The sequence below is a fragment of the Quercus robur genome, chromosome 3, assembly GCF_932294415.1.
Source record: "Quercus robur chromosome 3, dhQueRobu3.1, whole genome shotgun sequence".
NCBI lineage: Eukaryota > Viridiplantae > Streptophyta > Magnoliopsida > Fagales > Fagaceae > Quercus > Quercus robur.
Window position 1 is genome coordinate 59,645,505 of NC_065536.1, and position 72,089 is coordinate 59,717,593.

At 33.6% G+C, this 72,089-nt stretch overlaps 2 protein-coding genes and 1 long non-coding RNA gene across 21 annotated transcripts; 2 read left to right on the forward strand and 1 right to left on the reverse strand.

The window, feature by feature from the left end:
- The first annotated feature begins 7,377 nt into the window (after positions 1-7,377).
- On the forward strand, positions 7,378-25,905 carry LOC126718636 (5-formyltetrahydrofolate cyclo-ligase, mitochondrial-like). 17 transcript variants are annotated; one of them, XM_050420949.1, is made up of 9 exons: positions 7,378-7,523; positions 21,869-22,126; positions 22,367-22,507; positions 23,375-23,524; positions 24,609-24,650; positions 24,754-24,799; positions 25,289-25,359; positions 25,478-25,745; positions 25,785-25,905. In XM_050420949.1, the coding sequence occupies exons 1-8, from the start codon at positions 7,496-7,498 to the stop codon at positions 25,609-25,611; spliced, it is 870 nt and encodes a 289-aa protein (XP_050276906.1). In that variant the 5' UTR covers positions 7,378-7,495; the 3' UTR covers positions 25,612-25,745; positions 25,785-25,905. The 17 variants fall into 17 exon arrangements, with proteins under 17 accessions (XP_050276906.1, XP_050276908.1, XP_050276907.1 ...); XM_050420950.1 differs by having other exon boundaries at positions 7,397-7,598; positions 21,944-22,126; XM_050420946.1 differs by lacking the exons at positions 21,869-22,126; positions 22,367-22,507; positions 23,375-23,524; ... (2 more) ...; positions 25,289-25,359; positions 25,478-25,745 and adding exons at positions 7,991-8,131; positions 8,833-8,982; positions 10,042-10,083; ... (2 more) ...; positions 10,910-11,044; positions 11,152-11,207 and having other exon boundaries at positions 7,416-7,781.
- A 9,679-nt stretch (positions 25,906-35,584) lies between these two features.
- On the forward strand, positions 35,585-45,534 carry LOC126718639 (disease resistance protein RPV1-like). The gene is made up of 5 exons (XM_050420958.1): positions 35,585-36,265; positions 36,966-38,073; positions 38,508-38,927; positions 42,776-44,392; positions 44,481-45,534. Exons 1-5 carry the CDS (start codon positions 35,790-35,792, stop codon positions 45,159-45,161), a joined length of 4,302 nt encoding a protein of 1,433 aa, XP_050276915.1. The 5' UTR covers positions 35,585-35,789; the 3' UTR covers positions 45,162-45,534.
- Positions 45,535-48,472: 2,938 nt separating this feature from the next.
- LOC126718640 (uncharacterized) lies at positions 48,473-53,260 on the reverse strand. 3 transcript variants are annotated; one of them, XR_007652999.1, is made up of 5 exons: positions 52,673-53,260; positions 50,940-51,359; positions 50,419-50,678; positions 50,225-50,325; positions 48,473-50,133 (listed from the first exon to the last, which is right to left on the reverse strand). It is a non-coding gene; the product is annotated as an uncharacterized LOC126718640 (long non-coding RNA). The 3 variants fall into 3 exon arrangements; XR_007652997.1 differs by having other exon boundaries at positions 50,225-50,678; XR_007652998.1 differs by having other exon boundaries at positions 50,225-50,678; positions 50,940-51,419.
- Between the last annotated feature and the right edge of the window lie 18,829 nt (positions 53,261-72,089).

Consider the following 72,089-nt stretch of genomic DNA (forward strand, 5'->3'; position numbering starts at 1 on the left):
AAACCTCTTCATTTAGATATCCATTCAGAAAAGCACACTTAACATCCATTTGATAAAGTTTGAACTTCAAAGTGCACGCAATGGACATGAGGATTCGAATGGATTCGAGTCTTGCTACCGGAGCAAATGATTCATCAAAATCCACCCCTTCTACTTGTGTGTATCCTTGAGCCACCAACCGAGACTTGTTTCGAATTATCTCTCCATCTTCATCAGTTTTGTTTTTAAAAATCCACTTTGTGCCTATAACATGAACGTTCTCAGGCCGTGGAGCAAGTTCCCACACGTCATTCCTCACAAACTGATTCAGCTCTTCATGCATTGACTCAACCCAATTCTCATCTTGAAGAGCCTCTTCAACCCTTTTTGGTTCAAACTGTGCAAGATAACAGTGATATGTTACATGATTGGCTAGCAGAATATTTCCTTTCCTGAGGCGAAGACCGTCATCAAGTGATCCTATGATATTACTTTCCGGATGATTCTTGATAATTCTTGAGGATGGCCTTTTTGAAGTGGAAACTTCATCACTACGAGAGATAGGAGGATGAACTTCTGGAGGAGTAAGAGGACTTGAAGTTCTAGACATCGATCTCGTTTCCCTTCTTGGGTTGATGAGAGTCGATTCTACTTCTGGTATAGGTTCTTCACCTTCTATATCCAAAGCTTCTACCTCAACATCAGGCTCTTCGGTGCTCGGCCCTTCTACATCATCAATCATTTCCACCTTAGGTAAGGCATCATCAATCTTGACATTTATGGATTCCATCACAGTCTTTGTTCTCTTGTTAAACACTCTATATGCTCGACTTGTAGTAGAGTAGCCAAGAAAAATACCCTCATCACTTCTTGCATCAAACTTCCCAAGATTCTCTCGATCATTTAAGATATAACATTTACTTCCAAATACCCTGAAATACTTCACTTTAGGCTTCTTCTCATTCCATATCTCATATGCAGTCTTCTTTGTACCAACTCGAAAGAAAATCCTATTGCCAATGTGACACGAGGTGTTGACAGCTTCTCCCCAAAAATTTTGAGGTATTTGCTTGTTAAGCAACATGACTCTTGCCATCTCCTGAATCACACGATTTTTTCTCTCTACCACTCCATTTTGTTGTGGAGTTTTGGGAGCTGAAAACTCTCTTTTAATACCATTCTTCTCACAGAAGGGCTCGAATCTTGCATTCTCAAATTCTCTCCCATGATCACTTCTAACTTTGGCTATTGGAATCCCCTTTTCATTTTGTAATTTCTTGCACAGAATCTCCAGCCTCTCACAAGCTTCTGATTTTTCTCTAAGGAATTCAACCCAAGTGTATCTTGAGTAGTAGTCCACAATGACCATAATATATCTTTTTCCCCCTAGGCTTTCAGTTCTGGTGGGCCCCATCAGATCAACATGAAGTAACTCCAAACAACGAGAGGTGGCTATCACATTTACCTTGTGATGATTTGCCTTAGTTTGCTTCCCCATTTGACATGCACCACAAATGGTCTTCTTTACTTTTCCAAACTTAGGAAGTCCCTCGACTGCTTCAAGTTTGGAGACTTTTGCTACTTGTTTGAAGTTGGCATGCCCAAATCTGTGATGCCACAGCTCCAACATATCCACCTGAGCACTTCTACACGATATTGGTGCCGTGGGAACTATTCCATAACAATTATCCGTAGTCCGATTTCCTTCCAAAACCTGAATCCCCTCTTTATTGATGATCAAACATCCTTTCTTGGAGAATTGTACCAGGAAGTCGTCATCACAAATTTGAGTGATGCTCAGCAAATTCGCCTTCAGCCCTTTTATGAACAGCACATCTTTCAACAGAGGCAAACCGGGTATCTCGATGGTTCCTTTGCCTAGGACTTGAGCATGGCTTCCATCCCCAAAGGTCACATAGTCACCCACCTTTTCTTTGAGTGACTTAAACAGTGACTTATCCCCTGTCATATGGCGAGAACACCCACTATCAAGATACCACAAACATGCATTAAACACCTTTAATGAGGTATGCACAAATAGGTTCACATGTGACAGACAATCTTGACCTTCAAACACAAACTCATCATCAGGTTTCATGCTACTTGTATATTGATTTTTCATTTTCAGATTCTCAATCATCTCACACAACATTCTATTCTTTCTTTTATATTTCTTAATCAATGATTTTGATTCAGATATGCTACTGTGTAAGACAAGATTCTGATTCTCAAGATATTTCAGCATGTGAACAAAAACTCTAGCATGTTTCTTAGTTATTAATAACTCTACAAGATCATCAGTAAGACACCTTTCAGACATATGCATAGAGACATTTTCACAAACACTTGAGCTACAATTCAGCATGGTATAAATGAAAACAACAACCACAACTCAGGGGTCTAGGATCACACAAATGGTAATGAAACCAAACAGCAGTGTACCCGCTCTGATACCAATTGAAAGTTCAAAAACGTGTACAAAAACACTTTTGAACGTTTAGACCCCCAAAAACCAACTTAACCAACACAAGCAATATGTCAAACAACAAGTGTGCGGAAACTTAACATATGCTATGATATGAAATTGGTTAAACAACTATCTAAGCCATAACAAAATAAACCACAGCAGATAATGTAAATGCAGAGATAGAGAGGAAGGAAGATGCAAACACAGAGATAACACCCGATGTGTTATCGAAGAGGAAACCGAAGACCTCGGCGAAAAACCTCTCCGCCGCCCTCCAAGCGGTAATCAATCCACTAGAAAATACAGTTGGGATACAAGGACAGCAATAGACCCTCCAAGCCTAATCTATCCAATGCACCTAAGCCCTCCAAGCTTCTTGCTCCAACGAGGTTGCGCCGAACCTTTTTCTTTTCTAGCTTCCCGGATTCCGCTACTACACCGTAGCATCAACCAATGAAGATTGGCTCCTTCCTAACTACTTCCCAGAACTCCAAACGACTGTCTCACAGAGATGATAATGGTGAGAACCAGGTTTGGTATAATGCCTCTCAAGGATTTAACAATGGAGAGGAAGAGAGTGAGGGAATTTGAAGAGACTCTAAGGTAGAGATTGTGGGTAAAACAATCTGGTTTTTCTTTAGGGTTTCTCTCTCAAAATTCTCTCTGGAAGCTCTCTTTCAATCGTGGGTTAAAAGGGTATTTATACTGGAGTGAAGAGGAATGTGAAACGTCAGGTTTTTCCAAAACAGGGGTGGCTCGCGGCTTGACCTCGCGGCTTGACCAAGTCGCGAGATCCAGTCGCGAGTTAACCGTATGGCCAGTTGTCCTGTTTTGTCCTGTAATGCTCCAGCTAGCATGACTGTTCATCTTCCAGCACGCTTGGCACGTGTGCAGCTTCTGGCGACTTGCAGCCGCGAGTCCACCCGCGAGTCCCAGCCGCGACACTCTGTTTTCTTGCACACTCTTGAGCAATCTTCACTCTATCTCACTCACTACCCTTACAACAATCCCACCTAAATACAGGGTTACTAAATGCTGAATTACAAGCAAATTTGGCACGGAATAAAGCCAATTAGATGGTTGAATAAATTCAACCTTACAGTTATATTTTTATGTAATTGGCATTTCCTATGATAAAATGCACTACACCTGTATTTAGGTAGTTTTAAGTGGGTTCCAGTAGACCATAAGACTTATACATCAAGTGGTATGATTGAAAATAGGAAGATTACTCAAGTTTCAAGTGTAGAAAAGATAAAACAGAAAGTCTTGATACTTAGCTCGACATCTCTCGATCTATCGAGATTTAATGAATTGCAATACTTACCTTGATATCTCTTGATCTATTGAGATATGCAAATTTCAACTATTCAGATCTATTTTTGGCCCATGTTGACCAAAGCCTTCTAGAGTTTCATGCATAAGGTTTTCAGAGCTATAAAAGACGTATTTTATGGCTGTTATCATATATAGAGACATATATTGTGATACATACTCCTGTGAAACTATTGTGACTCTTGTGTGCCTTAGGGTTATGTACAAAGCTACTTTTTGATCTACAAGCTTGGATTGAAGAACTTTGCGCTCAGCAACAACTCTCAAGTTGCTGGTGTTAATCATGTACTGGAATCCTTGCAAAGGGAAGAATTCTTATACAAGATCAAATCCAATTGGGGATTGAAGCAAAGATGCAACTGTAGGTTGGTATTTTGGGATAGGCTAGGTAGTGGTAATATTTCTTATAATTGTAACCGGTTGTTTTTAATTAATAGATTCTTGGGAGTGGTGACTTGAAATTTACCTGGTTTGGTTTTTGCATTGTAAAAGTTTTCCCCATTTGTTAACAAATTACTGTGTCAAATTTACTTTCTGTTGCATTTTATTATAGATTGGTGAGTTGTTCTTGCCTCAACGTTATTGCATGTAAATTGAATAATTAATCGACTAGGTTAACTAAGGTCGGTTTATAACCCAAAATAATTGACTACTAGAACAAAATAGTGGAATTCCTTTTTGCTTTGTACTTTTGGATTAATAGAACGTTTGTTTTTTTTATGAATTTAAAGAACAGCTAGTGAGATAGATTTCCTAAGAGTTCGTTTGGTTGGGTGGATTATAGGTAGGATGGAAAAGATGGGAGGTAAATCTTTTTGGAGTTTGGTAAGAGAAGAAAATAGGAGAGAAAATAGGTGGGGCTTGGGTGTTTTCTCCTAACCTACCAAAATGCTATCTCCCCAAAATGGGGAGAAAATTGAAGAGAAAATGTGTGGGACAAAAAATACATCATTTTGGACAAATTTATCCCCCCATGCAATAAGTTTTTGTTCTTTTGGTTTATGATTATTTTTTCATCCGTTTTTTACTCTCATTTGTTTTGAGTTCTTGTGCCATGTTTTTTAATATAATGAAGTGAACATCCATACATAAATTTTTAATAAAAGAAATAATGTGTTACCTTTATTTATTTATTATCTAATAGGGGGATGAGTAAATTTATATAATCTACATTTTCTATCATCTCATTTTTCTTCTCAACCAAATAAAAAAAGTTTTTCATTCCTCTACTTTTCCACCCATAACCAAATACCACGAGAGAAAATTAAAATTTTTTATATTCTCTCACTTTTTTTACTCCTTTCTTATTTTTTTTATTCTCCTACTTTTCCACCATCCAACCAAACGGAACCTAAAATTTAGAATTCTAATAACATTTGGTCGGTACTAGGATTCTCCTTGGTTAAGAAGGTCATTGCAGAGTAGAGGCCATGCATGAAGGAATTGAACATGGGATATGGTATTTCTGAATGATGCTAGCAGTACAACAAAACTCACAACTTCACCACAATTTTGCTACATGGTGAGTTGTGAGTAGTGAAGTAAAATGGTGGATCCATATAGTGGGTCTACAACTTTATCACTCACAACTTGTCACGTAAGCAAATTATAATAAAAGTTGCGGAATTTGTTGTGGTATTAGCATTATTCTTTTCCGTACCACAATCTCTTGTGAATAGAGTTGATCCGTTTAGTTATTTTTTGATGTTTTAGTTGGATAATAGTGTACCAATTACAGACTATGGAGTATTTCATTGGAAGAATTGCATACCTTTCCAAGGCTAGGCCTCTATTTATACTAGTCTTGTACTCTTGAAGTGCTTTTGTTCCATGATCCTTGAAAATTGTTTTTCTCTTGATTTGTCTCATGCCCAATCAAATTCCCTCAAACCCATCAATTGGTTAGAGAAGTGGTTGGAAGTAGTATTGATGTAAGTCAAATTTTAGGCTTGTTTAGGCATAGTTCAATTTCTATGGCCGACTTGACTATCTCGTTGAATGGCTCAGATGCTCTAAACTCAAGCGTTCAAACTAATTTCCATCCTGTGTTGGTTCTTAACCATTGATCTCAATTCTGGTCCCTCCACTCTACTTATAGAACAATTTTAATTACATAAATTTTGAGGATCATAAATATTTAAAACTTAAAATCTAGGATGATACATATTGATATTACCCGATAAATTTGATAGTTTTTCCTCAAATTAATGATGTTCTAACTTCTAAACCAACAATCTCACATGCATGCCCCCTTGAGGGCGTGGCATGTTGGTAGGAGTCTTGAATTTGGTCACACTTGCGAGTTCAAAAGTTGTTGAGCTTGAGTTGTGCACTTCGCAAAATTATTGTGCCACAGCGCGGATAGCCCTAATGTGCCCAGGGGCAGGAGTGGCTTTACCTTAAGGCCAGAGGGTTCAAATGAACCCCCTGACCTAGCCATAAATATATATATAATTTTTAATAAATTTTTTTTAGCCCCTAAAATAAAATTTTGAACCCCCTAACCCTAAATTTTGTTTAAACCCAACTGATATAAGTTTGAATATGATCATTTTAATGCTACTTTTACAATATTTTCATAATAATTTAATAATAAAGGTTAAGTAATAAGTTGTAACTGGTTTTTATCAGGACCTATAACTAACATCACTTTTTTTTCTACCTTTAACAACTTGCCACATAGGTTTTGTTGTGAAAGTGTTGTGTCAATAGCACTACTTTTAAAATATTTAATTTTATAAGAAAGAAAAAATATGTTCCAAATTTTTGCTCATAGCTTAAAAAAAAAAAAAAAAATTCCAAGACTTTGGCTTACTTTTCCATTGATAGCAGATTTTTCCCTGCACTTTTCATCTTCATCAACAAAAAAAGTACACTATTGTTATAACTAACAGATCTGTATCAATATTTGTGATTCTTTCCTCAATCTCTTTATTTTTCTTTTTCCCTTCTATGTTTTCTTTAGTTTTTTTCTTTATTTGATCAAGTAATTTGATAAATGCTCTATAGATTTCCAAATCCAAAAAGTTTTTTAGTGCTTGCTCCAATTTCAAGAGACTGACCACGTGTGTGATTAAGAAGTCATACACTTCAAAAGTTAAAACTTATATTAGCTACTATTTTTTTTTCTTAGATTCACATTTACTGTTAGTCTGACTCTGGCCACGTGTATTATTAGTTATTCAAATATATTTGTTTATGCATTTAATGGTTGTTTTCTTACTAATATTTATACTAAATTATATTTAGAATACTATTTTAGATTATTGTATAATGTTATAATATGAAAGTTGCACATGTAAAAGCTTTCAAAAAAAAAAGTTGCACATGTAAAAAAAATTTTAATTTTTTTATTTGCCCCTATGATAAATTTCTAGTTTCACCACTGCTGACCCCCCTAGAAAAAAATCTTAGAGCTGCCACTGCTTAGGAGTGTCCCACCCCGTTAATAACGGGTTTAAGTGGGTCGAGTCAATGATCACATGCATAAGGTCATTATTTTTTCATTAAAAAAAAAAAAAATTTCTCACATGCATGTAAAATTTGTGAGAATAAAGATGAAGCAAACTATAATTTTTTTTTAAAATTTTTTAAAAACGTGAACTTTTCAAAGCATTAAGAAATTCATTAATTATGTCCATATCTTATCAAAGGAAAATCCATTAGTGGCTGGCAAAACAAATCCCAACCGAAACTCGCAAACAGCGCAAAGCAATGTTTTGTCACTATACAGCAAGGGCAGGTAGGCAAATGATAAGCAGTGCAAAGCAGGTGGTGATGCTCACCCAGGCGAGCACGTTAGCATCTCCACCCACACCTCTCTCATCGCACCCCACTAACGTGCGCCTCGTACCCGAACCCAACCGCTCCTTCGTAACCATGACCACCAATAACGACGACCCTCACGAGGTCGACGCAATATTTCAGCGAAAGCACTCGCTCCGATCCAAATTACGCAAGGACCTCAAGAATATGGACCCAATCCGGAGATCCGAAGAAGGTCCGAAAAACTTCTAATTTATCCAATTGACTTTAAACTGTTTGTATTTTTGCCTCAATGAAAATTTTATTTTATTATTGTGAACTTATGACTCCATGCCACGTGACAGTAAAGAAATGACCGTGTGTTAACGTGTCTTGATAGGGCTATCGTTGTGGAATTTGCAAACTAAAACAACGTTGCATTTACGTTTGGTTTTTCATTTTCAGATAATGCCATTCAGAGTATTGTATTAGAAGCTCCATGGTTTAAGGCTAGTAAGAGTTTATGTGCTTATATTAGCTGTGCTGCTTTAAGAGAGGTTGACACATCAAGAATTGTGTCACAAGTTTTATCCAAACCAACCCAAGGTGCGTTTTCGGTTTCGCATTGAATTTTTTTTCTGTCATGGACATTTTGGCATGTGAGATTAATGCTGAGTTGATTCAAGTTGAGGAAATGAGAAAAAGTAAAGAGTGACCAAAAATAACATTAGTAAAACCGTAGAAGTAGTTAAAAAGGACATATAAATTAAAAAATAACAAAAACTATAACTTTAGATATAATAGAATGGAGGAAAAGAATACATTTGGTGGACCTTATTGAGAATTCATGACCAACCCTAAAAAAAATTTGAGACTAAGGTTTTATTGTTGTATATTGAAAGGGCTACCTTTATAAAAGCAGGAATAGTACTGAAATACAAGTATAGTATAAGATTAAAATAGTGAAGTACAATAGTACAATGGACTTGAGCGTATTGGGATTAGTATTCTAAAGCATTATCTAATGAATAATCGTATAGAAATTCTCACTAGATATCTTTTTTTTTTTGGGTAAAAATCTCACTAGATATCATGATTTGGCCAAAATGATTGAAACACAATTTTCTATAGTTACCAAGATGATCTTGCATTGGATTTCATATTACAGTAGGCAAGTAGTGTTCAAGCTCTTAGTTCATATTCTATGTTACATACTTACATATGGACATTGCATGTATGTGTTGTTATTTGTTACACTTTTAGAGATTGTTACAGTGGATTTTTAACTTAAAAAGGGTAATTTGCAGAACAGAAAAAGCTTTATGTTCCTCGTGTGGAGGACAGGAATAGCAACATGAGAATGCTAAAGATTTCGAGTGTTGATGATCTGATTATAAATTCGATGAACATTTTGGAACCATCTCTAGTAGATTGTGATGGGAAACAACGTGAAGATGGTACCATGTTCTATCTTTGCTAATCTATTTTCTTGTACCCAATGTGAAAATTCACTTTACCTTTAAAAAATGAAAATTAGCTTTACTATTTGTTCTTGTTGCTCATCATTTCCTAATCTTCATTACTCTACATGGGTCACTTGTGTGAATCTATTTGCATTACTGATGCTTAATGCTAGTATGTCCTTTGAGCTTTCTTTGTTTCCTGTTGTACACCAATATGACAGGGCAACTTGGACTCAGTAATAATTTTTCGTTTAAAACTCATCAGTTGACATGTGGTGCAAATAGATTTCTGGTATGACACCATCAGAGGGATCATGGTTCTGCTTAAATTTCCTCATGTAGAGGGATCAGTATCCTGATACGGATGCAGCAATTACAATGTAAAAATGTTGGATTTACACATTCGAAGTCATGCAGAGTTCGCCACATATTAGACATAGTGGGCCAATTCTGTATTGGCATGAAGCTCAATAGTCAAGAAGCCTTCCGTTGCATTGAGAACCGTATTTACAGTATGTATTAGTAATTTTTCAAGACTAAATAGGTGGGTTTTCAGCTTTCCATGTTGATCATCAATCAGACATGTAATTTTGCTATGAGAAATTAGATTACTTAATCAATCAGTGAATGACCAAAATTTTCTTTTTAAATATCTATTCTCTGGTACTCTGCTGCCAGATTAGTTTACATTTAAGGAGGCTGATGATGCCATCTTTTATATTCTCTCTCTCTCTCTCTCTCTCTCTCTCTCTCTCTCTCTCTTGCCTATGAGACCTAGCTAAAATGACAGGCCCTTCTTCCATAAGAATGGGTGGAGCATGAGGTTGTGGGTTCAAAATCCACAAGGTGCATATCTAAATTACCACATTAAACAGAAATTCTCTCTCTCTCTCACTCTCTCTCTCTCTCTAAGACTTCTTTCAATTTTACAATGTGGGGCCATTCTTCTTCACCATGATATAATTAAACTGTAGCTTCTTCCTGAAGTTGATAATTCATTTTTGGTGCGGTTGGTAAAAGCTGTTAATTATCTGAGTGAAATATTTGTTGCAGTTATGGAGGCAAGCAATCCAGTTGATTTGTTCATCTTACCTGGTCATTCTTTTTCACCCTTTCTCTTGGTTGCCTACCAGTACTAGATGCATAGGGAGGCCTCTAATATATTTCCGTTGTCTCATTTCACTTCTTATTCTGCCAGGGCTTGCATTTGACAGATCTGGAAGACGTTTGGGCCGTAGTGGGGGGTAGGTTGATGCGTCTCTTTTTATGTTTAACTATTTTTTTATTAGTTAGCAGTCATAATATTGGGGTCCATGGCCACTAAAACCCTCTATATCAGCTTTGTTGATTTTTGTTTGTTAGTTTTATGTTTTAACATTGATTAAGAATATATTTCACTTAAATTGCCATTAATAAACTTGCAAAGAACTAGGTCAACAAAAGTTACAGCCATCTCAACGACACTGCTTGCCAGTACTTACCGTCACTTTTGGTGCTTTATTCGTTCATGATCTTTGAGCAATGGACTCATATATGATTAGTTTGACCAAAAATAGATAATCAGAATGGAAATATGGATGATATAATTGATGAGAAAGTGTTGAACCCCCAAACACATTTAGGGTCTAGAAATAGAGACATGACCATACAGGCACTCTGTTGCATATATAAAAAATATCTGGTCTAGTTTTGTATCTTACATTCTTACTTCAACGCATTGTCAAATCTGAAAGCTACTATGATTTGTTCCTGAAGAAGTACCAAGAGCTTGCAAAGCAGCGGAAATGGAAGCAGCCCCTCCTCGGTAAATACCCACTGCTGTTGATTGTTTGAATAATTCCTTAGTAACTATGTAGCTACATCGTTAAGATGTATTTGTTTGTCTTTTTATTGAGACATGCTTGATTATTATTGGTTGCAGTTGCACTATCATATTCTCTGCAGATTGTGGATGAAGGAGCTATAGCTGTCACTTCCAATGATATTTCAGTGGATGCTCTTGTGTCCCCAGCTGGTTTCATTCCTATGAGCCCAGCTGCTTTGGACAGGGGTTAATGTAAAGAATCCCTCTTTTCTGCTCTACGTGATGAAAGTTTGCCTACAATTAAATTGAAGCATTTAAGTGATTTCTATGAATCTAAATCCACTGCATCTTCAAATTAGCATGAGAGCTGCCTGGCAATTCATAGGTCTCCTTCCCTTTTTTTAGCTGAAAACAGGTCTCCTTTCATTTGCCTTTAATTTGCATTAGCGATGGAATAAGATTAGACTGAAATGATTAATAGTCTTCAATGTTGGTGTTTGCAGGATTGAAAGTAATATGGATCAGGGCATTTCTCTTGCTTTTGCTTAAAGTTGTATAACCATCTTAAATTAGATTGAATCCTTTTGCAGCTTGAGAGTATATGTTTGACTGCTTTGATATAACAACAATCAAATTCTAGTCTCAAAATTTTGGAGTCGACTATGACTTCTCAATAGACTAATCATGATTGGCCACATGTATTCTTTTCTATTATTCTATTCTATCCAAAGTCAAAACATTAATTGCTTTTTATTTTCTTTTTCCATAAAAATTTTCTTTAAATGGATTATTAATCATTGCCCTAAGGGCATCTGTTAGCATTTCCCATTAAAAAAAGTCCAAATGTAACTACTATAATTTTATACCCACAATGAATCTTACAGTCCAATAAATCACCTCAAAAACATAATTTAGACAGTTATTCATTATGTTTTTCTGTCGATCATATTCATATATATATATATATATATATATAGAGGATTGAATTTAAGTTACATCTGGTGTAACTTTAAAAATATTACACCACCCAATATTTTTTAATTGGATGCGAATATTGACAAATCCATTGTTAGATTATATTATCTTTATATTATCTTTATATATTCTTCATGCTTGCAAAATTTCAAGGTGATCAAATATTAATAGTTATGTCATCAATCAATTGTTAAAATTCAAGTTTTTGTAGTTTAAAATAATGCATAAAAGATGAGTTTATGGATTAAATAGTAAATAAAATCCGATTAATATGAAAATTGGCATACATGAGAAGAACATATAGATTATGTAATTTAACAGTTGAATTTTCAAAATATTAATTCAATAACAAGTTATTGAGTGGTGTAACATTATTTAAAATTACACCAGGTGTAACTTGAACCAAACCCATATATATATATATATATATATATAAATGACATTTATATGTGTATTTGTTAAATAAACAAATAATTAAGTACAACTTTGAGGTATCTAAGTGTCTTCCTTCTCAAAAAAAAAAAAAAAAAAAAAATTGTGGTGTCTCACTAAAATGCATGTAGATATAGCAGTGCATGCATTGTAGTTAACCAAACTTATTGAAGCGAAAGTTATATCCTACAGCAGTTTTTTTTTTTTTTTTTTGGTTAAACCACCCGGTATCCGGAACCACAGGAGTTTCGACTAAATCCGGATTCGAGCCGGGTAGGACCACAAGGGCGGCAAAGCTCTCCCAACCGAGTTTTAACGCAGCTGCATGCCCAAGGCTCGAACACGAGACCTTGGTTAAGCTAGGACAACCCCTTACCAGTTGACCAACGCGCTCGGTGGTATATCCTACAGCAGTTGCATGGAACAGTACTCTTCTAAAAATGATGAGACTCTTATTTTCTGAGAGGCTAAATATTTTTTTTTTTACACTTATTTATATCCGTTATATACATAGTTACAATTGATACCAAAATGTACATATTTTAAAAAACGAGAAAAAAAAAATGTCCACATTTAATGATAAAAAAAAATAAAAAAAAAAATGAATGTTAAATAGTGGATGTGAGAGAATAAAAATCCATTAGATTCAGCCGATAATTTCTTTGGTGCTATTTTCTAATGTCTATGGCTGAAGAGTCGCTCATGACTAAACCCTCCCACTGCCGGCTTCGGCAAGCCTACTGCATGAAGCTAATTGATCGGCACGTCTAGTTTGGGATGTCGAAAAACTTCTAATTTTGTGATTTATGATGCCCCTCCCGATGAGCCTTTGAATGTTTTATATGAAATTCAGTTTGTTACAGTGAATAGTGAGGAATGCAGCTCATAGTATTCAGCTGATCAGCAATGATGCAAGTTGCAAGCATATCTCTGGTCATAGTCTTTAAGGTCTCATTATAGACATATTGTAACTTATTAAGGTATGATCAATGATGAGGCTCAAGAAATTTACAAAAGCTCAGGAGAGGCGGACATAATATGGACATGATGTGACAAATAGCAGATCCAAAAAAGATCTAAATCAAATGCATAATTCACTGAAAAAAGGGAGCATAGACGTACGTGAACGATAGGCATGAATTCATTTTCCTTTTCCCTTTAGTACTAGAAGACGAATCCGCACATCCACGCGTATTTTGGTTGGACTCCATATTCTTTTTCATTGCTCAAAATGAAAAATCAAGACCACACTAGCATAATTTAAAGAAGGACAGATTTTCTGCACATTGCTGCAAACAAGGACAGGTGTCAAAAAAAGAGAGACATACATGCAAAGGTCATGTGCAATGCTCATGACTCATTTTAAGATAAAACTTTCAACCTAAAGTTAACAGGTTCTTTTTCTCTTTCATCTAAAGCTGACGGCACCCACACACAGCCATGCCTCTCTCCTCCTCCTCCTCTTTTGTTTTTCTCAGGAACCCTAGATGAAAATTGTTATTGTCTATTCTTGAAGCAATTGAATAAGCAGAAGAGAGTAGAACCAGCATCCCAAACATCAATCCTACTGGCAATAATTTTAATCCATTGGAAACAAATGTTCTTATTTTGGGTGCTTTGGGTTGTTATATGTTCTCACACTATCTAGTGGTCCTGTACTTCTGAATGCCTTCACATTGGCTTATGAGGGAAAAGAAAAATTCAAAGATAAACCAATTAAAATAAGAAAAAAAAAAAAAAAAAAAAACTTAATCAAACAAGCATGAACATATTAATAACTTTTTTCCCATACAAACCAAATTGCTTTTATGTTTTGACTAAACAAATTAGGTCTCAAGACTTATAATATTCCTCTTTGAATTAGGATCTTTTAGAGTTTCTAATGTAATTTTAATGTGTTCTTAAAATCTATGTAATTTTAACGTGTTTTGAAAATCTAAATCACCAATTGCAAAGTGAGGAAATTAAATTTTACCATAGTATCAATAATTTAAATAAATATTGACAATCATTATTTTAGTTTCAATTTAAAAATTTTGATAATATAGTAAAATCCAATAAACTCATTTCACAATAAGTAATTAGGATTTAAAAAAAATTCATAACAAGGTTACTTAAAAACTCTAAAATTATCTTAGTCATTTTTCCCACCATTTTAACACTACAACGAATATTAAATGAAAAAAATTAATTTGTAAGGGTCATATTTTTATGTGATCGGCATTTCCTATGATAAAATGCACTGCACCTATATTTGGGTAGTTTTAAATGGGTTCAAGTAGACCATAAGACTTAAACATCAAGTGGTATGATTGAAAACATGAAGATTACTTAAGTTTCAAGTGTAGAAAAGATAAAATAGAAAGTCTCTATACTTAGATTGACATCTCTCGATCTATCGAGATTTAATGAATTGCAATACTTACCTCGATACCTCTTGATCTATTGAGATATGCAGATTTCAACTGTTCAAATCTATTTTTGGCCCATGATGCCCAAAGCCTACTAGAGTTTTGTGCCTAAGGTTTTCAGAGCTATAAAAGACATTTTATGGCTATCATCATACATAGAGACATATATTGTGATACATACTCCTATGAAACTACTACGATTCTTGTGTGCCTTAGGGTTATGTACCGAGCTACTTTCAGATCTACAAGTATGGATTGAAGAACTTTGCACCCAACAACAACTCTCAAGTTGCTAGTGTTAGTCTAGTACCGAAATCCTTGCAAAAGGAAGAAGTCTTATACAAGATCAAGTCTAATTGGAGATTGGAGTAAAGGTTCAACTGTAGGTTGGTATTTTGGGATAGGCCGAGTAGGGGAAGTATTTCTTATACTTATAACCGCTTGTTCTTAATTAATAGATTCTTGGGAGTGGTGATTTGAAGTTCATCTGGTGGGGTTTTTGTATTGTAAAGATTTTCTCCATTTGTTAACAAATTACCGTGTTAAATTTACTTTCTGTTGCACTCTATTATAGATTGGTAATTTGTTCTTGCCTCCACGTTATTGCATGTAAATTGAATAATTAATCAACTAGGTTAACTGAGGTCGATTTATAACCCAACACAATTGACTACTAGAAAAAAAATAGTGGAATTCCTTTTTTCTTTGTACTTTTGGATTAATAGAACATTTGTTTTTGATGAATTTATAGAATAGCTAGTGAGATAGATGTCCTAAGAGTCCGTTTGATTGGGTGGATTATAGGGAGGATGGAAAAGAGGGGAGATAAATCTTTTTTGGAGTTTAATAAGAGAAGAAAATAGGAGAGAAAACAGGTGGGGCTTGGGTGTTTTCTCCAAACCTACCAAAATGCTATCTCCCTAAAATGGAGAGAAAATTGAAGAGAAAACGTGTGAGACAAAAAAAAAAAAAATCATTTGGATAAATTTATCCCCCTCTGCAATAGGTTTTTGTTCTTTTGGTTTTGTGATTCTTTCCTTCTTCTTCTTCTTCTTCTTCCATTTTTTTTTTTTTTTTTTGTCTTTTTCTTTCTACTAACTTCTCATTAGTTCTCATCTCACTAATTTATTATTTTTGAGTTTCATCTCTCTCTCTTGCTTTTTTTTTTTCCCTTTTTTCTTTTAATATGTTTTAGTGGTTTATTTTTTCATCCGTTTTTCCCCCTCATTTGTTTTGACTTCTTGTGACATTTTTTTAATATAATGAAGTGCCCATCCATACATAAATTTTTAACAAAAGAAATAATGTGTTACCTTTTTTTTTTTTTTTTTAATCTAATAGGGGTATGAGTAAATTTATATAATCTACATTTCATATCATCTCATTTTTCTTCTCAACCAAATAAATAAAAAAATTCATTCCTAAAGTTTTCCATTCCTCTACTTTTCCACTCATAACCAAATACCACGAGAGAAAATTAAATTTTTTTATATTCTCCCACTTTTTACCCCTTTCATATTTTTTATCCTCTTATTTTTCTATCATCCAACCAAACGGAACCTAAAAGTTGGAATTCTAATAACATTTGGTCAATGGTAGGATTTTCCTTGGTTAAGAAGGTCATTGCCGAGTAGAGGCCATGCAAGAAGGAATTGAACATGGGGTATGATATTTCTGAATGATGCTAGCACCACTACAAAACTCACAACTTTACCACAATTTTGCTGCATAGTGAGTTGTGAGTAGTGAAGTAAAATAGTGGGTCTATGTTGTGGGTCTACAACTCTATCACTCACAACTTGTCACGTAAGCAAGTTATGATGAAAGTTGTAGACTTTGTTGTGGTATTAGCATTATTATTTCCCTTACCACAATCTCTTGTGAATAGAGTCGAACCGTCTAGTTATTTTTTGATGTTTTAGTCGGATAATAGTGTAACAACTACAAACTAAGGAGTATTACGTTGGAAGAATTGCATACCTTTCCAAGGCTAGGCCTCTATTTATATTAGTCTTGTACTCTTGAATTGCTTCTGTTCCATGATCCTTGAAAATTGTTCTTCTCTTGATTTGTCCCATGCCCAATCAAATTCCCTCAAGCCCATCAATTGGTTAGAGAAGTGGTTGGAAGTAGTATTGATGCAAGTCAAATTTTAGGCTTGTTTAGGCATAGTTCATTTTCTGTGGCCTACTTGACTATCTTGTTGAATGGCTAGGATGCTCTAATCTCAAGCGTTCGAACTAATTTCCATCCTGTGTTGGTTTTTGACCACTGATCTCGATTCTGGTCCCTTCACTTATAGAACAATCTTAATTACATAAATTTTGAGGATTCATAAATATTTAAAACTTAAAATCAAGGATGATGCTATTGATATTACCCAATAAATTTGATAGTTTTTTCTCAACTTAATGATGTTCTAACTTCCAAACCAACAATCTCACATGCATGCCTCCTTGGGGGCATGACACATTAGTAGGAGTCCTAGACTTGGTCACATTTACGAGTTTAGGAGTTGCCGGGTGTTAGGGTACTTTTTTTTTTACACCTAATTTTATTTGCGTACCACCTATTTATTTTCAAACACCACTAATAAGTTATTGGGTTTTCCCAAATATTTTTTGCTCTATTATTATGTTAATCACAAATGTTTCATATCTCATTATCTAAATTGGGTTATGATATAAAATATCACAAAAAAAGCCCAAAAACTCATATTTTATCCAATTTTACTATCATATCCTATTTAAAGCCCAAGAATACTTATGCTTGGCAATATTTGAGAAGCTCATGATTCAAGTCCATGGCAAAACAATTTTATCAATGGAATTCAAATCCATGACCAAACCCATGATTTAAACCCATGACAATTTATTTATCCAAAGCCCAATATTCATGGGCAACATCAAAGCCCAATTCTCATTGACAATATCAAAAACCCAACTTACGTTGGCACTATTTAAAACCCAATTTTTATTGGTAACATCAAAGCCTAATTCTCATTGGCAACATCAAAAACCCAACTTACGTTAGCACTATTTAAAGCCCAATTCTCATGGTAATATCAAAGCCCAATTCTCATTGGCAATATCAAAAGTTCAACTTGCGTTGGCACTATTAAAAGCCCAAGCTAACTACTTGGCACTATTCTATCAAAAGTCCAAGGTTATTAATACTTGGCAAAATACTATATCATAATTATTTCACTTAAAAGTCCGATAATAAACAATGCTTTAAATTCTTAAACATATTATTATAATATTACAAGCTCATGGAATTTATGAATTATCTATTCTCAAAACTCATGGCAATCATTTTGTAAAAGCCCATGGAAAGTTATGATTGTTAGACCCATGACATATATTTATTTCATGTTATAAACCCATGAAATACATGGACATCATTTGCATCGTGACATCCATAATATACGCCTTCGACACTCATGGTAAACATTCAAACCCACAAGATCATCATTTAAGTTATGATGCGATTATTAGAAACCATGAACATTATTGCAATTTGGAATTCATCAAAGTAAGTATTATTTACTAAAGTATTTTGAAACTTGTCCTATTGTTTCAAACATTACAACTAATTGCCCAAAGGCCTATTGCAAATATTTATGAAAAACCCCCAAAATATTTACTAATAAAAGTCCATGAGGAATGAAAGCCCATGGCAACATGTGCACACAACCTAGCCCATGTGAGCAAGCCCAAGCAAAAAACACCAGCAAGAGGCAAAGGAGAGTGGGCAAATAGCCCTTGTTCATTCCTAACCAAAAAGAGCAACTAGGTACTTATACAAGGGAACCGAGCCTTTGAGAATGGACTAAGAACTATCCCATCAATTTTCTGCCACCCTTTGCCTGATGTGAACAGTGCCCAAGGGCTGTCATATCAGCTGAAGTCAAAAGGATGAAGGGACTCCATCATCTTCCTCAAGACTGCACCTCCAGCGGAAGGGGAGTTGAAACCAAACTTCAACAAATTAATGCTATAAATGTTAAACATATTCAAGACATGATTCATGTGCCAAGCCCATGAATCCTAAAGGGGAAAAATTGGGAACATATGGTTTAAAGGGCAAAAAGGGATCTCAAGCAGAACCCCCTGAGTAGACTAAAGCTTGACACCTGGCTTGGGGGTGTAATCTTACTTCTCAAGGGTCTGAATCTCAGTTGCAACATTAGGATTCGCTCTTGATACATACCTCAATTACAATAATTAAGCTCAGCTCCAAATCCTGGCATTTAATGCAAAACCGCTCTAAAATCCCATCATTACCCAAAGAAGTAAGGCAGCCCCTAAAATGGATTTTCCTACTTCTGATAAAAAAAGCCTGACCTTGATTCAACACCTCTGAGTAGTCATATGTTTTTGGATTCTTGTCAATATATGCTTCCCTAAGCTCCATTATAAAAACACAAGCAACTAATCAAAAACACAACCTAGCTACCCTCCTCTGAGACTTTGGATTCGTTGGCCATTTTTGTTGGTGGTTCAGCTCTCCTTAAGCTCACCACTCATCATCTTCAGCCTACACTCATCTAATCCTAGATATTCTTCTCACCCCTCTACACAACCACAGCTCAAAAATGTCCTCCAATTGAACACAAACAGCCCATTACTCACAAAAAGCTTCAATCTTAGTATTAATTTTATCCCACTCACTCAAAACAGTCTACATTCACCTCGTTCACGCCTTATAAACACATACCAACCAAAATCTTATCTTAATATTTGCTGCACTGAGCTGGAGATCTTTCTCTCCCTTCATTCCATCATTTTTTTTTTCTTTTTTTTTTTCTCTTTTATTTATAACTATGGAGCCTTTAATCATTGTTTAGTATTATTATGAAGAAGGCCATAATGTTTTGGAAACTATCTCTTCTCATGGAACCTTTAATTTTTACTTTTTATTTTACAGTTGAAGGATATAATGTATATGTAACAATTGAACTTTTCTCGCACATTGATGTAATGATGGCTGAAAGTATAATGAACTCCCCTGACCGAGACATGCAAGGACCCTCAGGAGTTAACACATTCCTAAACTTATTTAATCATTGACCATTGGACAGTTTAAATCTGTTTTTTCTGGACTAAGTGTAATTTTACCCTTATCGTTGGAGAACTGATTTGAACTATGATGCTGTAAAAGGACTAATAATATAACAAACTAACAACACTAACGTGTTTATTATGCTTTATTGTTGTCTTCTTGTTAGGGTGCAGCCTCTATCTCTTGCTTGGGCAGACTTACACTACATCGATAGCCTTTGGGCTTTATTTCAAGGGCCCATCGTCGAGTTTCGGCTTGGCTACCCCATATTCTATTCAGGAACATCAAAATTTTCCCTTCAACACCGAGTTCGAGTCATGCGCTTCACAAAAATACTGTGCCACGACGCAAACAGCCAGGGGTGCCCCACGCCATCAATAGCGGGTTTAAGTGGGTCGGGTCAATGATCACACGCATGAGACCATTTTTTTTATTAAAAAAAAATCTTACATGCATGTAAAATTTGTGAGAATAAGGGTCTGTTTGGGATTTGCTTATTTTACTGAAACTAGAAACTTTTTACTGAAAGTACTGTAGATAAATGTAAAAGTTAGCTGAAATAGTATAGTGAGATCCATGAATAGTAGCAAAATTAAGCTGAATAGTAAAATAAGCTGACTTTTTAATCTGGAGCCAAACTCACACTAAGGGTCTGTTTGGATACTGCTTATTGCTGAAAATTGAAAACTGAAAACACTGTAACAAAATAATTTTTAAATATGTAAATAGTGTCATGGGTCCCAGTTTTACAGTTGTTTTTTACTGAAAAAATACTTGCGGATCCTGTGAATAGTACACGGGACCCACACAAAAACGCCAAACACCAGCCGTGAGCTGACGCAAATGCTATCCAAACGAAGGCTAAAAGTCTGTTTGGATACTGCTTATTTTGCTGAAAACTGAAAATTTATTGTTAAAAATACTGTAGCAAAATAATTTTAGAAAGGCAAAACACTGTTGCTAAAAACTTATTGCGTTTTTCACTTTATGGCTGGTCCATGAACAGTTCCTCTCCCAAAAGTAAAACGCGCAAACATCCTCTCCCAAATGCACGCTAAGTATCCATTTAGCAAAGATTATTTTTGCTAACTTATTTTACTTATTTTTGCTACTATTTATAGGTTTCACTGTGCTTTTTAATACTATTCATGGGTCTCACTGTACTATTTTAGCTAGTTTTTACCTTTACTTACAGTATTTTCAGTAAAAAAATTTCAATTTTAGCAAGATATAAAAATTAAGCAAATTATATATTTTTTTTAAAAAAATTTCTAAAACGTGCACTTTTCAAAGCATTAAGGGTGCGTTTGAATCGGCTTCAAACCAATTCCAGAAATCAATTTCCAGAAAATCACTGCGTTTGGCTGTCACGGAATATATTATTTTCCGGAAATTGATTTCCTGTTGACCGAAATTTTCACCCTTGACCACGGAAATGAATTTCTGCCTTCATTTTCACTTCAAAGGATTTCCGGAAAAAGAGAGAGAGAGAGAGAGAGAGCGCGCGCGCGCGAGAGGAGATCGACGCTTAATGTAACATGCTTCGCGACGACGGCGATCGACCAGTCCGACGACGGCGATCGACGCTTCGCGAGATCGCGCCGTCGATCGCGATCTCGCCTTCGTGAGATCGCGTCGGATCGAGATCGCGATCGACGGCGCGATCTCGTGAAGCGTCATTCGCGAGATCGCGCCGGATCGAGATTGCGATCGACGGCGCGATCTCGCGAACGCGAGATCGCGGCGTCGCGAGATCGCGATGTTGTTCGCGATCTCGCCTTCGCGAGATCGTGCCAGCGAGATCGCGAACGCGATCGGGATGACGTTTTCTGGATTTATGAACACGATCTCGCGAATGCGATGACGTTTTCTGGATTTGTGTTTTCTGGTTGTGGCTTGTGTCTGGATTTGTGTTTTCCTCTCTTTTTTTCCAAACACTAGAAAATATTTTCCGGAAAATATTTTGAAATGCAACCAAACACACAGAAATATTTTCCTTTTCCAGAAATTAGCATTTCCGGAAAATATGTATTTTCCGGAAAACGTTTTACGGCAACCAAACACAGCCTAAGAAATTCATTAATTATGTCCATATCTTATCAAAGGAAAATCCATTAGTGGCTGGCAAAACAAATCCCAACCGAAACTCGCAAACAGCTCAAGGCAATGTTTTGTCACTATACAGCAAGAGCAGGTAGGCAAATGATAAGCAGTGCAAAGCAGGTGGTGATGCTCACCCAGGCGCACACGTTAGCATCTCCACCCACACCTCTCTCATCGCACCCCACTAACGTACGCCTCGTACCCGAACCCAACCGCTCCTTCGTAACCATGACCACCAATAACGACGACCCTCACGAGGTCGACGCAATATTTCAGCGAAAGCACTCGCTCCGATCCAAATTACGCAAGGACCTCAAGAATATGGACCCAATCCGGAGATCCGAAGAAGGTCTGAAAAACTTCTAATTTATCCAATTGACTTTAAACTGTTTGTATTTTTGCCTCAATGAAAATTTTATTTTATTATCGTGAACTTATCGACTCCACGCCACAGCAAGAAAAATGGCCGTGTACTAACGAATCTTTGATAGGGCTATAACTGTGGACAAGACACATTTGAATACGTTTTTTATGTGTGGAATTTGTAACTAAAACAACGTTGCATTTACGTTTGGTTTTTCATTTTCAGATAATGCAATTCAGAGTATTGTATTAGAAGCTCCATGGTTTAAGGCTAGTAAGAGTTTATGTGCTTATATTAGCTGTGCTGCTTTAAGAGAGGTTGACACATCAAGAATTGTGTCACAAGTTTTATCCGAACCAACCCAAGGTGCGTTTTCGGTTTTTCATTGAATTTTTTCTGTCATTGACATTTTGGCATGTGAGATTAATGCTGAGTTGATTTAAGTTGAGGAAATGAGAAAAGTTCAAGGAAGACCAAAAATAACATTAGTAGAAGTAGTTGAAAAAGACTATCAATTAAGGAAGTAACAAAAACTATGACTTCAAATATTATAAAATGGAGGAAAAGAATATATGTGGCTAACCCTATTGAGAATTAATGACGCAAACTTGCTTATCAAGCGAGAAGCATAAAGGTATTTATCCATATTGGTGTCTGGAACAAAATAGATCCCGTGGGCGGGTTGAGGCCACTGCACGACCCTAAGATGGATCAAAGAAGAGTGGGGAACCTCTCGCTAGTTTTTGGAATTCAACATCAAGAAGTGTTTTCACACCATTGACCAACATCGACTTGACTAAGGTTTTGTTGTTGTTATTGTTATATATTGAAAAGTCTTTATATAAGCAGGAAAATATGAGTGTAGTACAAGAATAAATAAGTGAAGTACAATAGTACAATGGGCTTGAGCTTATTCTAACAAACCCTCAAAACTCTTATAGACAGCAATATAAAGACTCTTTCTTTTTTTAGTATTCTAAAGCAATATCTAATGAATAATTGTTTAGAAATTCCCACTAGATATCATGATTTGGTCAAAATGATTGAAACACAATTTTCTATAGTTATTAAGATGATCTTGCATTGGACTTCATATTACAGTAGGCAAGTGGTGTTCAAGCTCTTAGTTCATATTCTATGTTACATATGGACATTGCATGTATGTGTTGTTGTTTGTTACACTTTTTAGAGATTGTTACAGTGGATTTTTAACTTAAAAAGAGTAATTTGCAGAACAGAAAAAGCTTTATGTTCCTCTTGTGGAGGACAGGAATAGCAACATGAGAATGCTAAAGATTTTGAATGTTGATGATCTGGTTATAAATTCGATGAACATTTTGGAACCATCTCTAGTAGATTGTGATGGGAAACAACGTGAAGATGGTACATTGTTTCTATCTTTGCTAATCTATTTTCTTGTACCCAATGGGAAATTTCACTTTACCTTTAAAAAAAGAAAATTAGCTTTACTATTTGTTCTTGTTGCTCACCATTTCCTAATCTTCATCACTCTACATGGTCACTCGTGTGAATCTATTTGCATTACTGATGCTTAATGCTAGTATGTCCTTTGAGCTTTCTTTGTTTTCTGTTGTACACCAATATGACAGAGCAACTTGGACTCGGTAATAATTTTTCGTTTAAAACTCATCAGTTGACATGTGGTGCAAATAGATTTCTGGTATGACACCATTGGAGGGATCGTGGTTCTGCTTAAATTTCCTCATGTAGAGGGATCAGTATGCTGATACGGATGCAGCACTTAAATGTAAAAATGTTGGATTTACACATTCGAAGTCATGCAGAGTTCGCCACATATTAGATATAGTGGGCTAATTCTGTATTGGCATGAAGCTCAATAGTCAAGAAGCCTTCAGTTGCATTGAGAACTGTATTTACAGTATGTATTAGTAATTTTTCAAGACTAAACAGGTGGGTTTTCAGCTTTCCATGTTGATCATCAATCATACATGTAATTTTGCTCTGAGAAATTAGATTACTTAATCAATCAGCAAATGACCAAAATTTTCTTTTTAAATATCAATTCTCTGGTACTCTCTTGCCAGCTTAGTTTACATTTAAGAAGGTTGATGATGCCTTCATGAGAGAGAGAGAGATAGAGAATTCAAATGGGTTAGTCCATCTTTTACATTCTCTCTCTCTCTCTCTCTCTCTTGCCTATGAGACCTAGCTAAAATGACAGGCCCTTCTTCCGTAAGAATGGGTGGAGCATGAGGTTGTGGGTTCAAAATCCACAAGGTGCATATCTAAATTACCATATTAAACAGAAATTCTCTCTTTTCTCTCTCTCTCTCTCCCTAAGATATCTTTCAAAAATTTTAACAATGTGGGGCCATTCTTCTTCACCATGATATAATTAAACTGTAGCTTCTTCCTGAATCTGATAATTCATTTTTGGTGTGGTTGGTAAAAGCTGTTAATTATCTGAGTGAAATATTTGTTGCAGTTATGGAGGCAAGCAATCCAATTGATTTGTTCATCTTACCTGGTCATTCTTTTTCACCCTTTCTCTTGGTTGCCTACCAGTACTAGATGCATAGGGAGGCCTCTAATATATTTCCGTTTTCTCATTTCACTTCTCATTCTGCCAGGGCTTGCATTTGACAGATCTGGAAGACGTTTGGGCCGTAGTGGGGGGTAGGTTGATGTGTCTCTTTTTATGTTTAACTATTTTATTATTAGTTAGCACTCATAATATTGGAGAACGTGGCCACTAAAACCCTCTTATCAGATTTTTTGATTTTTGTTTGTTAGTTTTATGTTTTAACATTGATTAAGAATATATTTCATGTAAATTGCCATTAATAAACTTGCAAAGAACTAGGTCAACAAAAGTTACAGCCATCTCAACGACACTGCTTGCCAGTACTTACTGTCACTTTTGGTGCTTTATTCGTCTGTAATCTTTGAGCAATGGACTCAAATATGATTAGTTTGATCAAAAAGAGATAATCAGAATGGAAATATGGATGATATAATCGATGTGAAAGTGTTGAACCCCCAAACACATTTAGGGTCTAGAAATAGAGACATGACCGTACAGGCACTCTGTTGCATATATATATAAAAATCTGGTCTAGTTTTGTATCTTCCATTCTTACTTCAACGCATTGTCAAATCTGAAAGCTACTATGATTTGTTCCTGAAGAAGTACCAAGAGCTTGCAAAGCAGCGGAAATGGAAGCAGCCCCTCCTCGGTAAATGCCCACTGCTGTTGATTGTTTGAATAATTCCTTAGTAATTATGTAGCTACACCGTTAAGATATATTTGTTTGTCTTTTTATTGAGGTATGCTCGATTGTTATTTGGTTGCAGTTGCACTATCATATTCTCTGCAGATTGTGGATGAAGGAGCTATAGCTGTCACTTCCAATGATGTTCCAGTGGATGCTCTTGTGTCCCCAGCTGGTTTCATTCCTCTAAGCCCAGCTGCTTTGGACAGACTTTAATGTAAAGAATCTCTCTTTTTTGCTCTACGTGATGAAAGTTTGCCTACAATTAAATTGAAGCATTTAAGTGATTTCTAAGAATCTAAATCCACTGCATCTTCAAATTAGCACGAGAGCTGGCTGGCAATTCACAGGTCTCCTTCCTTAATGGTCTTCACTGTTGGTGTTTGCAGGATTGAAAGTAATATGGATCAGGGCATTTCTCTTGCTTTTGCTTAAAGTTGTATAACCATCTTTTTTTTTGACTGAATTGTATAACCATCTTAAATTAGATTAAATCCTTTTGCAGCTTGAGAGTATATGTTTGACTGCTTTGATATAACAACAATCAAATTCTAGTCTCAAAATTTTGGAGTCAACTTTGACTTCTCAATAATCTAATCATGATCGGCCACATGTATTCTTTTCTGTTATTCTATTCCATCCAAAGTCATACTTTGCTTAATTGACATTTTTTTTTTTTTTACTACTACTAATCGTGTGTTTGGATTGTGTTTTGTTGAAAATTTGGTAGGTACCATGTTACTGTTTATATACTTTTTGGTACTATTCATGGGTTACACTGTACTATTTTAACTAACTTTTACCTTTATCTACAATACTTTTAGCAATAAGTTTTCAGTTTCAGCAAAATAAACAGTATCCAAACACACTCTAAGTTGATAAATTATCACTGGCTAACATGTCCATATGATCAGTGATTATCAAAACAAAAAATGTCGGTATGATCAGTGAATTTTACTGACAAAATGCACCAAGGAGAAGGGTTTAATTCTTACCTGTAAAATCGATCTTGTTACTGGGCATTCACTCGAGTAAAACCATTCTTATTTGTCTCAATTGTTTATATTTCGAGGATGATGCTTACTAAAGTAAAGGTTGAACTAATAAGATGAATGCACGTTATGCCTCAAGTAAATGCTGATGCTTAAAGTAAAGGTTGAACTGATAAGATGATGCCTTATTGTTGGTGTTCTATTCATACAATTCATAACTGTATGCTCAAGGCTAAATGCAAATTCGACTAACCGCAGGATAGATGGCAAAGAAAGCATATATATCACACACCATGGCATTGACAATATAGTATTCCCCACATAATCTTGGAGGACCAATGAAAAAATCACGAATATATGAAAAAAAAAAAAAAAAAACAAAAACAAAAACGAGTATATGTGAGTTCCAATTAAAATAATAATTACTAAAGTCTTTTATTTGTCCTAATAAGGATTAAGGAATTTGTAATTGCTTTAAAATAGAAAATCCATTTATATATATATATATATTGTGAAAAAATTCTCATTACGTGTGTCTATTTGACTAGAGCTTATTATAAGCTCAGCTTTTAGTTTTTAATTTTTATATACAACTTTTTAACCCTTACTTTTTCGAAGTACAAATATACTTTAGTATGTTTTTAGCAAAAGTTAAATAAGATGTTCATAAACAGATGTCTCACATTATTGTGACTAATGTAGGAGTAATATATTTCACTCTCACCCCGCATGGTTTTGTCGTGCCCCTTCTTCACCCCTTGGGGCTCTGCCCCACCCCGTAAAACTCTTCTTTTTGTTAATTTGCTCCACAACTATTAATTTTTTTAATAAAACTTGTTTTATAAATAAAAATATACTTAAAGTTATAACTAAATTTATTCCATCAAATTTAACAAAGTTTTAGGAAAACTGAATAATATTATTCAAGTTTTTAACAAGACAATATCACAACAAAAAACAAAAATCTCATAGTATAAAAAATCACAAAATAAAGGCAAAGAGCCATGTTGGTTAGAATAACATAAGCTAATATTGATATGTTACAATTATAACTTTTATCAACACGGGGCAAGGTGGGGCAGGTCTAAAAAGTCTAAACCCATTCCTGCCTCACCCCGTGGTATAGGGCTAAAATCTTGCCCCATTGCCGCCTAAGGCTATCCATGGGTGGGGCTGGGTTTGCTTTGTGCCCAACTCGGACTCGACCTAATTGAGGTGGGTGGATGAAAATTTGACTCGAAACCGACCCAGAGATTTGGTCGGATTTTTCATTTTTAGGTCTTATTGGTTTCGAGTTGATTTGGGTCGGTCTCGGGTTTTATCATCGGGGCCGAAATTTGGTCGAATCCATCGAGATCTGGCCCAGATTTCGTCAGATAACAGCGAGATCTTGCCAGATCTTGACGGATCTCGACAAGATCTTGTTGGATTTGGTCCGAAATTCGTAATTCGTCGGAAAGGATAAAGGATTCGGTTTGGGTCGGGTGTTACGGGTTTTGAAACGAAAAACCGACAACCGACCCACGTGGGGTCGAGTTAGCAAGTTCGGAACCCACACCTGATAGCTGAAGTTGTCGAATCGGGTGGCGGCGGGTCGGAAGCAGGAGGGTTGGCTGGGTTGAGCAAGTTGTCGGGCTGTGTGGACAGTCCTATTCTCACCCACCATCTTTGCGGGGTGAGGAAAACTTGTGTGGGGCAACGAAAATGGGCGAGTCAAGCGAGACAAAGCAAAGTTGCCAGATTGTAATAATAGGCTAATTGCTACATGATCAGTATTGAATGGGGAGGGGAAAAGTTGGGTATTAGGTTTTAATTTTTTTTTATCACTTTAAAAAATAATAATAAAATAAAGAGAAATGATATGTCCACAATATTTTTACAATAAATCCTAAGTGGTAGGTTGTTACTGGTTGTTATTGTTGGGACAAAAAAGTAATCTTAGTGTTAGGTTCAAATTTGAACCAATAACAACTAACCATCTATAATTTATTCTGAAAATGTTGTAAAAATATTGTAGACGTAGCACCTCTCTAAAATAAATTGTTTGATATTTTGGAATTGGGATCACATCTAAAAAATATTTTTTTTATTCTTTTAATATACTCAATGAGTTTTTAAAATCCTAATAGAATTTAATCTTTAAAAAATATTCTTATAATTGACCCCCATTAATTTTTTTCCCGCCAATAGGTGCAAGTGTAAAATGTTCCAAATCTCTTTCATGTTTTATTTGTACTTTTTTATTTTTAAATTTCAGTGGATGTAATTGCACCCACGCCCATGTGTATGTGGCTACTCACTGTTGTGGTTAAAAACACTTCATCAGTTGAAGAGTTCATTTCTGTTACTACACAGAAGTTTGATGTAAGAGAGATATATGATTAGGTGGATTTGGATTTTTTTTAATGACTTCAATTTGAAAGAGAGGCTAATTCTCAAAGTCAAAACCGTGACATGCCGCTTTGGCATAATCAAGATTTTTATGAGGCAACTTGGCAATAAACAGTTAGAATATAAGTTGATTTCTAAACAGGTTGTTGCTTCAATTTTTTGAGAAGTGATTTTGATGTAATTGCAATCAAATATCTGACCATTTATATACTATCTTAAAACTTAAGCAGTTAAACGTAGTATTCTTAAATGAAAAAAATAGTGGGTTAATCTCACATTGGAAAATGAGTGTGAGTTAAAGAAGTTTAAAATATGTTCTCTCCTTTCCCCATGTGTATGTGTGTTTAAAATATTTATGGGGTGTTTGGTGAGTGTTTCTAAACAACAATTTTCAGTTTTTAAACAATATTTTACGTATTTTCACACACTTTTTCACCCACACGTATTTCCACAAAAGCTTTTAAACAACAATTTTCAGTTTTTAAACACATATACCAAACGGGCCCTTAGTATTCTTTAAAAAAAAAAAAAAAAAAACGTAATATTTATTATTGTTACACTTTTATTATTGAGCCATATTAGCATAGGTAATTGTAGGGGTGAAACTCCCAAAATCAACAGTGGGCCTGGGGACCTACACGAAGCCTAACCATGACCCAACGGGGAATAGGGGCCTAGTATTCTTAAAAAAAAAAAAAAAACGTAATATTTATTATTGTTACACTTTTATTATTGAGCCATATTAGCATAGGTAATTGTAGGGGTGAAACTCCCAAAATCAACAGTGGGCCTGGGGACCCACACGAAGCCTAACCATGACCTAACGGGGAATAGGGGCCTAAATGACTTCTGGCCCAACCCTATTGAGCCTGGTTCGTTCTAGAAGGCGTTCGAGGAGGAATGCCTCCTCGGACACTCAAATATGGGCCCAATATGCGACCCCCCCACAGTGAAGAACCCATCCAGGCGAATGTGGGGAGGAGGGTGAGCCTCACGCAGCAGGAAAGAGGAAAATGTAAGGCATCAGGGAGAAGCCATAACTGCCGCATTAAATGCAAGAAAGCTACCTTTTCAGCCGCATTAATGTGGAGAAGACAGGCAAACAGTGCTACATTGGCCAGTGCAACTCACAGAAGGATAAGGGAGATGTCCGATGGGACAGGCACTCAAGTGAAGGTCCAGATGGCTTACAAGTATAAGGTCCTTATCAATTCAAGGAGGCTATATAAGAGAAGGAGATCCCCATGAAGAGGGGATCGGAAAATTAAGAAAAAAAAAGAGAGAGAGAAAGGTGAAAAAACTTTGTAGTCTGTAAACAGAGCAAGAGGTGCACTTATACATCTCCTCGGACCGATATCCCATTAAACGTAGATGGAATATTCTCACGTTCAACATGTTGCATGGCGTACGTCCAACTGACGTTCACTTCGTCTAGTCCTAGCTCTGTAACCCACTCTCTACAAATTCATTGTCTGGGGACTTTTGGGCCAGAACCACTTACTTGCTGGGCCTAGGCCTCAAAGGCCGCCCTTACAGTAATTATTAGTATTTGGTATATTTTAGTCCACTTTAGTCGTTGGTAATTTTTTTTATAAAATTACATTTTTTATGTTATTAAAGTTGTATTTGTTTTTCTAATATAAGTGATGGATTATATTTAGTTTATCTTTAGGTAATTCAATACTTATAGATGATGATTGTTTGTAAGAAACATTAGAAACAAATTTTAACCATACATTACATTATTTACAAAATATCTCGTCTTATAGAATAATTGAATGTAAAATGTATTATATTTCTTTAAAAAAATTACTAAATTTAAAACACTTTTAGATAACAAATATAAATAGCTTAATTTTAAAAATCTAATATATTGCATCAGCTATATTTTATTAAAAAAAATCACATCATTTTAAGAAGGGTTTAAAACTAATACTTATAAGTCTCACCTACTATTTTCATTTTTCACTTAAAAAAACAAATTGTCAAATTTTTTCCGTGCATCACTAAGTCTCCCACTAGTTCCTTATAAATTCATGCTGCATGAACATTTTATACCCTACTCATGCGTTGAGAATCTAAAAGATACATGTAAGATCACACAACATTTCTTACCGATACAAAATTCATTTCAGTCTTGTTAGTTAAATTTGCCTTAACCAATACAACATTTCAGTCTTGTTATGAGGATTTGAAATGCAATGCTATTATTTACATGTATGCCACCATTCAAAAAACTGTGATGTGTCATTTGAGGTTCAAGATTTTTAAGGTTAGACCTAGGTTTAACCAAGGTCAAACCGTGATATGTCATTTGATTTTTTAATATATTTGGTACTTAAATTGTCTTTATATTTAATAATGTTTCATTCCTAACCAACTAGATAAGAGTGCCAATTCGTGTTCTCGTGTCGGATTCATGTTGTGTCAAGTTATGAGTATTCAGCTATATGGGTTGATTCGAACCCGACCTATTTAGTAAACGTGTCAAGAATTTTTGACCTTAACACGACCTGTTTATTAAACAAGTCGACCCGATACAACACATTTAACCTGTTTAAGTCATATACATGTCAATACAAATGACCCATTTATAACTTGCTTGGTTAATAGGTCGTACTTTTTTTTTTTTTTTTTGAGAAAGAAATTGATGGAATTTATTAATAAAAAACAACTACATCCAATTGTAAAATCGAACCAATATGAGATGGGACATCTTCCATCCATACTTGAAAATCTGGTATGCATAATGCATTTTTAGTCAAACTATGAACAATCCCATTGTCATTTCTCTTAATGTGAGAATACAACAATCCTTCTCTACAAACATATGAAAACCTAATACAATGAAATAAACTTGCAAAACATTTAACATCACGACTAAGTAAACCAAAGGATTCTAAAGACTGGGAATTTGCATTCAAAGCGTTCATTGCAATCTCTGAAACTCCCTCTGGGGTGACATCTTCCAAACTCAAATCAGCATCAAACTGTAAAGTCTTCAATATAGCCAAAGTTTCAAGCTCTATGACAGTTAGGGGGAGAGGGATGATTCCGACCATGTGTGCCAAGCCTTTTCCTTGGCATTCTCGGATGATCACTCCAATCCCTGCCCTATCTTCTTCTTGAAACATTGTATCGATATAATTTGTGCCCGAACCCTCCACAATTACATCAATAGCCGATCTCCAAAACAACACTAATCCACCTCCCATATCCAAAACAACATCCACAGAATTTTGTCCCCAGAAAATTGCATCATTAGAGTTCACCTTCAGGATCGGCCATGGAGGTGGTTTCCAAATGGCACGGTGTGGAGGCTGATTGGACTGATCTGGCTTATTACCCTTCATTGTTGTTGTTGAGCTTTTTTCCTTGTCTGGAATATTGACCATATTAAACACTTGCCGTTGGGTTTGTGGTTTGGCTAACACATGCTTCTCCCGTGCCTCACTTAAGATATCTTGGGAAATATTGCTTGGTTGGGTCATGCAGTTAATGTGATCAAATTTTCCCATCTCTAAATCAATCTCATTTATTCTGGCATCAAATTCTTTGGCTGAAAAAACTGCCCCTTGATTCTTGATATTATGATTACCCGAAAATTGTGGGGTTGATAATGAGACATTGATTACACCCTTTGTATGTTTCCCTACTGTATGCATTACTTCTGGAGCATCCAAATTAATGGCTTCATCCATTAAATGCTCACTCATAGCGTCCCTTGGATTCACAGTGTTGAGCGCCGTCGCTGGACCGTGGCCATTACCTGAGCTTTGTGGTTCACCTTCACCGATTCAATCCTACTCCCATCTTCATGAACACCTGACTTCGAAGATACTCCCAACTTCGTCTTGTAAAAACTTTGAACGGAAAGCATTGCTTTTCTTGAAGGAACAGAAGGCGAAGCTCTAATTGATATCTGTTTCCCAAACCCCAGAAAAAACAAAACCCACTAGCCTTGGAATAACTTGTTATTCCAAGGAAACACACAACTCCTTCCAAAAGAAGGGACACGAACACACAACTCCTTCCAAAAGAAGGGACATGACTTCTACTGAGCTCTAGGAAGCGTGTTCCTGTTGCACCAGAGAAACTTATTACTCCCATCTTGAGAGTACTTCCATCCTAATAGGTCGTACTTGACTTGAATAACCTGTTATCAATTCCCATATATCTAAAATTAAAATACAATTACAACCATAAATATAGTAATAAACATATAATTATAACCATAAATTAAGCAATAATAACAAAATAATATTAACAAAAGTTAATACATTTATAAGCTAAGCGAGTCAAATAGGTTTATATGTTGAACACGAATACGGCCCGTTTATTAAACGGGTCAGCTCTGACAATCTGAATATAACCCGAACCTATTTAGCCTCAATCCATGACTTGTTTATAAACTGGTTTGTTGTGTTAAGTTCGCGGGTCATGTCAGGTTTTGCCATCCCTACAACCAAATGCATGTGACCCAATGGTTTGCACGCTGGAGATGTTAGCTCACCCAATGAGAGCATGTTCAAATTAAATGTTACAAATTTAAATGTGCATCTAATGTCACCTCATTTCAAATTATAAATAATGTGGGTAATCCAAGAAATAAAATTTTAATTGAGATGGATTATCTTAATTTTCAATTAAAAAAAATGGAAAGGATAGTAGACTATGCGAGAAACATGGATTTGATATGTAGCTAAAGATGGTTGAGGTGAGGTTTCCTAAACATGCATCAAGTTTTTTTAGATTAACAAGAAAAGAAGCGGTATGGAATCTTATTGAAACCATTTCTTCATCCAACGGGCTTCCCGTCAATCTTAGCAAGAATTTATTCTTTATGATAAGTAATGTAACTTCTAGAGCAGCATTAGGATAAAAGTGCAAAGGTAAAGAATAATTGATATCTTGGCTAAGGAATACATATCCTATGTGTTATTTTTGTGTTCCATTTTATTTTTCACTAATCACAATTTGTTATGTATTTTCTTAATTGATAGAGTATAAAATGGAACAAAAAAAAGTGAGGCACAACACATAAGATTACTAATGAAAAAGGCAAAAGGTGGAAAAGTGGATTACTAATTACTAGGGAAAATTATGACACATTATGCAAGGAATAACTTGTTGATGTGCTTCTAAAACTTCAAGAGTCGAGGGAGCTCAAATTTGAGATCACAATCAAACACATCAAAGTTGTAACTTTGGCATGCCTTACAGATTTGATACCAAACTCTTTTTTCACTTTTTTTTGGGGGGGGGGGGGGGGGGGTGGCGGAACTTAGTTATAGTTGTACCTTAGGTTTTTCAATTAAATTCAACTATGATTCAACTTCATAGTTGTATTGATCAATATAATAAAAACAATATCATCTTTTCTAAAGACAATTAAATTCTATCACATGATTGAAATTATGAATTGAATAGTCCTAAGACCATCCTTAAGAATCAAGTAAATTTTTTTAAAAAAATATTATAGATTGAATTCAATAAAATATATGCACTAAATTCACAAATATATATGTCATGAGTCTTGTAACTCAACTGACACCTCTTAGTATGTTCAACAGAGATATCTAAGTTTAATTCTCCCACCTCCAATTATCAATGTATCAAAAAAAAAAAAAAAATCATACATATATAAAGTGGGTTAATTGTCTTTTGTGAATTTTATTTCGAACAAAGTTTGGCTACAAAATTGATTGGAGCCTAAGGCTACAACTTCATTAAAAAAAAAATTAACATTACTATATATTTTGAAATTTTATCTATTAGATTGCATATTCTCTACACTTTTAACATACATATCAAATTTTGTGTTAATAAAATATTATTTACTATATGATCTATAAACTTATTTTTTATGTAAAATTTTAGACTACAAAAACTTGCAATTTAAACAATTGATTGATGATATAATTACTGATCTTTGATTTCTAAAAATTTTGCAAACATGAAAGATATAAGAACAAAATGTAATCTAATAGTGGATTTTTCAATATTCATATCTAATAAGAAGATATTGAGTGAAATTGTAGTTTTAAGTTATAAACAATTTTGTAACCAAATTTTATCATTTTATTTCGATTATGTGTGACAATTGAGATACAGGTACAACATGAGGAGGTGGCCAAATTTTGTAGCCAAATTTTATCCCAAATCATTTGTGGGATTCATTATTAGGTGAAAGAAGGGAGTTATAGGTACAACATGAGGAGGTGGCCTAACGATAAGAAGTCTTTCGTGATTTATCACACTTGCTAGTTCGAGAATAGTTGGTTTGAGCCCCATTAAGGTAGCATTTGAGATTTGAGAAAAAAGTTAGTTTATTTTTGCTCCTAAAGTGAGTTCTATTGCACTGTTAAGTAGGTTTTATTGCTCGAAAAGTTAGTTTTTAGTTTTTTTTTTTTTTTTATACATATTTTTAACAAAATAAGCTGTTCCTAAATAGACTTAAAAGGCATGTTTGGTACGTGTGTTTAAACAACAGTTTTCAATTTTTTTAGAAATACGTGTGGGTGAAAAAAATTAGTTTATTTTTGCTCCTAAAGTGGGTTCCATTGCACTGTTAAGTAGGTTTTATTGCTCGAAAAGTCAATTTTTAGTTTTTTTTTTTTTTTTTCATACTTTTAATAAAATAAGCCATTCCTAAATAGACTTAAAGGGTCTGTTTGGTACGTGTATTTAAACAACAGTTTTCAGTTTTTTTTATAAATACGTATAGATAAACAAATATATAAAAATATGTGTAATGTTATTTAAAAACAGAAAACATATATTTAAACCTACGTAACAAATGGAACAAACGGCCCAAAGTATTCGTCCAATTACCCAGCAATACATAATTAATGGGAAGGAAAAAAAAATTGAAGGGAGTTCACTGTAGTGACTGTACTCAATAATCACTCAGTTTTTAGCTGGCGGGGTATGTCCAACTTCCAAGTTAACAAAACCTTTTGAACGACTACCCTGAAAAAGTAAAGAACTTGAACTGTACAGCTAGCAGAAATGGAGAACAACAACGCCGTTTCCACTCCATCAACTCCGGGAGCTTTCAGGGTCCTATGGGACGTGTTCCTGAGCTTCAGAGGCGAAGACACACGCCACACCATCACCAACACTCTCTACAACGCGCTCACCGAGCTCGACATCCGAGTCTTCCGCGACGACGAAGGGTTACGCCGCGGGGACGTGATCGCTTCAAGTCTGCTCGAGGCCATCGAGGACTCTGCTGCTTCCATCGTCATCATCTCCCCAAACTACGCGTCGTCGCGGTGGTGCCTCGAGGAACTCGCGAAAATATGCGAGTGCCGGAGGCTCATACTCCCCGTGTTCTACGGAGTCGACCCCTCGGATGTTCGGAGACAGACAGGACCTTTTCAAGAACATTTTAGGAACCATGAAGGGAGGTTTGGGAAAGACATGGTTGACAAGTGGAGGAATGCCATGAAAAAAGCCGGTGAAATTGCCGGTTTCACCAATCGGTAAAGTGGTTTTTTGTTTATTTTGTTTTGTTTTGTTTTTTTTGACGTATTATAGAGATGGATTATACAAATACGGTGGAACTAGATTTATATTTGTGATTGAGTAATTGCAGAATAATATGGTGTTGGAAAAAACTTAGGTAGTCTCAGAGCAGTGCTCTGTAAGAACCCGGAACACTGCTTGGCCATAAGCCGACACCCTTTGTGAGAGCCCGGAGCACTGCTCCGGGACCACCTAAGAATTGCCCGGTGTTAGTTTAGTGAGTTAGATGGTGGTTGTTCATGAGTTGAAAACTTAGGCAGATTTTAATATTTTATTGGGCAACTTGGGATTTGGTATATAAATATTCAAGATAGTTGTGGTTTTAATATATTTTTCATTCAATTTGAATTTTAAAATTGCAATTGGGGTTTCTCTCTTTGTTTATGACTTCTCAATGTTTTACTTTACAAGCCAAGAGCTTACTTTTTCTTTATAATGAAGTATAGCTGTCATATGTTTTGTTTTTGTTTTTTCTTTATAAGCTTACTTTTTCATTATACTAATGTCTAACATTTAGTATTCTCTCTGCTCCATTTTGTGCTCTGGAAACAAGATACACAATTCATTCAAGTCCCTTCTATTGATATTTGAAATGTTAAATTATTCGCATCCCTGTGGCCTTTTAAATTCTGATGAAGTAATAGTGTTTATTGACAGCAAAGATGAACTATTGGTTGAAAATTTGGTCAAAACGGTTTTGAATGAATTGAGAAAAACTCCGGTGGGTGTGGCTGCATACACTGTTGGACTTGACTCTCGTGTTGAAAAACTGTTGAAATTGTTAGATATTAAATCTAATGGCATCCGAATTCTGGGATTTTATGGGATGGGTGGGGTTGGCAAGACAACCCTGGCTAAGGCTCTCTATAATAGAGTTGTTGGTCACTTTGAGCACCGGTGTTTCATTTCAAATGTTAGAGAAATTTCAGCTCAAGATAATGGTTTAGTATCTCTTCAAAATCAACTTATTAATGATCTTTCATCTAGTAAGGTGCTTACTGTAAGGGAGGTTGATGCTGGTACTGCAGCCATTGAAGGAATAGTAAATGAGAAGCAAGTTCTTGTTGTTCTGGATGATGTCGATAATATAAACCAACTAAATGCTCTAATTGGTAACAGAGAATGGTTTTATGAAGGAAGTCGAATTATTATTACAACAAGAGACATTGAAGTATTATCCAAACATCTTGTGACTGAGTTCTACGAGGTGAGAGAGTTGGATTTGTCCGAGTCACTACAACTTTTTAGTTACCATGCACTAAGAAGAGAGAAACCCACAGGCATTTTTTTGGATCTGTCCGAGCAAATGGTGTCTCTTACAGGAGGGTTACCATTGGCTCTGGAAGTATTTGGTTCTTTTCTGTTTGATAAGAGGAGATTAAAAGAATGGGAAGATGCTCTACAGAAATTAAAACAGATTCGTCCCCGCCATCTTCAGGATGTGTTGATGATAAGTTTTAATGGTTTAGATGAACAAGAGAAGTGTATATTTCTAGATATTGCATGTTTATTTGTTAAAATGAGAATGAAGAGAGAAGATGCAATTGACATATTGAGGGGTTGTGGGTTTAATGCTGAGATAGTAGTCTCAGTCCTCACAGCAAAGTCACTCATTAAGTTCACTGGGGACAATGTTTTGTGGATACATGATCAAATTAGAGACATGGGAAGACAAATTGTTCAAGAAAAAGACATTGTGAATCCTGGCTTGCGAACTAGACTCTGGGATCGTGATGAGATCATGAATGTCTTTAAGGATAAAAAGGTATCAATTATAGTATGATATTTCTTATCAAGAAACCTCTATTACTTATCCTTTATGGTTCATGTGTGTATGCCGGGTAATACCGCGTCTAAGCCCATTTGCATGTTATGTCTTTACCATCCCCTGCCCTCCCAAGGGAAAAAAAGAAAAAGAAAAAGAAAAGAAAAGGCAGAAGATAGTTACTGGAGTTCCAGTCTATTTTCCATTTTCCAATATTACAATAAAGTTTTTTCAGGAAAAAAATCCGAATGTTCTTCCTTCTTATAAAAAATTGGATTCCAGTTGCCACCTTTTTAGTAGCCTTTTATAAATTCTCAGTCCATTAATATTCTTTCTTCTATGAAAATTTTAGGGGCTCAATAATATGCTAATTGTTTCCTTCTAGCTTGCCTCTACTGTTGGTTCTTTAATACGTTCCATTTGATTGACAATAGGGAACCAAAAATATAGAAGGCATTGTCCTAGACTTCGAGAAAAGATTAGAAAACTCTGTCAAGGATGTAAGCGGTGACACAATTTCTTGGTATAACCTTCAAGGAAACCTCAATTTCTCCTCAGCAGTCACATACTTAAAGGAAAGGTATAAACGTTATCTTGAAGATCAAGCAGAGAAGGAGAGAGAGGTTGTAATTTTCACCGATGCCCTTAATGCCATTGTCAGTCTTAGATTGCTCCAAATAAATAATGTGAATTTGGAAGGGAAGTTCAAATATCTTCCTGTTGAACTGAAGTGGCTACAATGGAAAGGTTGCCCCATGAAAAGTCTTCCTTCTGATTTTTGTCCTCGCAAAGTTGCTGTAATTGATTTATCAGAAAGCAAAATTGAACAATTGTGGAGTTCACGCAATAACAAGGTATGCTTTATTAAAAATTCCATTGTGATTATCATTATTGTTTTAGCTGAATTATTATTATCACTAGTAAGTTACCCGTGCGATATACGGATAATGTTGTAATGTTTTATGTAAAATGATTTTAGAAAATGTTGTATCTGTATTACAGCATGATTGTTATAGAACTTTAATAGTAGTGAGTTCATCATAAAAAGTAACAATTATAAATTGCACACATATATCCATTATAATTATTCACTTGAAGTAATGTGAAAAAAAAAAAAAAACTTTGGAGGCATATTATAGAATAAAATTTGATATGAATGGACTCTCAAAAAAAAAAAAAAAAAAAAAAAGTTGATATGAATGTGTCTTTCTCATCAATATATTACTAAAAGCTGAAGCGTGGCATTTGTAGCTGTTGAACTCCTGTTGCGCCACCTCATCACCACGTCATTCGCCACATAATTAATATTTATTTCTATTTTTTTTACAAATATATATATATATATATATATATAGATTATTGACTTTACAAATTCATCTTTGTCAGTTTTAACATCTATATATAATTAATATTTATTCCTATTTTTTTTACAAATATATATATATATATAAATAGATTATTGACTTTACATATTCATCTTTGTCGATTTTAACATCCATATATATTTCTTTTTTATTTCCAATTTTCCTATAATTTTTTTTTACATTCACTTTTTTTTTTAAATATTTACATTTTCTTCAACCTTTCTTCTTCCCTCACCTTTCCATCTCCCCACTACCCTCTACTTTAATATTGCTATTTATTCTTCTCTTCATCTTCCTTTATTTGTCTCTTCTTATCCCTTCCCTCTTACTATAAATTTGTCACTCTTTTCCATTCTTTGCATAGTTTTCTCTCACAAAAAGTTTTTTTTTCTCTCTCTCTCTCTCTCTCTCTCTCTCTCAATGTTTTGGTGGATTTTTATTTTTTATTGCATCTCCGCTTTAGGTTGATAAAATTTTGTATTTTTAAGAACTCTAATTTATGTTGATACGATTTAGTTTTGTGTTTTAAGTTATTATTATTATTATTATTTTTCTCTTTGATTGTTAAATTTTATCCGATTACATTATAAAAAATTAAAGATAGTAGATAAAAATAAAATAGTATTCCATTACATAGCATAATTTAGATAATTTAGTGTTTATTGTTATATCTTTCAATTTTTCTTATTTTTTTCTTCTCTTCCATTTTACTCAATATTGAAATTCAATCACATCCTCCTTATCATTAAATTATTTATATTTTCTCTCTCTTTTTGTTTTAAAAAATAAAAAATGTAATATTTTACTTAAATTCAAATAAAAGAAAATTGTGCTCATCAAATTGTACTCATTTTTTTTGAACATTTACACTTTTTTCAACCTTTCTCATTCTCTTTAACTTTTCATTTCCCCAAAAATTCTACCTTGATATCACTCTTCCTCTTTCCTTTTATCTTCCTTTATTTTGTTTTTTTTTTTTTATATTATCATCCTCTTAGTATAAATTTATCATTCACTCTTCTATTCTTTACATAATTTTATCTCACAGAAAAGTGGTTATTTCCCACTCTTTCTCCCTCAATTTTTTGGTAGATTTTTATTTTTATTTTTCTTGCATCTCTATTTTAGCCTGATAAAGTTTTGTATTCTTTAGAGCTCTATTTTGGTTTATGGGATCTAGCTTTGTGTTTTAAGTTTTATTTATTTATTTTTTATGTCTTTTATTGTTAAATATTATCATATTTCATTATAAATAATTAAAAATAGTATATAAGAATGTACTATTATTATATTACATAGAATTATTTGGATAAGTTAGTGTTTATTGTTATGTATTTTATTTTTATTTTTTTCTCATGTCATTTTATTTAACATTTAAATTCAACCACATCCTCCATATATATCATTAAATTATTTATATTTCCACTCTTTTTTTATTTTTTAAAATTTTAAATATAATATTTTGCCTAAATTAAATAAATAAAATTGTCCACATTAAGTGGAGTAATGATAGGGAAACACTCATTCTCACACCCAATGCATCAAAGGAAGAATGAAATACAAAACAAATCAAGTTAGAAACACTAAATTAAAAAAAAAAAAAAAAAAACTAATAATGCATACTTAATGTCATAGAATCATCATCAAATTTTGGAAAACGATAAGTTGCCAATGGAGAGAGAGAGAGAGAGATGGTATAGAAAAAAAACCAATACAAAGTAATAAAGAGTAGATAAAGAAAAAAAAAAAACCAAACGTCAATTAGTAATCGTTGATTGGAAAACAAAGAGGTTTTTAGGAGAAGTAAAAAATAAAATAGAGATTACCGTGTGGAGAACATTAAAAACTTTACAGTGTAGTAACATAAACCGTTTAATTCACTTAAAAAATTAAATCAACAATCACAATTAAATACAATCATAGTACTAAATTTAAATTTAAAACTAATCAAATTCTAACTATGGAAACCATATTAATCATAACTAAAAAAGAGATGTTCTCTGATAGTAGTAGAAATTGAGTAAGAAATAAAGTTAGAAAATTTAAAAATCCATTTTTTGACATTTTATTTAACCTTATTCATAATATATATATATATAATTTTCATGCACTATTACTTTCAAAAATCTAATGAACAATGCTACCTCTCATTTATCGTCTTTGTTATGCAAATCATCAGTTAGTAAATATATGATAATGATAAGAAGCGTTACAAATGAGATCACTAAAAAAAAAATATAAAATTAATTAGCCACTATCATTATGGAGTAGTAGTCTATAATTTTACGCATCCAAAAAAGTGGAATATATAGAATTTTTTTAAAGGTATGTGTAAAGATTCACTATATGTGTGTGTGTGTGTATGTGTAAAGGTAAAAAAAAAGAAAAAAAAGGTATATTTAAGGTTTTTGTTAACTTAAAAACTAATGAAAATCAAATGGTTAATAACTAAAATTATAGTATTAATAAAATATTTAATGAGACCATTCTAAAAAAATTACCACGCGCAACGCGTGGGTATGCGACTAGTTCTCCTTAATTCTAAAACAAAATACATATCTCAAACACCCCCAGTTAATCACATCATTCACAAAACCCACAAATCCACAATGTCCAACCTTAACATCAAAAATTGTGATTGCTGTTGTCACTTAATATAAATGCAAGACCCATTTCCTTGGTTGTAGCCAACTCATGTAGGGTTAGATTAGATGAAACAGAAATATTAGAGTTAGGTAGTTGTCTTCGAAAGATTGAAGGTAAATGACATCGTTTTTTTTCTGTGTATTTGACATAGGATGACATGAAGAGCTATGGGTAGGATATATATAAAGGGGTAGAAGTGCAAGAGGTGATAATGATGAATTAAAATGCAAAGAGTTTGGTGTGTATGTGTGAGGGATGAAAAGTCTTGAAACATTGAACTAAAGGATACAAAGAATATTTATTTTTTAATTTGAAAATTTTTGAAACATTGAACCAAATGAAACAAAAGTCAATTTACTTTGTTTTTATCTCTGATGTGGCAGTTGAGAATATTTCAATTTTCTTTGCATAGAATGCGCCACTTGTCAAAATCCCATGTTTTCTCACATGAGATCTCTGCTTTTATATATATATATATTGATGATTGATTGATTACTGCAAGAATAGGAAGCCTGACCTACGGCAATAACTTTAAATTTTAGGTCGGTTTTCCTTGGTTATCTCCCGCTTTTCTTTCTATTTTAAGTCACTGAAAGCTGCCTAAGTAATTATGGTTTGTTCAGCTTTACATTTTGATGGAAAATTCTAATGACAGTTCCTATTTTAAAAGAAGAAAACTTGTTGTTTTCCAGGTGCTTGAGAACTTGATGGTTTTGAATCTCCATGGTTGCTTTAATCTAGCCTCTGTTCCAGATTTATCTGGACATCGAGCCTTAGAAAAGCTTGTTCTTGAGCGTTGTGAGAAGCTGACTAAGATTCATGAATCAGTTGGGAGCTTGAGTTCATTACTTCATTTAAACCTGAGAAATTGTTCAAACCTTATTGAACTTCCGAGTGATGTCTCTGGCCTGAAACAACTTGAGAGCCTTATCCTCTCACGCTGCTCAAAAATGAATAAGTTGCCAGAGAGCATAGGCCACATGAAATCTTTAAAAGAACTTCTCCTTGATGAAACTGCTATGGCGACTCTTCCTGAATACATCTTCCGCCTTACTAACCTTGAAAAGCTTAGTTTAAATGGTTGCAAACTTCTTAAACGGCTGCCCCAGTTCATAGGAAAGTTGTGTTCTTTGAAAGAACTCTCTCTTAATCATTCTACATTAGAAGAAATACCAGATTCAATTGGATCTTTGGAAGACCTTGAGAAACTAAGTTTAATGTGTTGTAAATCACTGAACAGAATTCCTGACTCCATTGGAAATCTCAAATCATTGTCCAGTTTTTTCATCAATGGTACTGCAATCAAACAACTACCCTGGTCTATTGGGTTGCTATCAAATTTGAAGCACTTATTAGTTGGAGAGAATCATTTTCTTAGCAAACTGCCTGATTCAATTGAAGGACTAGATTCTATTGTTGAGCTTAAGATGGATGGGACATCAATAATAGATCTGCCAGATAAGATAGGTGACTTGAAAGTAATTCAAAAGCTTGACATGCAGAAATGTGAATCTCTTAGGTCATTACCAGAATCAATTGGGCGCATGTGGACTCTTACTACTTTGATCATATCAAAAGCTAATATCAGTGCAATGCCAGAATCTATTGGAATGTTGGAAAATCTTATTGAGTTAAGATTGGATGAATGTAAACAGCTGCGTAAACTTCCGACTTCAATAGGAAACTTGAAGTCATTGCAACAGTTGTTGATGAACGAAACTGCTGTGACAGATTTACCTGAAAGCTTTGGGATGCTCTCAAGCTTAATGGTATTAAGAATGGCAAAGAAACCTCATGTTGAACTGCTTGATAACAGTGCACCCAAAGTTTCTGTTAGTTGCATTACAAAAGAGAAACCTAAGCCTTTTGAACTCCCAAAATCTTTCTCAAATCTTTCCTTGCTGGGTGTATTTGACGCTCGTGCTTTGGAAATATCTGGTAAAATTCCTGATGATTTTGAGAAGTTGTCGTCATTGGAGATTTTGAAGCTAGGCCACAATCATTTTTGCAACCTTCCCTCCAGTCTGAGGGGCCTGTCCATCCTCAAAGAACTTATCTTGCCTGATTGTAAGGAGCTCAAATCTCTCCCTCCACTTCCCTCAAGTTTGGTAGAGGTGAATGTTGCAAATTGTATCGCATTGGAAAGTGTGTTTGATCTTTCAAATTTGGAAAGTTTACGTGACCTGAACCTAACTAATTGTGAGAAAGTGGTGGATATTCCTGGCCTTCAAAAGTTGAAGTCTTTGAGAAGGTTGTACATGAGTAATTGCAATGCGTGCTCCTCAAGCGTAAAGAGAAGACTGTCTAAGGTTCTCTCTCTCTCTCTCTCAAAATATTGCATTCAACCTTTAAAAAACTAAAAAGAAAAAGGTTTGAATTCTTGATTTCTTTTGGCAGATTTCTTTGAGGCATATGCGCAATCTCAGTATGCCTGGAAGCAAGATTCCAAGATGGTTCTCTAAAGAGGCAGTTAGATTTACAAACCTTAAAAACCGTGAGATCAAAGGTGTTATTATAGGTGTTGTTGTCTCACTCAATCAGGAAATCTCAGACGACCTAAGATATCGTCTCCCGGCAATAGTGGACGTTCAGGCAGAGATCCGCAAACTGGATTACTGGATATACAAAACAACATTGCACTTATATGGAATACCAAAGACAAATGAAGATCAAATTCACTTGTGTCGATATCCATACAATCATCCATTTATTAGGTATTTGAAAGATGGTTATAAGATACATGTGACAACGAGGAACCCACCATATATGAAAGGGGTTGAGCTAAAGAATTGGGGAATTCATTTGGTTTTTGAGGGTGATGATGATTATGAGGGAAATGAAGATTCATTGAATGAAAGCCAACAATCCATATCGGAAAGACTAGCAACCTTTTTCAGCACTTTTGAAGAAGAAGATGATTGTGTCTCTAAATCTGTTGGCGAAGTTGAAGAAAAACTGCAAAAAATTGAAGAAAGAGAACAACAAAGAGCATCTTCATATGGCAGAATTTACTATGTTTCTGCTTTCATTGTTCTTTCTTTCGCCTGTCTATTGAGTTGGTTACAGATATGGCGATAGGGTTTAGAAAAAAATGACATTCCAACCTATTGGTGTCTTGATTAGATGGTGAAATAAGGGCATGTTTAGTAGGCAGTCTAATGTAATAGCTATTTCAATAGTATATTTGATTATGTTTTTATTACAGGAAGTAGTCATTTCTTATGAATTGATATATTTAAGAACTATTATAGTAGAGTTTGTACAATAAGAGTAATTCTTAGGTACTCCGAAGTATGAAGAATGGTGCTCTCTCCTCTCACATTCATGGTGGGGTCCACTCATTAAATTCATGGTGAGGTCTATCATAAATGTGAGAGGGGGAAGCATCATTTTTTGTACTTTGAGAGTACCTAAAAATTTTCCGTAAAATAATATATATTATTTTATTCTCTCTCTCTCTCTATTTAATGACTTTTCTTCTCTCCTTATTCTCTATATTATTTTATTGTGTAGTTATATTATCTTAATATGTTGGATGTCAAAATAAAAATTGGGAAGTTAGGTGTATTGTAAAGTGAGATAGTATAATAGATAAAATAACTTTTTAAATTAGTAAAATAACAATTTTTACGTAAACAATATGAATTCTGTAAAAGGGTTGTAATAGTTATTGTAATAATTTTTAAAATTAATATATTTTCAAATAAATAAATTTTCAATATGCACAAAACAAATATGAAAATAAAAAATCATAAAAAAATAACACTTCTCTCTCTCAAATTAAAAAAATATTATATTCTAAGAAATGTAATGGTATGAGTAAGACATTTTTTAAAATAAATTTTAAGTTTTATTCTAATGTTACAACTCATAACCAAATTTATGAATAACTTTAGTTATTCCATTACAACACATTTTATTTCATGTTAATTTAGACTCCTCCCAATTTTAGTTATGGCTTAATTAATTTTAGGCTAAATAAAATTAATTAAAACTGAATTTATATAATTATCCAATTAATTAACTGAAGCACTCTACAATTGCATGGATAAACATTATTGAACAAAGTAATTAAGTAAAGGACAACAATGACAAAATGTGCAAACCAAAGATAACACCAGTTGTATTATTAAAGAGGAAAATAAAAAAAAAAACTCGGCGAAAAAATCTCTCTGCAGTCCTACAAGCCAAAAATAATCCACTAATGAATGAGTTGGAGTACAATAATACAAATAGACACTCTAACCTAAGCTATTCAATGTACTTGAGCCCTTTAAACTCTAGCTACCAATGGACTTTTCGAATCCTTGTTTTCACTAGCTTCTTGGATCCCGCAACACGTCCAGTTGCATCACCACACCTTACCAACAAAAATTTTGGTCAAGCTCTAATGTTTCCTAATGGACCAAAACAATTTCAATACTTAGAATGTATTTCTTGTGTGGTTAAATGTCCTCACAAGTTATGTCAATGTGATAGGGAAGAGAGTAGTGAAAAACTAAGGCAATTGAATATGGTAAGATATTGTAGGCTAAAATTCACTAACACTCATATGGTGTTTTCAGGGTTTTCTCTTAGAAAATCTCCTTAAAATTTTGTGGGAAATGAGGATATATATAGAGGAAGAAATGGGAGGGACAAATTTTTTTCAAGAAAATGAGTTGTTAGTGTAACTCGCAGCTTACTCACGAGTACTCCAGTTGCGACAACTTTTTGAACTTCCCTCGTGTGCTCCTCACATGTCAAATTATAGGTGTTGCAAACCCAAGCCATTCACAAGTTAGTCCTAAGTTCTATTGAATATGCAAATCTTCACCAATTCTAAACCAAACTCAAGTACATTAAATCCCACAAAATACAAAAAAATAAATGCATGAGATCATAACAAACTTGGCATGGAATAAAAATAAAAACAAAAATGGAAATTCATAACTTAACATATGGTAATAAATCATCATCATATGTTTCAATTGTATTATATTATACGATTAGTGTTTATTACATACAGCCCAAAAAAAAAAAAAAAATTGAAAAGCATGACTTGAGAGAGACCACACCCCCTACCCTCCTCCCCCCTCATTGGATCGACTTGGGCCAAACTCACGTGAACAGGTTAAGTCGTGATGGTGCCTCTCAAAATACAGTTTGACTAATAATGCCTTCCCCATAGATTGAGATTTTTACATGGAGTTGCAATTTATTTTTATTTAATGGAAAAATAAGAAAACGTAAGAAAAATACATCACTTTTATTAATATACTAGTCGCAGACTCATGCGATGCGTAGGAAAATGTGATAAATATTTTATATAATATGGTATAATATAAATTTTGTAGGTTAAATAATGTTTGTATTTTTTAAAAAAATATTTTCTATTTTTATAAGTGTTATGTAATGTAACATACAATGAGTTTTTCATTCAACAACAATATATAATGATATATGTATGAAAAGGGTTATTTAATAAAAAGATATGAATTTCATAGTTATAATATTGTTTTATATTTTTGGAGAAGCTATCATTAAAAGAGATTTTTTTAATATCGCCATAATCAAGTTTGGCTAATTTGAACATCTTGAAGAATATAGAAAGAAAAAAAATTGTACATCTCCAAATCCATTCACATATTACATATTACTTTTTAAATATTAAATAAGTTTAGAATATTAAAAGAATGGATAATTGTCACACATTGCTTAAGAGAGTGTGTTGTATGTAGTATAACTTGTTTCAACCTTCCTTAAAAGTTACAATGGCTTTTGAGTGGAATTGTAGTGTGTTTTTGTATTAGAATCTCTTTCCCTCTCCTCTGTGTGTGTGTTTGTTTTTCAATTAAGAAAAAAAGGGTTTAGAATTGTAGCATATTTTTGTTTACCTTACGAATATAAATGCAATGTCCATAATTTGAAGGTAATCTTTTGAAAATAAATGATAGGCTAAATTATAAACTACAACCCTAAAATTTGAGAGGTCTTTAAATTTTACATCATGAAATTTCAAAATATAGATTTTGCCCTCTTAACTCTTTAAGTTATATTATTTTTGCATCAGTAACCCATTTGTCCATATTTTCCATTAAGTGTCACATAAACTTACCATGTGTGTTTAGTTTGTCCAATAAAATAACATCACGTCATCATTATAAAATGATGTGGCATAATGAAAATGATGTAACATCAACATATTGAATGAAGTGAATTATACATGTGGTAAGTTTATGTAGCATTTAACGGAAAATATGGACGGCAGAACAGCTGATGCAAATGTAACATAACAATTGTAAAATAGTAGATGCTCAAATTACCAAGATTGATTGTAAAAATATTTTAGGTTTGTGAAAGATCACCAAACTAACAATAGAAATGAAGAAAATTAATCCAAAAGAAAATAGACACAAAACACCAAGATTTATGTAGTTCGGCAATAGCCTACATCCACGGGCGACAACAAACAAATTTCACTATAACAAATTTGAGATAATACAAATTGGTGTAGATGCACTCTCACAAACCCAAATCCCAAATACATCCAAGTAACTCTCTCTCACAGATAAAACTAAAGAACCAAATAAGAAACAAAGAACCAAAGGTTCACAAATACCAAATACGAATATCAAATACCAAATATGAATTGCGCACAAACTAAAGAGAAAGCCACAAATCAAATCCAAAAGTTGCAATGCATCAAAAGAAAGCAAATCACCAAACCGCAGAACCAATACCAAGCGGCAACAAAGCCTCTCTCACGATTCCAAATTACAACCCACAAATATCAAATAACCAAACCAAGAGAGAGCCTCTTTTTCTCACACCCTCTCATCTCTCTCTCTCTCTCTCTCACAATTCCAAGTTGCCATGTACAAATAGCAAAATACCAAACGAAGAGAGCCTTTTTCTCACACACTCCCATCTTTCTCTCTTTCTCTAATTTTCCATAGTAGCACTATGCTTATATAGGAGACTTGAGTCAGCTGGTATATCCAAAACCAAGAAGAACTAGACTTCTTTTCCACACATAAAAGGAGAATCACTCCTATTCCAAATGGAATTCCAAATCAAGTAGTAAACAAGACTTCTAATAGAGCTTGATAACTTCAAACAACAGTAACCCAAAAGGAATAAAATTCCTTCCTTATCCAAATCCAACAAGGAGTCGAACTCCTGATTCAAGCCATATTCTACAATAACTTCAGAGATAAAATCTAAAATTTCAAGGCATAAAATTCAAAATTCCCCAAACTTCGGAGCTGCTAAGGTTCTCATTTGCAAGGTTGACTTTGAATTAAAATAAAAAGCTACTGTAGAGACCGTCTCTGTTAACACCATATTTGTGACCAACTCCACAGAATGACAAAAGAAAGAACAATGAAAGCAGAAACAAAGTAAATTTGTCAAATGAATTTGCTCTTTGCTGTTCTCTTCCTTCAATCTTTTCCACTTTTCAACATCAGGTTCTTGACAAAAAACAGGGTGTACACAAAAATGTAATCTTTTCCACTTTTTCCTCAACTTCACCAACAGATTTAGAGACACAATCGTCTTCTTCAAAAGTGTTGAAAAACGTTGCTAGTCTTTCTAATATGGATTGTTGGCTTTCATTCAATGATTCTTCATCTCCCTCGTAATCATCATCACCATCAAAAACCAAATAAACCCCCCAATTCTTGAGCTCAACACCCTTCATGATTAGCGGGTTTCTCATTATCACTTGTATCTTATAACCATCTTTCAATGACCAAACAATTGGATGATCAAATGGGTATTGGCACAAGTGAATTTGATCTTCATTCGTCTTTGGGACTCCATTCAAGTTCAATGTTGTTTTGTATACATAACTATTTTATTCAAGGATCTCTGCCTGGATGTCCACTATTGCAGGTAGACGATATCTAAGGTCATCTGATACTTGCTGATTGAGCGAGACAACAGCTATAATAACACATTTGATCTCACAGTTTCTAAGGTTTGTAAATCTAACCTCCTTCTGAGAAAACCAATTCGGAATCTTGCTTCCAGGCATACTTAGATTGCGCATGTTCCTCAAAGAAACCTGCCAAGAAGAATCAAGAGTTCAAACTTTTTTCTTTTTGGTTCTTATGAAAGCTTAATATAATATTGAGAGAGAGACAGAGAGACAGTACCTTAGACAGTCTTCTCTTTACTATTGGCTAGCACACATTGCAACCACTCGGGTACAACCTTCTCAAGGACTTCAAGCATTCAAGGCCAGGAATGTCCATCACTTTCTCACAATTAGTAAGGTTCAGATCACTAAGGTTTCCAAGTTTGAAAGATCAGATATATTTTCCAATGCAATACAATTTTCAACATTTACCTCTAGCAAACTTGAGGGCAGTGGAGGGAGAGACTTGAGCTCCTTACAATCGTGCAAGATAAGTTTTTTGAGGATGGACAGGCCCCTCAGGCTGGAGGGAAGGCTGTAAAAATTATTGTGGCCTAGATTCAAAAACTCCAGTGATGACAACATCTCAAAATCATCAGGAATTTTTCCAAGGCTTGATGTCCGGATAAATCTGGAACAGCAGCTAGATTAAAGCAACCATGGAGATTCAAAACCATCAAGTTCTCAAGCACCTGGAAAACAAAGGTTTGCTTTTTCTAAATAGGAACTTTCATTGCGATTTTCCATCAAATGTATAAGCTGAACAAACCATAATTACCAAAGCAGCTTTGGGTGATTTAAAATAGAAAGAAGAGTTGGAGGTAACAAAAAAGGCCAGCCTAAAAATGAAAGTTATAGCTGTAGTTCATGCATCCTATTCTTGCAGTAATGATAATGATAATTTAGTTCAAACATTAATGATAATCACAATGGAATTTTTAATAAAAGCATACCTTGTTATTGTGCGAACCCCACAATTGTTCAATTTTGCTTTCTGATAAATCAAGTACAGCAACTTTGCGAGGACAAAAATCAGAAGGAAGACTTTTCATGGGGCAACCTTTCCATTGTAGCCACTTCAGTTCAACAGGAAGATATTTGAACTTCCCTTCCAAATTCACATTATTTATTTGGAGCAGTCTAAGATTGACCATGGTTTTAAGGGAATTGGTGAAAATTACAACCTCTCTCTCTCTCTCTGCTCGATCTGCAAGATAACGTTCATACCTTTCCTTTAAGTATGTGACTGCTGAGGTGAAATTGAGGTTTGTTTGAAGGTTATACCAAAAAATTGTATCACCACTTGGATCTTTGAGAGGCTTTTCTAATCTTTTCTCAAAGTCTAGGACAATGCCTTCTATAAATTGTGTTCCCTATTGTCAATCAAATGGAAAGTATTAAGAATCAACAGTAGAGCCAATAGTGCTTCTTCGCTGTCAGTAAACATGATTACTGCATTAGGATATAAAAGGCCACAGACATGGAAATAAATTTAACATCTCAAATAGCAATAGAAGGGACTTGAATAAGTTTTATTTCTTGTTTTCCTGTTTGATTACAACTAGAAATCGGTTTCAACATGAAATAGAACACCAACAAAATGGGGCAGAGAGAATGTTAAATTCCCCTCCCAAGTGAAGTTAACTACTTATAAGTTATAACCAGTTTTGTGATATGCCCAACCATCCTTTTATTCAAAATGACCATTCACTGCGCATGTGAATTAGTTTAGACCCTTCATTTAAGCCTATTATGTTAACTTTTAATTTTTCCATATTACAATTACATGAGATTTCACACCCTTTACATCAAGTACCAGTTTATCCAAATATTCATTCTCAAGTGGAGTTTTTCCTTCTCTCTTCTCTTTCCATTTGGAATTTTTATTTCAACTCATTAGTTACAGCAACAAATGCCTTTTCTTTTTTCAATTTTATAGTCTTAGTATTAAGATTTTAATTTTGGACACTATATAATGGAAAAGTAAGCTTATGTATTTGGAATAAAACACCACCAAATCAAAGGAGCCATCTTCTCGCCAACGTGCAGCACTTGACTTGTAAAATATTAAGAAGTCAGAAACAAAGAGAGAAATCACATATATAACTTCGAGTAATACTTAGGTACTCTTGAAGCATGGAGAATGATGCTGCACCATTTATCTATCTCTGGGAGTGCCTAAGAATTTTCCCAAAACTTCAGTAAAAAACAAACACAGAAATCACATACATAAGAATAACTTAAAAAAAAAAAAAAAAAAAAAAAAAAAAAAAAAAAAAAAAAAAAAATCAAATTGAATGAGAAAGATATGTAGTGAAAAAAATACTTAGGAACGTGTAAAAGTCTTATTTAATTCCACCGAGTCTTGAATATTTATATAGCAAAACCCAAGTTGCCGATAAAATAATATAAAATCTACCTAATTAATTTTTCAACTCATGAACAATCACATCTAAACTCACTAACTACCATTGTATATTTGCCTCAGCAATTAATTACTCAATCACGCACAAATCTCAGTCTAGTTCCACCTTATTTGTATATTATAATCCATCTCATTAAGATTATATGAACTCAAAGTCTACAACTTTACATGAACGACTAGCATCTAAGTGCTCATTTTTATAAAAAAAAAAATACTAATAATCCAAGGTTTCACAATGTATATGTAATTTTGTCGCATTACCTGTTGGTGAAAACCCAACCAGCTCTTCCACCAACAGTTTCCATGGCTTTCCTCCACTTCAAAACCTTGTCTTCCCCAAACCTCTCTTCATGTTTCCTAAAATGTTCTTCGAAAGGTCCTTTTTGTCTCCGAACATCAGACGGGTCGACTCGGTAGAACACGGGGAGTATGAGCCTCCGGCAGTTGGAAAGTTCCTCGAGGCACCACTTCGACGACGCGTACTTAGGGGAGATGATGACGATGGAAGCTGCCGAGTCCTCGATTGCTTCGAGCAGACTCGAGGCGATCTCGTCTCCACGGCGTAACCCGTCGTCGTCGCGGAAGACTCGGACGCCATGGTTGTGGAGGGAGGTCTAGAGGTTGCTGGTGAAGGTGTGGCGTGTGTCTTCGCCTCTGAAGCTCAAGAACACATCTCACAGAAGCCTGAAAGCTCCCGGAGTTGATGGAATATTGTAAACGGCATCGTCGTCCTCCATTTTTGATGTGCTGTATGTGTTCACGACTTTAGAGGTACTTCCTACTTGGTAATATATTCCTGGGCTGTGTTTAGTTCACCACAGGTGTGTTCCATTATTCATTAAAAAAAAAAAAAAGGGGTTTGTTCTACTAAAAAAAAAAAAAAAAAGGCGTGTTCCACTAGTGTGTTTTATAAACAAAAGTCCTGATTTTATAAACAAACTAAAATCATGACTTTACATATCAATAAATAAATATAAATAGTTTATATATATATATATATATATATATATATATATATAAACACAACTTGTATTCCTTCCCAAATCATCCATTATAAGCCAAAAGCTTTATTGCTGAATTAGCATCTCATCATACACAAAATGCTTAAAAGTTTAGGGAAGAACATAAAAATTCGACTTGTGGAGTTATCAACAAATTATAACTATTTTTTTTATAAAAAAAAAATCCAAAATAAGGATCCCTAAAATTAGAAGGAAAGTCCAATGGTTTGAGATGCAGTTTGGATATTTGGCAGTGCTGGCTATGGATGGCCGTAATTGGCGACTTTATTGGTGTTGACTTTGGTGAAGATTGGTAAAGGTGGTGATGGGATGTATTGTGTTAGATTGTTAGATCCACCCTTCCTTCCTTCGACTCTCCCTCTCTCGATCTGCTTAAAGACCTTGGTGATGGTGGACGACCATAAATGGGGAGTGTTGATGTCATTGGTAACCATTGCTAGTGGTGTTGGTAGTAGTTGGGGAGACAGTAAGGATGTGTTGAGTTATATATTTATTTTAGGTAACTAAAATAAGAATAAGCATAAAATTGTGATGTGCTTAAATAAATGGACACAAGGCAGATTTTTCTTTGTGGAACATAAAGTGGTACAGGGAGAGTGAGATAAAAGATGTTGATTCGTAAGTTTGTTTGTAACAAGGTGTGTAAGAGGATTTACTCCACCCGTCCTTCCTCCGACTCTCCCTCTCTCGATTTGTTCAAAGACCTTAGCGGTGGTGGACAACCATAAATGGGAGTGTTGATTCTGCTAGCGACCACTGCTAGTGGTGCCAATGGTTGTTGGTGGTGGCAATAGGGATATGTTGAGTTATATATTTATTTTAGGCAACTAAAATAAAAATAAGCATAAAATTATGATGTTCTTAAATAAGTGGACATATGACAAATTTTTATTTGTGGAACATAAAATGGTACAAGAGAGTGGGACAAAAGATTTTGATTCGTAAGTTTGTTTGTAACAAGGTGTGTAAGAAGATTTACTTTATATAGCAAAAGTGAGGTAATTTTGGGATTTCAAGCTTTTAAACCATTGAAATCATTTATCCGACATCCAATTGAGAAAAATTAACTTATATCATATAATTCTTTATTTTTTTTCATGTAATTTTTGGAGTTTTAAAGCTCAAATTGATATTTTAGCACACAAATTGAGACCAAACAAAATATGATATTGGCACTTATACATTTGACCCAAGCTGGTACCATTTCAAAGAATCACTGATCTTCTAAATAGAGTTGCAAATTAAAAAAAAAAAATTAATTTAGAATTATAAGTTAGTAATTAATTGGATGCTGCCATGCAAGAGATGTCGAATTTTACTCTCTCTTTTTTTTCTTTTTCTTTTTTTCTTTTTTTTTAATTAACAATCATAATCAGTGTACAAAATTTTTATATTTTTCTTAAGAAATGTTGTGTCTTTTTCTTAAGAGATGTTGTGTCTTGTGTGGGTGCAAAACCGAGATGGATCTTGAGTTTGTGATTGTTGATGTAATTAACTAAGAATGAATGCAATACAAGTTATTCTCTTTTTCTCACTTCCTCTGTCTCACTCTAATTTTTTTTAACCACGTTCTTTGGGATAGAGAGGCATCTATTTATACTACCCTCCCTTGCGCCCTCTCCTACCTCAGTTGTGGATTCCAATGGTGGAGATATGAAGATGCTTGTCTCATCAGGAGTCTCCTACTCTCCTCCATCTTTTAGAGGAAGTGAGTGAGCTTATAAGTGAGCCACACTGTTCAAGCTATTCATTCAGCAATAAATGCATCATTGTTAGGTGGGGAACATCCATTTAATTTGTAGATGACCTTTGCCAAATTTAAACACCACCTTTTGCAGTTCGTCGGACATATCTCATCATGCGGTGAACAACATCTCAGCCGTATTTGACTAGTTCATCAACTACATGAGCGAACCCATTGGCCTTATGCAAACCGTGGAATTGTAATGAGGTTCAGGAGTTACTGTTCAGCTGGGCTCCCCCCTCGAAAGCTTAAATGGGTTGTAATGTAGTTCCTTGGGCCGGGCTTAACTCATTTATTCCCAACTGCTTCACAACCCTAAGCACCATGGGCTTTACTTGCAGCCCAACGTAGCTGTAACCACTCACAGAGGTGATTAGTAAACAACCTTATATTAATTTTTTTTTGAAAAGACTATTCTGCAACTCCAACCTGCAACATATCACATGCCAACACACCAAATTCTAACCTTTAGGAAAATGGATTTAGCAAATGATAAATAAAACAGTAATATATGAAAGTGCAAAAACCTATTAACGATGGCTCGGTAATCATTGCATATTTGCATACCAATTTTAACTCAAAAAGTAAGAGCGTATGTTTTTTAAGGAAACATATTTATTACTATTGGTTTATTAGTTTTAGTATATTAAAAAATTATTAATTATTTATATAATTTAAATAAATAATAATTAAATTATTTATGACGTCACTGGTTTAACCATCGGTCTACCTTAGTCCGATCAGAAAACCAGTAATTAGTTCCTTTTTCGGTTCTTTCACCGTACCGGTTTTTAAAACCATGGTCTTTATTTTAACTTTCATTTTTTTCAAAGGCTCTTTCACTTACATATCTCTCTCTCTCTCTCAAGGATGCTCAACCGGCCATTCATTAGCATTGCCGCTCACCACCATATAGCATGTCTTCATTGTTAGTGTAACGAGGAAAAATAGACGAAGAAAGGTAGAAAGTATGGATTGAAGTGAAGAGAGAGAGGTGTTTCTTGTGTGTAAGTTTGGTACCGGTTTAGTATCCATTATCTGGCCGAAAATCTAATATATACCTCAATACGGCCAAACAACTCTGGTACAATCGGTATTTAAACCAATATGAAATTACAATGTTTTTGTACCGGTCTAGCTTCATGAACGATTAATATCGGCCAGTATCATATGAAATTGACTCCATTGATTATCAACTCCAAAGTTTCTATGAATAGTGTTATGCGCCCTATAAGATGGATTATTATTTTTTTCCCCTTCTTATTTGTATCACTTTTAAACATTTGGATAGACTCCTTTATTTCTTCATTTTAAAAAAAAATCCCATTTCATCATTGGTGTATTTTTTTTTTTTTTTGGTGTGTTAATGTTAAGAAAGATACTAAAATATATTTATACAAAATGCAGGAATAATTTTTAATAATAACAAGTATTACGAATAGATTTAATAACCAATGCTACTTACAAGAAATATAAATATAAAACAACGCTATTATCCCAACATATATGTTGCAATTATGCAAAACCCCGAAAAGCAATATTTTTTTAAAGCAAAACCCAAACACACACGCAATTAAAAAAAAAAAAAAAGGATAATTAGAAAACAAAACAGAGGACTAAGGGTGAGTTTGGTTTTAGCATTTTGAAATTGCACTTTTTGAAAAAGTGCTGAATGAAATTGGTTATTTCATTTTATTTTATTTTAAAGTAAAGTGTTTGGTAAAATCTGTTAGAAAGTACTTTTTGAAATAACTAAATGTTTGATTGACACTCATCAAAATTATAGTTGGAGTGTAAATTAATTACCAAAAAATGACTATATATATGTGTGTATGTGTGGAGGCCCAAACCCAGGTGTGATGCTTTCAGGGACGAAGGACTTGGGCTCCCAATTTACTTGTTGATGGGTTTCCTTGCACTCCTACTGATTGTTGCCTCAAACACTGCCTTGACAACCTAACCCCCTTTGCCTTTGTGGTTCTAAGCCCAGTTCTCACCTACCCCTTGGTTTTTCTTCTCCCTCAAAGTCCCTCTCCCTCTCCCTTTCCCTCTGTCTTTTTTCCAAAACCAAAAAAACCCCCTTGCCATTCATTCTCCCTTCTCTTTTATAGTCTCCCCTTAGTAGGGGTCCAAATTATTATCTTTTCATCAGTTCCCACACAATCCCACTTATGCCTAGAATCCCAAGGAAAGATGATCCCTTTTGAGGATTCTCTTGAAACTTGTTTCAAGCGCCAAATAACATTCGCCAACAAACTTCCCAAAGGCACTAACAATGCTCGAGGACCGACCTAAATTTGATTGTCCCCTCATTAGCCTCCCCTTGGCTTGTTAGTCAGTATTGAGCCTAACCTGGCCCTGACACAATAGGATTCACCCAAACGCTAGACATGGCAATACGGGTTAGAATTTTCCGACCCGGCCCGACCCAAAAAATACCTGATCCAAACCCGATTTTTTTTTTACTCGAAGCAAAAACGAGTTGACCCATGACCCAACCCGATTTTTTTGTGGGTCAACCTGACCCAACCCGAATAACCCGTGACCCAACCTGTTAAAAAAATTCACTAAAATTATGTCCTAATATTAAGTGCATAAAGCACAAAGTACCAAAACTAATAATCAATATATATTATATATTGGAGAGAATGACTACCAATAAAAGCTAGCTAGCCTGGCTTCTTCTTCTTCTTTTTTTTTTTTTTTTTTTTTTTTTTGAGAAGCTAGCTGCTAGCCTAGCTTTAGTGCTTGCCTTGCCAAATCAATTACCATCAGACAAGACAAAAGGTCCTAAACACGTTACACAACATAAAGGCCAAGGCTGTCAAGTGGCTCAAGAGTCAAGACAAGTAGACAACCATTAAAAAAAAAAAAAAAAAAAATCTCATTCAGCTGAGCTAAGCTGTAGTCCATTGTCCAAACTTCAAAGCCAAAAGCATAAACAAATGAGCACGTCTTTTACTTGAGAATGTAGAAGTTACGTTGTGTACTAAAAGTTGGCTATATAGATTTGAAGGGAATTTAATTTTTTTTATAGTCATAATTATACAATTTTAATTCTTTATTGATTTGCTTTCATGGTACATTAAATTATATCAAAATATTGTATTGTAGATGAAGCTGCTGACGAAATTGGCCAACTTGAGTTACAATTTGCAAGTATGAATATTTGCAGTGTTGAGTAGATTGAGATTGACGTGTAATTCTTATAAAATATTTACTTATTCTTCTTTACTTAATATGTTAGGTTTATTTTTAAATCTTTTTTTGTTTAGTTTAAGTAATCTAACTTTACTATTATTTTAAATGCAACAGGAACATGTACACTTAAGAAGACCGATAACTTGCTACTTTGCTGGCTTACTTGTTTTGTTTGTTTTAAGATCTATCTTTTTTTGAAAATGTAAATTTGTAATTATATGCATTTTGATAGTGAACTATTAACATTGAAGACTTTTTCCATCATGAATTTATGACTATAAATAATTTTTGTCATGCTCAAAACTATCAGAATTGGAAGGATATTAACAAGTGACATTAAGTGCAATTCATTTGCTTAATTGATTTTATTCATTCTCTCTAAACAGGTTGTCATTGATTTGTTTTTGTAATTGAAAAAAAAAAAAAAAAAACTTGTTTGAAAAATATGGTAAACCCAACCCGACCCACAACCCGATTAACCCGTTTAAAAATGACACTTTTTGACTCGTGACCTGTGTGACCCGCAAACCCAATTGACCTGACTCGATTGACTCGACCTGACCCACCCGTTTTGCCACGTCTACCAAACACTAATCCTTAGACCCTTGCAGATTTGTCATTGGACTGGGCTTATCCCTATAGTGTTGGGCCAGTTCCAATTGCCTGGGATAGCCTTTGTTACCTGGGCCAGCCTTGGGCCTTGGTTACATGGGCCGTTCTTGGTCACTCGAGCCCAAGCCCCTACACAATATATATGTATATATATATATATATATATATATATATATATCTATATGAGATTGGTTCAAGTTACACCTGGTGTAACTCTAAGGAGTTACAGCTTTTTTAAACCATTGGATTTAAGTAGATCCAACGGTTAAAAAAAGACCCTCATTAATGCTAATATTCTAATTGATCTAATTTATTATCCCTTATTTACTACATTCCATACTTATTTCTAAACCCAAAAAAATTTATACTACATCTCTCTCTCTCTCTCTCTCTCTCTCTCTCTCTCTTTCTCTTTGCACGTTTCTCTCTTTATCTCCTCCACGGCTCTTCCACCTCTACAGCCAAGTCGACGGTAGCCAAAAAAAAAAAAAAAAAAAGCCTTAGCCGCCAGACTTTGTTGAATAACACAACTATTGCTTTTAGTTGTTCTCGATCTCCACGTTTCTAGATTTTGTTGTAGGTATTGAAAGACTCTCAAAGTACTTTCACTTTTATTGACAGGCCAAAATGGCCAAATACCACTTTTTTTTAAAAAAATATACTGCAATCTATCATTTTTTGCGAAATATTTAGTAATCTACAACTTTTTTGAAACTTGATTTTCACAAAATCAAGTTTCCCATGGTACGCGAGTTCATGGAACTCGAGTACCTTGAAAATTTTTTGAAATATTTTGATGTAACTCGAGTTCATGGAACTCGAGTTCCATGAACTCCTAACCATCAAAATTGAAATCGAGTTCCATGAACTCCAAACCATCAAAATATTTCAAATTTTTTTTATAGTAATCGAGTTTATAGAACTTGAGTACCATGGAAAACTCGATTTTCACAAAATTGAGTTTCAAAAAAGTGATAGATTGCTAAATATTTCGCAAACAGTGGTAGATCCATACATATTTCCCCAAATAGTGGTATATGGTCATTTTGCCCCTTTATTGACAGAAGAAATTTACTTGGAATCACAGTTAATCTTATATGGAAACCAATCATTCACTAATGGTGATCTTGGTGTTGAAACCTTAACCATTGGCTCAACTACTAGCCATCAAGTCACTATACCAAAGATTGTATTTGGGTGTGGGCACAATAATGATGGTACATTTATTGAGGCAAGATCAGGCATAATTGGCCTAAGAGGTGGCCCTCTTTCTCTAGTCTCTCAATTAAACAAATATATCGGCGGCAAATTTTCTTATTGTTTAGTTCCCGCAAAAAATTCAAATGTTACGGGCAAGATTAATTTTGGTAGCAATGGCTTGGTTTCTGGCAATGGTGTGGTTTCAACCATCCATCTCTTTAAATTTTGGGTTTAGAAATAAGAATGAAATGTATGAAATAAAGGATAATAAATGAGACCAATTAGAATATTAGCATTAATGAGGTTTTTTTATTTTTTATTTTTTATTTTTTATTGGATCTACTTAAATCCAATGGTTTAAAAAAGTAGTAACTCCTTAAAGTTACACTAAGTGTAACTTGAACCCATCTCTCTCTCTCTCTCTCTCTAACTGGACTTTTATGTGGTTCAAAAATACCTTCATTAATGAAGGGTAAGTTCATTTAGAAATAAGGTCATAAATGTTAAATAATAAATTTCATTTTGAACTCAAAAAGATAATTCCTAAAATTTAGGATTTTTTTCCCTTCACGTTCAAAAAAGAAATTACAATTACTGCTTATTTCTAAAGTTTATCATTTTTATTTGTTTGAAAAATAAAAATGTATATTTCTAAATTATAATATAATAGATGTAAATTATTAACTTTTACCAAAAACATAAAATAAAAATAAAAGAGCCTCTGAGCATGCTCTCACGCTCAGAGGCTAGTATATATATATATATATATATAAATGATTTTTTCATACTTATGATGATCCTTCTTATTATTAATAATAACAATTAAGTTAATATAAAATAATAAATTTGTAACTATATAAACAAATTTGTGTTATCAAATTTGAATATAAGAAACAATAGAATAACTTGATATAAAATTTTAAAAAAATAATAAGTTGTTTTTAATATATAACAAATGGTAGAGGAAGTTAAGTTACTGAACATATATATTTGACGTTTAAAGATAGAAAGTCTTAATTATTATTCTTAGAGCACTTGCACCAGTAAGTGTAAAATAGAAAAAAGTTGCAAATTTTACACAATTTTACACATTTTTGTCCAAAAACTACCCACATCAGTTTGTTTAAAACACTATTTATATGGAAAATTGCTACAGTAACCGTGCATATATGCACAATTACTGTGGCTTTTTATATGATTATTTTATTTTTCTCTCTCTCCTCTCCCTTACCTTGTTAGACTCTCTCAAGAAGAAGAAGAAGCTGACCACCAACATCCATCCACCATCACAACTAACCAACCACCACCACCACCACAACCAACCCATTACAACATCAATTTAATCCAAACACAATCAACCCAAAATTAATGAAATTCATCACAAACCCAACTTAAAATCAACTCAAAGCAAAATCAACTAAAAAAAAAACATAACAGAAAACCCATTTGGAAAAATACAAATCAACCCAAAACCCAAGCTTGCGACCGCCATGAGAAAGAGTGTGAGTGTATTGAGCCATGGAGGCTTGGTAGAGAGATATTTTTCAGATTTGAAGAGAGCACCGATGTGATAGAGAAAGAGAGGGGGAGAAAGAGAGATATTTTTTTTAGAAGTGAAAAAGAAGAAGAAGAAAGAAAGAATAGAAAAAGAAAAAGAGGAAGAAAAAAGAAAAAAGATACTGAAGAAGAAAAAAAGGTAGAAGAAGAAAGAAGGAAAAGAAGAAAGAAGAAAGTAGAAAGAAGAAGGAGAAAAAGAAAGAGAGAGAGTGTTTAGAGAAGTGGTGTGTGGTAAGGTGGTGGAGCCATGTATGAGTAAGGGAAATAATAAAAAAAATGTGAGAAAATATTATTTTAATAAAAGAGGGTGTATTATAGATAATCTGATGTGGGTGTTTTTCCAAATTGATTGTGTAAAATAGAAAAAGTAGGTTTTTATTGTAAAATAGAAGGAAACTTTTACACCTACCGATGCTAATGCTCTTAAGGAAGACATTACAAATATTGCAAAGCCTCAAATGTGTGTTGCAATTTAAAAATATTGCAGCAACTTCATCACCCCCCATGTCATTTAAGTATGGGTAAAACTGAGATTTTTCAAATAAAACTAAGGGTAATTTCAAGATAATATATAGAATTATTGTACAACAGCTTCCCTCAATTTCTTACTCCCCCCGTCTCACTTTGTTTGTCCTGTTTAAAAAGTCAAACTTTTTAAGGGAACATAATTTATTATCTTGTCTACCTTTTAAAAATGTATAAGTTTCCAAAACTACCCTTAAATAAATTTATCAAAAAATTGAATTATTAATAAAATAGGGGTATAATAGGAACCTTAGTAAATTAATGACTTTTATTTTTAGAAACAGGACAATATTTTGGGACATCCCAAAATGGAATATAGGACAAACAAAATGGGACGGAGGAAGTATTTATTTATTTATTTTATAGAATTTCAATTTATTTATGATGATTGTGCTCTTTAATATCAGAACAAAATACCAATCAATTTTTTATGTAAGCGAAGATTGAACCCCAAATCTCAACTTTTCAAAACCTTAAAAACCCCCCTAGTTGCTATTTTAGCAACTAGATCCTTAAAAACATGCTTCATCCAAGTATGTAAACCCAAAAAATTTTCCAAGCTACGGTAAGGTTGCATATATGCTCATGGGGTTGTAAAGAAAAAAAAAAAATTTTAATCTCTCACACTCTCTCTTTTCTTACTTTTTTTTTTATTAAGTAGTTTATATTATTTTATTGGGTTGTATGTAAAAATAAAAACAAAAATGTTAGGTGTATTGTTGGATGGGTTGGTAAAATAAATAAAGTAGTATTTGAGGATGTAAAATAAGTATTTTTTTACATCTCCATTGCTAGTGCTCATAAAGTGGCATTTTCTAAATGCTAACCTGATAAAAAAAATAATTAAAAAAAAAAAAAAAAAAAAAAACGAAGGACATTGCTTCTGTGCCCAAATAGCCTTAAAAAGTTTTGTAACCTCTCTCCAGTGGCGACTCTAGGAATTTTGTCCAGGGTGTTCCTATTTCACTTTGAAAAAATTTTAGGTCATTTCGGTCTATTTCGGGTGTTTCGAGACGTTTTGATAAATACCGGCCGAAATTCAAAATTTGGCCGGCATGAAGTTTGTGCTTAAAAAAAAAAAAAAAAGTTCTTAAAACCAAAACAAATTTGCATTTTGCACACCGAAAAACCTCAAAAAGAAAAAAAAAATGAAATGAAATGAAATGAACAAAGGTACCTATACAATAAACTATAAGTTCATTTGACATATTAATAAAATTATTAATTATTGTTGTTTAGTTGTTTCATTAATTTGTTTGTCTTTTATAAACTATAATTTGTTGTATTGTTATTTCATTAATTATTAAATTATTAATTATTGTTTAGTCTAACATAATTTAATTTGTTTGTTTTTTATAATGTATTGGTTAATTAAATTATTAATTATTTTTTTTCCTCAATTAATTAAATTTCCCCAATTACAAGAATCAGCTGCCAATCAAAAAACTTCACAATCAAAATATACATTACACTAAAAAGACAATTAATAATTTAATATCTTACCAACACAAACACACACACCAACACTAACCAACACCAACAGATAAGATATTAAGATAAAGACAAATTTAAAAAGTCAAAAAATCAGCCAAATATTAATAAAGATAAAGTTAAAGCTTAGCAATTCAGTGGCTCTATCACATAATCAGATAAAGACAAAATATTAAAATTAGTATTAAAGAATAAAGAGAGAGACAGAGAGAGTCATAATTTTCATTTCAGAAAAAGTCATTCAGATAGAGAAAGAGAGTGAAAGAGTCAGAGAGGGAGGGAGCACCTGCACCAGAGCAGCCAAGCATTGGAGCAGCTGAGCAGGGAGGCCTGAAGGCTGAGGCCGCTGAGGCAGTGACGAGGTCACGAGGCGACGAGCGATCTCCGATGAGGCCAGTGGCGAGTGACGAGCGATGAAGACGAGGGGCGAGCGAGCCGAGCGACGATGACGATCTGGACTGGACCGATCTCCGACGACGAGCGAGCTGCGAGCGACGTGACCGATCCGATCTCCGTGACTCCGGCTGTTGTCAGTTGGCTTGAGCCTGAGGCGTTGCTTTGAGGGACTGAGGCAGTGAGGCATTGCTTGCTCTGTCTTTAGTCTTTACTCTTTAGGTTTGCTTTAGGCCTTTAGGGATTTCTGATTTAGAAAATTAGAAGTGAGTTCTGATTTGATTTGCTCTGCAGCTCTGTATTGGTTTTTTTTTTTTTTTTTTGGAGAATCCGTGGGTTTGCCTCTGTAATCTGTTGGGCTTGCTGAGTTGCCGTGGGCTTTCCTCTGTTACCAAATTTTATTTTGGGCTTTCTTCATTTATTTATTTTATTTTATTTTATTTTTTTTGCTTGAAAGCAGAACAATTAAATTTTTTTTTTTTAATTCGAGGGTGTTCCTATAATACAGAGCAAGTATAAAAAAATTTGTAAAAAATTTTTTTTCAGGTTTTTTTTCAAGTCAGGGTGTTCCTAGGAACACCCTGACTTGCACGTGGCGCCGCCACTGCCTCTCTCTTTACTTTTCCTTTTCCATAAGGTATCTAAACCCTGGTACTCGTTCAATGCTTTCATCCATTCTCTTTTAAAGTTTAAACAAACAAAGCCAAAGACGTAAATATAATATGCCTTTCTTTTGATAGCCAGTAATAATGCCGTACTATTTATCCAAAAAAAAAAAAAAAAAGTAATGCCCGCACTAAAGATTCCCAGGAACCAGACTCTTAAAATGAACATACTTACTGATCAACAACATGAAGTGTAACAAACAAACAAGAATGTTTACACCTCCACAAGGAAGATAAAACAAAAAGTTCAGACCATTCTAATTCAGGTATGTACGGTGTGAGATTAATATTCATGTTTACTCTTCTTTTAATCGTTTTCTTAAGGCAAGTCTATATATATACACACACACAACATTTTCCCAATTGGTTTCCCCTTTTTCTTGTTTCATTGTCGTTTGGCATAGAATAATCCTGATCTACCATGAGTTGTCAAGTCACGATTGGAATGTTAAGAAGAGTTACATTTTCCAGAATGCTACTAGCAAACTAAAAGAAAAGGCATAATCAATTGTATGTTTATATACCTTTCTCTAAAAGATGAAAGAAATACTATTCAACTTAATAGCTAGGTCGATAAGCATTTTATTATGTGGGGTAAAAATTGTAGGAATCTTTTTTTCCTTCTTATTATTCTCTCTCTCTCTCTCTCTCTCTCTCTCTCTCTCTCTCTCTCTCTCTCTCTAGATATATATATTATTTTTATTTATTTTTTTTTTTTTTTACTTTCAAAATGATATACTACATAATCCAGAACTTGGAATGTTGATTAATGATTACTTGGGCGTAAACTTAGAATTTCTATTGCCAAACATCTATAGTAGAACTTTTCGTTTGTTTGGATTAAGTTGTGAAAGAATTGCTTTTTATTTGAGTGTGGAAAGAATTAGGGCAAATTACAACTTACCCTCATGTGGTTTGAAATTTGACATTTTACTTACTTGAGATTAGCTCAGTTAGAGTTATATAACTTGTTAAAAACATGATTAAATATATCATTTTGCTCCACTTTTATGTCTCTCCCCTCCAAAAACACAAAAAACATAAAAATACAATATTAAAAAGATTCTAGCGGAACACTTGTATTATGGTATTTCAAACCACAGGTAAGTAACTTAAATTTCGGTTTAATCTCAGGTGGGTAAAGTGTCATATTTCAAACCATAAGTAGGCAACTTAAATTTCGGTCAAACCATAGGTGGGTGAGTTTGTAATTTACCCAAAGAATTATTTGTGTTAGGGTCGTGTGTTTTGGTATTATCAAACCATGCCAAATTATGTGTCTTTTATTGAGTTTTGATATGCCTTAAAGTTATAATTGAAGACCAAGTTGAAGGCACAAAGTTTACTCAAGAAAAGGCCAAGAAAAACACATTTTCACCACTTTTTCAGCATGTACCTCGATAGTAGCTCGTTACCGTTCAATAGAAGTTTGAAACTTACTGTCTCCTCGATAGTAGCTCAATAGAGCGATTGATCAAGCTTTGCGGATTAGTAAAAATCAGCAATGCGAAAAAACTCATAACTTATTCGTTTGAAGCTTGAATTGAGATTCGTTTAAACAGGTATTTAAAGGACATTATAAGCCATCTATTAGGAGGCTTTTTAGAGAGAGAGAAACACTCTGTTTATGCAGCTAGGGTTTTGTAACCAAGTTTTCTCTATTTCACAAAACCAAAGAGTTTCAAAATAGATATGAAGATTCCATTGGTGAAGAAGTTGAAGTCATAGCAACCACCATAGACTTGCTACTGTGAGGAAAACCTTCAAGAGGTTCTTGAAGTTAATTGGAGGTTTTAATTGTGATTGTGAGTGGAGCGTTCATATATTGAAGAGTTCAGAGATTCTGAAGCGGTAGAAGGTTTCAGCTGTGAGTTCATCTACTGGGATTGTAGAGTCTAAGGACAAAGATTTTGTACTAGATCTGAAACTTCTCTTTATTATAGTGAATTACTTTTTGGGAAGGTTTCCGGCCAGATTTTTTACTGTGAAACTAGTTTATTTCGTTGGTTTTCCTGGGTTATCATATCTTGTTTTATTTACTATTCCATTGTGCATGATATTGATGTTTGTTTGTTTTAACAAGGATTATTCATAATAGATCTAATTAACAACTTGAGTTTAAAACTTATTAATTCTATCAATCGAGGTCTAAATTTCCCAACAATTTGCTATAGAGGGAAGTCACCTATCACATATAAGATCATGTTTATTAATAAACTACAGGTATACAGATGAATCTTCCAAAAAGAACTATATGCATGTCTATAATATATAGATGAAGTGCTTCTGTTTAAGAATAGATCAATTTGGCTTTATCCTATCTTTAGAGTGTGATACAATAAGTGTGTCTTTTGAGAGCGTTACTATCAAAGATTTGTGCCACTCTCTCATTTCAAACAAAATTGTTTGAAATGACAATATAATGTTACCTTCTTTATTTTTAAGAGAAAAAAAAAATATTTAAGTTACAACAAGCTCTGCTAAAAATAATACCAAGATAACTCAGTTGAGCTATATTTATAAGACTTGATATTTTACCCCCCCCACCCCCCAATCTTTAAAATATGATATATAGATGTACAAACTTTCTTGAATTTTTATTTTTATTTTTATTATTTTTAATAATTTGATAGTTGTAAGAAGAGAGATTTGAATCTTGAATATATCTATTAAAAATATCAAAAATTATCAACCAGTTGAGCTAAAAGGCTATTGGCCATATATTCTTTCTTTTGATTGCCCATAAATGGTGAACAAAAAACTGGATCTTAAACTTATCCAAAATCCCAACAACACTATAATTAAACCTTAAATGGGAATTAAATTAGGTCTAGTATAGTTATCTTGGTAACGTGAAAAAAGATGGATTTGATTTAGTTTTATACCTATTTAAAAAACATAAACATATCGTTTCAAAAAATTGTATCCCAAGAAAGAAAATTTTATAACCTTAATAATGATTTTAAAAATGTATGTAATGATTAAAGAGTATTACCAATTCATCACACTACCATAGTCTCACCATAGTTTTACAGATAAATATTTCTATATTACGTCATTAGATGACAATATCATGTGCAATCACAAAACTTACACAGTTTTAATTTTTATTATTATAATGGAATCTCACACATAGTTGACACAGCCATTTTATATGATTTTCATCTATATTCTACTTCAAGACTCTAGCAAGTCATAACATTTATAATCTATATCATATACTATATAATAAAAGTTTAGCTTAGAAGCCATGGTTGCGCCAAGTGGCTTCACTAAATTGCAGAAATTTTATTAGATTTTAAAAAAAAATAAATATATATTTTTTGTCCTTATCTTCTTCTCTTATAATTTTTAAGTTGATAAAATTTTAATTTGATTACAATTTAAATTCTTCATCTAATCCTTTTATTATAAATTTATTTGTAATTTCTAAGTTACTAAAAATCTTTATATTACAATCAAAATCCTTTACTATTTATTTTTACTTAAATTATATTACTACACAAGTATATAGTTCATTAGAAAAAGAAAAAGAAAAAAAAAAAAGGAGTAACAACCCAAGTCCATTATCTATTCATAGTGATTTACCAAACTATTTGCAAGTAACGTACGTATGGTACATCAAGTCATCAACATTTCTTTATATCTACTCAGTTTGAACTTTTTTTATGGGATAGCAACAAAACACATTGATTAGAAATTTTAATTTCAATAGGATTTAAATTCTATATCATGTGGAACTCTACCTATATATATCTGAATGAAGTTTACTCCTATGTGTAAATGCCTAAATCCTGTGATAATTGACAATGCAGGATTGCATTCTTTCTTCAATATTATATTTTTATTTTGTTTAAGCTATTTTTTTAACTTCAAAAAAATTAATAAAAACTTCTCTCACACGTACTTAAATTCATGAATTCGGCTCATTTGTTCTCTTCTACAATAATTGGTTCAAGATTTCATTACATACTCACACTTTCATCTCTCAAAGTGATAGAGGAAACAAACAGGTATATTCTTTGTTCTTTTTCTACATTTATATCTTAATTTATGATTTGTATAGTTTCTTAATTTTAGATTATGAATAATTTTGATTATATTCCTAATATTAAATTTAAATTATTATTTATAGGTTTTTAGTTGTGTTATATTCTTCTAAAAAAATTCGTGTTATGTTTATGTGTGCATAATGTATACATATGGCTAGATGATGTCTCCCTAATAATTTGAAACAAGGTTCTTGAATTAACATTTTTTTTTTGTATTTAATTTTCTTATTCATTGTAAGTTGTTGATTTTATTGAATGTGTTTTTTGATAAAGTTTATGATTTTTTTTTTTTTTTGAGGTTTTGATATGGTATTTCACTGTGATTATCAATATCCATTTTAATAGTTTTAATCAGTAACATATATTTTTCCATGAATATAAATTAAAGAGAAATTTGTTAGAATAAAAGAAATAGTAAAATTGAAGAACCAAGCTGGTTGACTATTTGAAACTCACCTTGAAGAAGTAACATTAGTAACTTTTTCGTTGGGTTAAGATAATTAAATATATTTACTATTTTAAAATAACAATTTCAAAATTATATATAAGAAAAAAATATCTTATTCATGATATAAAAATATTTACCGATATATATATATATATATATATATATAACTTATTAAAAAAGTGCAATAAATATGTTTGTATTTAGAATGCATAAGATGATTGAATTTTTTTTTCGTATATTATTTTTTGCCAATATCATGAAACAAAATTTGTAAGCTTTGCTTTAAACTTACGTGGATTTGAATTTGTCATTAATTTTTTTTGCAAATTTTTTCATTATTTTAAATGTTTAGTAATTTAGATTATTCTTAATTATTGAATTGAGGTCTCCACTTGAATTTGATTTCAATTATTGTTTTGAATAGTTTTTAATTATTAAATTTAAGGATTTTCTATTTAAATATACGTTGGTGATTAATTGAGCCTTAAAGCTCTCTCTCTATATATATATGCTTTTTTTTAGAATACTAAGGATTTTAACACACATAAGGGAAGAGAGTAGAAGGTTTTAAAGAAACTAACAGTAGTGTATATTTAAAAGGGTCTAACTCTTGGATACATTGTACGAACTTTATAATACTTAAAAGTAATATGTATGCATTTTATAATATCTTAGTTTCACATAATATGCATTCATTATATTACTTAAAAGTGAAATATTCATTTATTTCATTAGCTATTCTATTATCAAATTTTAAGTAAATTAATAAAAAAAAAAATTCACGTATGAATTTTGATTAAGCCGTGCATCGCACAGGCATAATGCTAGTATACTATAAAACCGAAACCTTTGACTTTTTGTTGACTTCATTAGAACTTGCCACGCAGACTTTGTTGCTCCCACAATTTTCCAAGTAAGCAATATTTAAAAAAAAATAATTAAAAAAAATCTCTCTCTCCCAAATACAAAACCCGATAAAACTACACTCTTTCTCCCCAATTCTAAAATTGTCGAACGATAAAACTATAGTCTTTCTCCCCCAATTCTAAAACTGTCGAACTAAAACCCGAGTCCCATCTCCTTCTTCTTCTTCTTCTTCAAGTCTCTCAACCTCTCCATCATTTTCCCCATGGAAAACACAAACATGAGAAATCAAGCAAATCAAGCACAAGATTCAGCAACTACAATCGATTTGGCGGACTGATGCAAGGGACAACTCTCCAGTCTCCACTTCCACCCATTTGCAATGATGACTTTGCTCAAAGAGTTTCAAACAATGTTTTAAATTCCATTCAATCCGTTCCGTTTATGTGTAATGTCGTTTTTTTCTAGGTAAGAACAAAGCTCTGAATCTCTCACTCTCAAACCCTCTCACAAATCTCATTAATATATATACATGTATGAAGTTATAAATAAAGAAGGTGAAAAAAAAAAAAATGAAGCAGTGGCAGTTTTACTTGTGAAAAAAGAAAAAAGGAAGAGGAAGAAACAGAAAAGGAGGAAGGAGAGGAAAACAAACCTGAGAGACCATAGAATTGCTGAGGAATGGAGGAAGAAAGACTAAGGGTCTGTTTGGTTAGAAGGGTGGAAGTTGGATGATAGAAAATGATGGAAGGATATAAAAGTGGGAGGATAAAAAAAATTTTAATTTCCCTCATTTTTATTTGGTTGGGAGTGAAAAAGTAGAGGGATGGAAAAAGTGAGTTTAAATAAATTTACTCATATATCATTGAAAAAAAAATGATGCCCAAAAAGTGACAAGAAAGAAAAGAAAAGAAAAGAAAAGGAAATCATCAAATTTTATTAAACAATAAAACTCATGTCTAGTCAAACAAAAAAAAAAAAAAAAAAAAAGAAAAGAAAAGAAAGAAAAGAAGAAAAAGACAAACAAATCAAAGCACCACGTCACAACCCAAGAAATCAAAAGAAAAAGGGAAAAAAAATAAATAAATAAAAAGAAGCCCCCCAGGAAAGTTAGTATCCATCTGGGAACATCTTATTTAGTTGAAATTGAAATTTTTTTGTTAAAAGTGTAGAAAATTGGTTAAAAAATAAGCTGAATGGTATAATGAGACCCGTGAATAATATCAAAAAGTGCAACGGGACCCATAAATAATAGCAAAAATAAGCTAAAAATGTAAATAAGCTGAATTTTTCAGATCATCCCAAACAGATGCTTAAAAAAATTATTACTAAATTTGGGTGAAACCCATGTGCACTGCCCAGGTAAAGCAAAAGCAAAAGCAAAAGCAAAAGCAAAGAAAAAAGAAAAAAGAAAAAGAAAAAGAAAAGGGCAACTGGATGGCAATTTTGTTATTTACCCTTAAATTTTTCTCTACCCAACATTTGGTAGGCTTAAGGAGAAAACACCTAGATTCCATTATTTTTTTCCTTTCCCCCCTTCCAACCAAACACACCCCAAAAAAAAAAATTTCTCCTCATTTTTTTTTTCTTTTTTCCGTCCTCCCTAAAATCTACTTTACCAAACACACCCTAAGGGTCCTTTTAGTTGGAGGGGTGAAAACTTTTTACTAAAAGTGTAGAAAATAGGTTAAAAAATAAGCTGAATAGTATAGTGGGATCCGTGAATAATATCAAAAAGTATAATGAGACCCATAAATAGTAGTAAAAATAAATTAAAAGTGTAAATAAGCTGAATTTTTTAGCTCATCCCAAACGGATGCTTAAAAAAAATATTAATACATTTGGGTGAAACCCATGTGCACTGCCCAGGTAAAGCAAAAGCAAAGAAAAAAGAAAAATGAAAA

Bases quoted from the DNA above. Each gene is read 5' to 3' on its own strand.
- LOC126718636 (XM_050420949.1), top strand. From the start codon at position 7,496: ATGTTTTGTCACTATACAGCAAGGGCAG. The intron at 7,524-21,868 runs GTAGGCAAATGA...CAGCAAGAGCAG, and splicing joins TCACTATACAGCAAGGGCAG to GTAGGCAAATGATAAGCAGT. The intron at 22,127-22,366 runs GTCTGAAAAACT...TTTCATTTTCAG, and splicing joins AATCCGGAGATCCGAAGAAG to ATAATGCAATTCAGAGTATT.
- LOC126718639 (XM_050420958.1), top strand. From the start codon at position 35,790: ATGGAGAACAACAACGCCGTTTCCACTCCATCAACTCCGGGAGCTTTC. The intron at 36,266-36,965 runs GTAAAGTGGTTT...GTTTATTGACAG, and splicing joins ATTGCCGGTTTCACCAATCG to CAAAGATGAACTATTGGTTG. The intron at 38,928-42,775 runs GTATGCTTTATT...GTTGTTTTCCAG, and splicing joins GGAGTTCACGCAATAACAAG to GTGCTTGAGAACTTGATGGT.